General features: G+C 45.6%; 1 long non-coding RNA gene across 1 annotated transcript; it reads left to right on the forward strand.

Annotated features, from left to right (window-relative positions):
* Positions 1–6,984: 6,984 nt before the first annotated feature.
* LOC126213174 (uncharacterized) lies at positions 6,985–52,104 on the forward strand. Its single transcript, XR_007541101.1, has 2 exons — positions 6,985–7,071; positions 51,828–52,104. It is a non-coding gene; the product is annotated as an uncharacterized LOC126213174 (long non-coding RNA).
* The last annotated feature ends 19,985 nt before the right edge of the window (positions 52,105–72,089 follow it).

Here is a 72,089-nt window from a genome sequence, read left to right on the forward strand (position 1 = left end):
ATCACACGCACTGTGTCACAATCTAAGTGACTTGTAAGATGCTGAGTTTACCTTCTAATTCTGTGTCACCTGGAAATTTTCACAACGTATTGCAGTCAGCTATTCATTCTGTTGGAACTCTGCTCATTTAAGAGAGGAAAACACCGCTACTCGTGGCCCATTTTCATAATTTCCTCTGCAACGAAGCACACAACACATATATCAGCTGTGTAAATAAAACAAAGTACGTAATGAATACGACTCATTCGAGGGTTGGATTCCCTCGCTTCTTCATCGAAGACTTTCACTGCCTGGGCTACTCTCAAGGTGCATCTTCGACGTGGAAGATCCCCACCATTTCCTTGCCGTGTCGTCTACTCGCCGTCACTACTGCTCGCCGTCCGGTCCTCCTCGCCGCCGCCGCCTGGTCGCCGCCGCCGCCGCCGCCTGGTCGCCGCCTGCCGGTGCTCGCCGCCGCCGCCGTTCGGTCGCTGCCTGCAGCTGCCTGGTCGCCGCCGCCGCCGCCGCCGCCGCCGCCGCCGCCACCTACCGCCGCGCCGCCGCCGCCGCCTGAAGGTGCTCGCCGCCGCCGCCACCGCCGCCCTTCTCGCGCGCCGCCACCATGTCCCAACCCACCACCACTATCATTTTCACCTCTCCCTCCGCTGCTCCAACCACCATCACATGGAGCTCATCCTCCACCCCACTTCCCGTCCTTCCTTCTCTCCCTGTCCACCCCACCCCTGCGCCACTTTCGGTTGTAACCACCCCCAACTCCTCCTCCCCTATCACTGTCGCCCCATCGACAGCTACTGACTTTCCGCCGCTCCCTGCACCGCCTCCGACGGGCTCCAAGCCAGCACGGATTTCGGCTCGACGTTCCACAGTCTCTGTGACACCCACGCACTCCCCCCCCCCCCCCGTCTGCGTCATCTGCTGCTCCGGGTGGTCCTGCCCCCCACCATCTCCCCCTGCAACCTGTCCCCCTACCCCCTCTACACCTGGTCGTGACCACGAAACCCTCAAAGCGCCCGAATGTTGACCCTTCCCCCGAAGTCTCCTCCAAAAAAAACCCCACTCCCAGTGACCCACCCACCCCCATGGACGCGGCTCCGACCCCCGCCCCTGCCACGCCTGCCACCCACACCTTTGTCCTCTCCAATCCTGACCCTCAATTCCTTGATGCCCGCTGCCTCAACCTCGCCATCCGGAAATACTACCCCAATGCCCCCAACTCCCTTCTGATTCCTCGCAAGGACTCGGTCCTCATTAAATCCCCCAATGCTTCCCCCATCCCCCGTATCCAATTTGGCCAACGTGCAACCCTCACCCCCTACCACACCCCGTCCTCTCCCCGTCAACCTCAACCTCCCCAACGTCCGCCGACCTTCACCGCTGTGATCACGAAGCTTAGCCCCGTGGTCACGGAGGCTGAGGTGTTGGCGGAACTCAACTCCCGGCCCTACATTGAAATCCGCTCAGCCCGTCGCATCTTCAATGATGCCGGGCCGACTTTTCTCATGCGGATATTCACCAAATCCTCCTCCTCCATTGACCGCCTCCTCACCGAGGGAGCCCTCATCTACAATCGCCGTCATAAGGTGGACCCCTCCCGTTCCCCAGTACAATCCTACCGCTGCCAACGCTGTCTCACCTACAACGACCACGTTACCTCTGCCTGCAAGAACCCCCCTACTTGTCCCCACTGCAAAGCTTCACACTTCCTCAAGAATTTCCCCAACCTCACCTCTCCCCCCTCCTGCAACACTTGCAACGAACCACATCTTACCTACTCCTCGAAGTGTAAAGCGAAACCTCCACCAGTCACCCCTGAGCTCCCGGTCCGTCCTGTTGATGACCCCATCCACCCCAACAACTCGCTCCACCATCCCCTTACTGCTGAGGACATCATCCGTTTCACCACCATTGTGCTCCAAAGCATCCACCCCTTCCAGCACTCGCACACTCTTTCCCAAATCGCCCTCGCTGCCCGTTCCATCTTCCATCTTACCACCTATGCCACATACTCCCACAACCAGGTCCACTTCACCTTCACCCCCCTCACCACCCTCGTCTAACTCTCCCCTCCCATGGTACACGAACCCTACCGTCTCCTGTACCACAACATTCGCTCCCTGCCCACCCACAAACTCCTCTTCCTCCACACCCTCCGTCAGCACCACGTGGATGCCTTCATCCTAAATGAAACCTTCCTTCAACCCCATATCTCCATCTCCATGGCTCCTTACACCCTACACTGCACTGATAACCCGAACCCTCTGGCGCGTGGCGGAGTTGCTATAGGCCACCTCAAGCACCTCCCTGTCTGGCCCCAACCTCTCCTTAACAATCCTGCCAAGCATCTCACCCTCAGCCCCTTCTTCCCCACCCTTACCATCACCTGTGCCACCGTTTATGTCTGCCCTCGCACCCCCATCCCGTACGATTTCCTGGCCCACATTGACCGCACCTTCTCCACCTACGTGATTGCCGCCGATCTCAATATCCACAGCCGTGATCCTGCTGACCTCCAGCGGTGGCATCAGTTTCTCACCACTCTCCAGGGCGACCTGGTTCCCCTGCCTCAGCACGCCCGACCCGAATCCAACACCACTCCTGATGTGGTCCTTGCCTCTCCCAACCTCCTTGGGCGCATCACCGCAGATGTCCTTGACCTCATTGGCAGTGACCATGCTCCTGTTCTCCTCACTATCTCTAATGGTCGCCATCCCCGCAACGCTCCTCGCCCTGACGTCCCTCCTAAACTTGTCTATGATTACTCCCGTGCCAACTGGGATGCCTACGGGACTCCATTCACACCCAGGTTGACGGCCACGACCTTACCCTCCAATCTCCTGATGACATCTCTCGCACTGCTGCCTTCCTGCACCAGACCTTGTCTGACGCCGTCGCCACCCATATCCCCACCAAAGCCATCCACCCTCATCGCCCCGCCCTGCCTCCACATGCCGTCCTTCTCCTTCGAGAGTCCCGCCGCCACTACCGCTCTTTTCTCCACACTCGTGACCGTGATACACTTACCCGCCACCGGCAATTACAACGACACATCCGCAACCTGCTTACTGCAAAGAAACTCCGTGCCTGGCGCCAGACATGTACACAACTCAACACCATGCTCCCCATAAACTCTTCCAAGTATTGGTCTGCTTTCCACCGCCTTACTGTGCTTTCCACCGCCTTACTGGGAACCGCCCCACCCCCCAGTACCCTCTCCTCCTTAATGACCGTCCCTTTCCTGACAACCTCAGTAAGGCCAACCACTTTGCCTCCCACCTCTCTGATGTTTTTCCCATCCCAGATGATCCCCACTTTGATTATTCCCTCTTCCCTGATGTCATGGACCATACAAATAGCTCTGTTCCTCCCCTTGCTCCTAGCTTCCAGTACTTGGGCCACACCCCACCATCTGAACTTAACACTCCCATCACTAACCAGGACATCAGCCTCACACTCCGCACTAAACGCAACACTGCTCCTGGCCACGACTGCGTTACCTACCGCCACCTCAAACACTGCCCTCCCTCGTTCCTTTCAATCCTTGCCACCCTCTACAATGTCATCCTTGCCACTGGCTTCTATCCCGACCTGTGGAAAACCTCCCATATCCTGATGTTCTCCAAACCCAACAAGCCTCCATCTGATGCCTCTTCCTATCGTCCTATCTGTCTCACATCGGTGTTCAGCAAGCTCTTGGAATCCATCCTTTCCCGGCGCATCCATCACCACCTCAGCCAAAACCACCTCCTCCCAAACACCCAATGTGGCTTTCGACCTTCCTTCTCTGCTGATGACCAACTCCTCCGCCTCACCCATCTCCTCTCCCTCCAGCTTAACTCCCATCGCTCCGCCATTTTCGTCTCCCTTGACCTCGTAAAGGCCTACGACCGTGTCTGGCATCCCGGTCTCCTGTTTAAACTCCAAACATACGCCCTTCCTATCAACTACATCCATCTGGTGGCCTCCTTCCTCTCCCACCACCCCTCCTATGTTACCATCCATAATGCCAAGTCCCACACCTTCTACCCCTCTGCAGGTGTGCCCCAGGGCTCTGTCCCCTCCCCTCTCCTCTACCTCCTGTACACGGCAGATATGCCCCAACCACCCCCCCACACCAGTACACCTCTTGCAATATGCTGATGACACCGCATTCCTCGCCCTCACTCCTACCCTCCAATGGTCCCAACGCCTTCTCCAGAATCACCTTGACGTTTTTGCTGCATGGTGTAACCAGTGGCTCCTTAAACTCAACCCTTCCAAGACCCAGGCAATCATCGTAGGTCGTACCACTCGTTCCTTCCAGCTCCTGGATTTCTCCCTTACTGTCTGCACCCGTCCTGTCTGCCTCACCCCCACCCTCACCTACCTTGGCCTCACCATTGACCGTCACCTCACCTGGATCCCTCATCTCCGTGCCATCCAATCCAAAGCCCACAACCGCCTCCGACTCCTCAAACTCCTCTCCGGCCGGACATGGGAGTTGCACCCCTCTACCATCCTCCACACCTACAAATCCTTAATCCGTCCCATCCTCTGTGATGCCAGTCCTGCCTGGATATCTGCCCCCCCCCCCCAAATTCTATAAGTCCCTCCAGATCCTTGAGCGTCATGCACTACGCCTCGCCTTCCGTATACGCCTCCCGTGCCCCACGCGGATCCTCTATGATCTCATTCCTTTCCCCCATCTGCTCCTATTCCTCGAACATATCCGCATCCTCTACACCTCCCGCCGTCTTGAACTCCCGCACCCCCTGGTTGCTCCTCTCCTCTCTGATCCCCGCCCCCTGCCATGTCTTTGTGTCCCCCCTACCCTCCATCTCTACACCCTACATCTCCTTTCCCAAGGTGGCTTCCATCAACTCCCCCTCCCGGATGATGCCCTCTCTCCCTCCATTTATCCCTCCTATCAACTCTGATCCTCACTCCCCCTCCTTTCCTCTGTCCGTTTCCTGGGCTCCCTCTCCCCCGCCCTTGCATCCTCTTTCTTCCCCACCTCCCCTCTCTTTGCCCCTTTCTCTCCCCCGAGTCCTTTTACATTTCCCTCCTCTCATTCCCTCTCGCGTCTGCCCTTCTCCCCCTTTATTAGTCCTCACCCTCCTTGGTTCCCCCCCTTTTCGTTTTTTCCTCTCCTCCCTCCTTGTTTTTCCCCCTACTCCAGGTCCCCCCCCCATCTGTCTTGGATCGGGGGTGCCATCTTTGTGCCGCCATTTTTCGTGCAGTGTTTTACGGTGTGGGTGTGCTTTTTCCAGTGCGTGCTCCGTGTTATGTCTTTTGGGAAGTGTAGCGAACAGCCATCATACTGTCGCTGGGTGTGCTTTTTTTATCTCTTGCGAACAGAAACCAGACTGTCGCCATGTTTTTTAATTGTGTGTCTACTATGTTACTTGTCTGATTCCTGTGTATTTTATCAACATTGGCAACCCCCTTTTGCTTTCTGTTTTAACTTTCCGCATTTTTACGCCATTTTACACTTTAAATCACCATTTTATCGTCTGTTTTTCCTTGTTTCTTTCTTCTTCCTTTTTTTAAACAAAAGTCTGTAGGCTGTAGAGCAGCGTACTAAGCTGCTGCCAGCCCGCCTCCTTCTGGGGGAATTGAAAATCAATAAAGAAAAAAAAAAAAAGAAGAAGGATGCGACTGTGAGAACTTCAGTGGGTTAAGACATGTTACTATTACGGCTTGTCCTGCCATCGAACGGCGCGCCATGCAACTACACTGCTGCAAGCCGGCGCCCCAAGATGGCAGCACAGTGGGCAGCCTCGCGCTTGTCACGATCGATCGATACTCGATGGGCAGTTTGTAACGTAGAGCTCGCCGTCGTCAGGCAACGCCACCTAGAAACAAATTATCATTTCAAATAACGTAAAATAAATGTGGTCATAATTGCCTTCACTGATGCCTATTATCACTGCAAGTCTCTTATTTGCAATATTTCGACTTTTTTGAAGAGCAGCTTTGTAGTTTTAACATAGGCTCTTAGAGTGACAACACATCAATCGTAATTTGCACCTTTTCGTGCTACAATTAGAGATCTACGTCTGTGCATGTTATATGTTATATATTTGATCACAATAAGCATTAACGCCTTTTAATGGAAAACAAGTGCGGATGTGAACTACTAATTGTAAAATATAGCTAGAGCATACCATGTTCATTTTCCGTTACTGGAAAATTACCGAGTTCGCTAAAACCTAGACACAAAATTTTGTTTCAAACATATACACATTTAAAGAAGCAGCGCAGAAATTAGTGCAAATATTTTGAAATCTATTGATTCGTGTAATATCATGAATGAGTAAGGAAACATACATTCATAACTCTTTAAAATAATTGAGACATTTTGTTACATGTAATTTTCACTCACACACATGCAGACAGGAAAAAACCACACACACACACACACACAGAAAGCAAGGGGGTGGGAAGAAACGGAATATAATTAAATAAAAATATTTTGTAGCGCCTTTATATTTCTTGCAGAGTAATTCTGTCTTCGAGACCCTTCAGTAACAGTGCTTTTCGATTGTGAAATGAATGACCTATTGACGTTATTCGTAGTTGATATACCACTTCTTAACCTCTTCACGTTTAGCATACTGCCGCCCACGCACCTGCACTGCGATTCTTGAGAACTGACTAAGAGGCTCAATCCGTATTTGGTTGAGCCTCTGCCAAAAATTACCATAAAATTTAGACTTAAGCAACTTCTGCTACGAAGAGTTGTAAACTATATGCATTTGTCACGAACTATGGGAACGAGTATTAAATATTCTTGGAATAAGTAGTGTCAACCATCGTTCGCTTATATAAAGGTCTTGAAAGAACAAGAGATATACAGTTGTTGATTTGAGCTCTACTTCAAAAACTTTCCGATTTGACGCCAAAATGCGAAATAAACGTGCCGGCCAGCTGTCGGCTGCTACTGGATGGCGAACGGCGGCCACACAGCTGTTGCCTGTCGTCGCCAACAGATGGCAGCGCGGTAGTCAATGTTTTGCTCACGGCAGTACGTGTTGGTTAACTATGTAGTGTTAACACCTGTATTCAAGATGTCGACCTCTTTACAGATTCATTGTAAGTAAAATATAGGCTTAGTATTATGCATATTCAGTGTTAAAACTGCAATTACACATATCGAGAAGAGAAAATTAGGACTGAGGGGAAAATGACAAATGTAAATGTTTGTTAACCTGTCACAAAATTTATTCCAAACTGCTTTACAGTTGAAAACTTTCTCTTCTTATTGTTAGTACCGTCATGGATATCGTTAATTTTTTAAACATAATTATTGAGAAACATATTAACCCTGCTTGTACAACCAGTACACGCTAAATAATTCTGTAGTCTGTGTGATCTACCTTACTACAAGACAACTCACTTAGGTAGCAGTCTCTTTTAATTGCATCAACAGCAAATTTCTCTGGGAAGAGCACCTCATGAAGCTGTGTTCATGTTCTCTAGACATCAAGTTTTTAGCAACCAAATAAGTAAAAATAACAGCATTAATAACCTCATTATTATGACAATACGACCTATATCTGTCCGTGTTTCTTATATGTTCATCATTTCTATTACTAAAAGACTTTATCTAACTCTAAATATGTTTTAGATGTCTCACATCTCAGCTTCTTAGGAACAGATCTGGCATAATACCCTGACAAGTATGTGAAAACAGGCAAGTATTCCTGAACAGACTGAATTTGTTCCTCACTGAAATCAATTGTACCGTAAATGTTTGTTGGAGGTAAGGTCACATCATCTTCACAGTCAGTTATAAAAGAATCTGAATCTATTCCAACTTCTCCAAGAGCAGATAATGGAATTTTCAGGGACAGCAGGGTCTGAATCCTTACCTTGAATTGAATGTCAAAATCTGTCTCAAGATACCAATCATTGAGATCCTTCCACTGTTCGCTGTTTCCCAAATCTCGCTTCTACAGCATCTGTCTGAACATTTCATGGCAAAACATAGTTAAAATTCGTTTACTCGCTGCAGTACTTGGTCGTTTCTAGACTGTGAATGGTATTTGATATGGCCAAATGTGTGCTATTGGATAATTGAAATGTGTGTTGAGGACGACATTTCCATATATCGAACAATGATGACAAACTTTCTAAATATCTGATATTTTTGTCGTTTGTTTCGGAAAGTGGTTTCTGCAGTGCATCCTTGAAAGGGGTAATCTACCAGGACATCAAACATTTAGAATATTCCACCATGTACAAATTAATTTTGATGAATTTAGCAGTGCTCTAAAAACTTTCAGCAAGGTAATGTTCCTCCAAGGCTAACAAACCTTGATAAGCGATCTCACTGAAACTATTAAGCACAGGTTTGGCATTTTTGTTGCTCAATGTTGCTTTTATAGAGAGCCTTTAAATTAAGTTTGTTGGCAGATTTTATTATCTCTGTATGCACTCCATCATGTAGCTTTTTAACTGCAGAGAACTTGGTCACAAGCAGTTGTATACTTTCTGAAATTGTTTCAAACTGTGGGTACTTTATTTTCTCATCAGTATCTTACTTACAGATTCAGTTGTTTCTGACGCATTTTAATATGTGAACAGAACATAAATCACAAAGATGGGTTTTGTGTCATCACAGGGGTGTTTCTAAAAATTTGACAGTTGAGGAGGGGAATGATGTGGCACGTGTGTTAATTGAAATCTTATCACTAACAACACAGGCTAATTAAAACAAATTGCGTGTAGTCTATGAAATATTTTCTTAGTTAGAGTAAGGAGTTCTTCACCATTTACGTTCCTAACTGGAGGTATAAAAACGTGAGCACTAGTTGCCACGATTACAGAACTGAATCCAGTCTCCAAAATGTTACCTCCTGTGTAGTCCAAATAATGTTTCAAGTGAATTTTGTCAACCGTTAGTGAAACAACATAATCTGATTCACAAAGGAACTGTATCTTCTGTTTTGTACAACAGAAAATTGCCACCTAGCTACTCACCTGTTTGGTGTGTTTCAAAATATGGACTAAGCTTATGCAGTGTATTAGGACAGGGTAGCACAAGACACTTGTGATATTGAAAATAAAATACTACAAAATATAATAAAATATAGCTAATATCTGTAATGTTTCTTTTGTTCACCCATTAAATTCACTTCCTCACATAAGAAATTAATGTTGCTACTTTCAGTTTCTTCAAAAAAATTTACCATATTTTCAAATATCTGATTATGAATAGTGAGTGGTCTGTTGTGAACAATCATTATTCTTTCTGGTGAAATTTCCCAAGTTATCAATAAAGTGAATCAAGTCTTTTAAATGGTTTGCAGTTACTGGGAAACTCCTTGTACCAAGTTTTGTGGTTTCACTTTTACCAACTGCATATCCTGGTCAGTATTTATTTTAATAAAGATCTCACTAAGTTAAGTGATTAATATTGGAATAAGAGCTAATTTTGTTAATATTAAATTTTAGATTAATATACTTACTTCTCCTGTAGTCTATCTATTGAAGATATCGGTTTCCTGACTGTATTTCGATCTAGAAGGAAGTAATTTGTAAAGGCTGGTAGTCGCTAGTTTGTTTACGTTTTTTTGCCGTAAATTTGGCACGAGTGTAGATTTTCGTTTTAGACTAGAGTTATCCCTTCAAATCCTAACTAATTCGATTCTCTCATACAGCGCTTATGTAGATAAAACTTTCGGAAACAAGTTTAGAAGTTCGTATACATTAGTGTTTATTTATGGATTAGTACTGGTCTTGTGCGAACTTATTGTCTGCTATTGTGTTAAGTTTGTCTGTCAAACCATATGTGACAAATGTGCTGTTTGCCATAGAAATTTGAAAGAAGGGGTGCTCAGTGTAGATTGTAAGTTATGGTTTAGTGGAGGGAAGAAAATGAGGCTCTTCGATGGCAGTGTAGGTTATGTAGAAAGGACAGAAAAATCACTGAACATGAGGCAAAAATTTGTGCCCTTAAGGCTGAACTAGAAAACGCGAACTAGGAATTATGTAATTTAAGGGAGGAAAAAGTAGAAAGCAAAGGGCGAAAAAGGGAAACACTTGAAAAGACTCCAGAAATTCAAATAGTAAATCAGTTTGGGTTGCTATCTGAAGTGGAGGAAGGGGCTTGAAAGTAGGTTGAAGCAGAATATTAGCTTAAAGAAGAAAGACAGGTCAGGATCAAATCAGAATAGGAAAAGAAGAAGTCTGCTTATAGGGAGCTCTCATGGGAGGAGTGTGAGAAATTAGGTTCGGGGTACCAGGAAACAAGTTTTGTGAAACAAAGTGCTAGCCTTAGGCAGTTGACAGAAAGATGAGCTATGCAATGACTTTGAGAAGGAAGATCAGGTAATTATAGTTGTGGGAGCAGGAAACACCCTGGCTATGAATCCAAGATACAGTATTAGAAGTGACCTGGATAAAATAGGAGCAGAAACTGGGCACACAAATGTGGCGTCTGTGGAGGTCTTTCAGCGCCATGATCAGCCCTGGGTAAACACTGCTTTAAGGCACGTTAACAATGAGTTGAATGTGCTGCTCCAGACACCGACAAAATCTCACGTAAATGTTGTTCCAGTTAATGCTATTGGTACGTGGGGATACACTACATACAGCCTGCACCTGAATAGGAAGGGGAAAAATAAGTTGACTTCTCTATTAGCACAAATCATAAGGGGGGGGGAGGGGGGGAGGACAGTCACACAAGAGGTGATACCCGTGGTTAATGGGTCCAGGCAGACAGGTTTTTTAGCTTAAAGTCAAAGTCCAGACAGACAACAATCAAAATAAATAGAATAAAAGAAACTTCATGTACAGTAAATAGGGGCAAAGCTAAGGGCAGTATCAACTTACTTCATCAAAGTATCAGGGGAATAAAAAATAAAGTAGATGAGCTATTAGCGTGTTTAGATGGTCTCAAAAATAAGAATGTTATTGATTTACTCTGTCTGTCTGAACACCATGTACCTGTGGGGATGGATAGCATAAATGGGTATAATTTAGCATTTTACACTTGTAGATGTAGGATGGATAAAGGAGGAGTTGCCATTTTTATAAAACAAGGGTATAAATACAAAACGCCGGCCGGAGTGGCCAAGCAGTTCTAGCCGCTATAGTCTGGAACCGCGCGACCGCTACAGTCGCTGGTTCGAATCCTGCCTCGGGCATTGATGTGTGTGATGTCCTTAGGTTAGTCAGGTTTAAGTAGTTCTAAGATCTAGGGGACTGATGACCTCAGAAGTTAAGTCCCATAGTGCTCAAAGAGATTTGAGACATTAAATACAAAACTATAGGAGTAAGCAAATTTTGTGTTGATCAGCACTTTGAGGTTTCTGCATGTGAACTTCACCTAGATAATGTAGTATTGATATTAGCAACGGTGTACAGGTCCCCATTAGGAGACTGGGTGCTATTCATTATAAAGTTTGACTCCCTATTTACCTGTCATACAAAAAGGAGAATTCATTAATCTGTGGTGATTTATGTCTAAACTTTCTGAGTAATTCTGATAGGGAAAGTGAGCTAGAAGTGTTATTAACAACATATAACTTAGAATCAGTGGTCAATCTCCCTAGACGTATAGCACTCCAATAGATAATGTATTTGTACAGACAGAAGATGTAAAAGAAACACATGGTTTCCCTGTGGTAAATAGATTGTCAGACCATGACGCACAATTGATTAACTTACAAAACCTAACAAGGTGTCCAGTTGAGAAGCCATTAAGTAAAAGTGTTAGGTTGCTCAACCTGGTATCTATAGATCACTTCAGAGAAAGTTTAAGAAATGTTAATTGGGGAGATGTATATAATGAGCCAAATGGTAATGATTAATGCAACATATTTCTTGATAAATTTTATCCATTTTTGATCACTGTTTCACAAAGAAAATTACTAAATGTAACACCACAAACTTTTCAAAGAAACCTTGGATTATTACAGGTATTACAATGTCTTCAGAAAGAAAAAGAAAACTGTATGAGGCAGCAAGAACTAGTAAATATTCAGAAATAGTTTTACACTATAACAATTATTGTAACACTCTGAGAAATGTTGTAAGGAAATCAAGAAATATGTATGTTAGAGAAGAAATTAACAACTATGGCAATAAAATCAAATCAATGTGGAATATTGTTAGAAGGGAGACAGGAAAAGTAACCACTGGGGGACGTAATATTACTATTAAAGTACATAGAAGAGTCAGTTTCGAAAAATTTTAGTCAGATTGAGTTTCACCTAACAACCTCTTGTGAAATAAGTAAAGTTATTAAATCTTTGAAAAATAAATGTTCTGTTGGAGTAGATGACATCTCAAATAAGATATTAAAACAATGTGGAGCAATTATAACTGATTTCCCGAGTCACATATGTAATGCATTACTAACTCAAGGTATTTTCCCAGACAGGTGAAAATATACACTTTTCAGCCCTCTCTGCAGAAAGGGGGACACCACAGGTGTCAATAATTATTGGCCAGTATCCTTGCTTACAGAATTTTCAAAAATCTAAGAGGAAGTAATGTACTCAAGAGTGGTTAGCCATCTCAACGTTAATGAGATACTTAGTAAATCACAGTTCGGATTTCGAAAATGATGTTCGACCGAGACAGCAATATACAATTTCACTGTCCACATAATAGAGTCTTTAAATAGTAAAATGTCACCAGTAGGAATTTCTGTGACTTGTCCAAAGCATCTGATTGTGTGAACCATGACATTATGTTACAGAAAGTACAATACTATGGTGTAAATGGAATAGCATAAGAGTGGTTTAAGTGATACCTACAGAACAGCAAACAAAAAGTTTCTTTGTATGGGTCAATTGATTTATGGAAGTTTCCCACTTCATCTAACTGGGGTACAATTACATTAGGTGTTCCACTGTGTTCAATCATGGGGCACCTTTTGTTCTGATATATATGAACGACCTTCTTTCTTATCTGAAACAAGAAGCTGAACTGACACTCTTTGTTGATGATACAAACACCATTATTACTCCGGTAAAAGAATATACATTTCAAAATGATAGAAATAAAGTCTCTGGAAAAGACATTAATTGGTTTCCTGCAAATGGGCTTACTTTAAACTTTGAAATAAAAAACCAGTACACCTAGTTTTCTTCTGTAAAAATTACAGTTACTTCAATAAATATAACTCACCAATAGAAGTCAGTAGAGTGGGTAGAGCATACAAAATTTTTGGGTGTACGTATTAATCACAATCTTAATTGGAAAGTAGTTTAGATCTTCTAAGGCGACTAGGTTCTGCAACTTTTGTGGTCAGAATAATTGCCTATACTGAGGATACAGAAATTAGTAAGATATCATAGTTTACATACTGTCAGTCTCTGATCTCATAGGGAGTAGTAATTATGGGTAAGGTCAGCAATAATTTTAACTGTCAGAGCGGGACCAGTCTTAGCGTTAAGAGACTATACAGGAACTGGAAATATTTATGTCTCACTGTGCAGAAAGGGAGTCGCAGGCTTCGACGGTAGGATTGCAGTCAGATGGAGGTTTCCGTCCTGATCTCGCATTTTTACTCAGATTTGACGCAGCAGACATACCGTGAGCGTGAGTGTCCGAAATTCCGTTCCCATTTGTAACAAAATTTTAACCCAGAGCTGTTTTGGGGGCACTCTTTTTTTTTTTTTTTTGTTACATGCCATCTTAGATGTTCCGTTATTCGATCCTGACGAACTGTAAACTAGTGAGCTGGGGTGACGTGTAGTGACGATGACTTCGGACCTCTGGCAGGTTGCTCGGACAGTGGAGCCAACTGCAGTCAATATTGGGTACTTGTGTGTCCCGTCATAGCATGATACTCAAGTGTGTGGGTCCCATACCAGATAGCATCGACAGCGGCTACTGAACGTATACAGATAAGGGCAACACAAATAATCAGAGGTGTGGCTGACCTGTGGGAGAGTTTCACGCAAGTGTTGAAACAACACAATCGGCAGACACTTGAATAGGGCGCAAGTTATCCCACGAGAGGCCGCTTACGATATTTCGCAGGCGACTGTTAAGTGAGGAGTCCAGAGGCGCTCTCCAGCCACTACGCGTCGCTGCCATAAGGAGGCTGAAGGCAGAGGCAGGCCGGCTACAACACCGAGACGTCTCAGCACTCGCCATTAACGCACTCCGTACGCGAACGGAACGGGAAAAAATGTCGAAATTGTTACCGTGCCAAGTACTCTGCCATGTACTTCACAGTGGTTTTCAGTGTAGTACGGGCATGTAGTTGTGACGGTCAATTTGGTGCTTGTAAATACGTCACGTAAGTGGGCGATTTAATGGCACAATTGTGAACAATCGCGTGAGACATGCAGCCATCAAAGGAAATATACGGCAAATTTCCAAAGTTCACTATTACGTCTCCCTATGCGTTTTAGAATCTGGACGACGTTGATGTATTCTTACCATCGTGTGTGTTGTAATCGCTTGCCGATTCATAGAGAAAAATGTGAATATTAAGAAACTGAAGAGAAAAATGTTTTTGGATGGGGTCCACCTTTAGCAAAACTCTATTTTGTTTCATATCCGAAACGTGTTTCACTACAATTGCAGCATCATCAGTGGACTTTTAATTCATGGCCGTTTCATAAAGAATGTTCTTTGCTATTTGCAATATTACATTTTTTTGAAGAACACATAAAGTTATATATTAATACTTTTTAGTGAGAGATTATTTTTTTATAATGCCTATTTTCTTTCACAGATACAGATCCCACACTGAAAAGCAGTACTCAAGTATTGGTCAAACGACTGTCTTGTACACTACTGCCTTTGTTGATGGATTACATTTCCTGAGGATTCTTCCAATGAATCTCAGTCTGGCATCTGCCTTGTCTCCTTTCTACAAGTAGTTTATCTTTGTAGATCGCTAGAGCAACGAAGTGTATGTAGTGTTGGAGAAAAGCACAGGTCATTGCAGTTCCAAGATGGGTCTTACGAAAGATGCACATAATTATAGACTTACGTTGTTCATGTCAATCTGCTATGGAAGATATTCTGCATGCACGTATTTATACGTTTTTGCGTAACGAAAATATCTTCCGTAAAAATGCACACCGATTCCACAAACAGAGACTTTGCGAAATTCAGCTCGCTCTGTTCCTCCACTAAACATCAGCGCCCAGGTCCATGCCATGGAGAGAGGGAGGGATACAGCAATAGAGTTGCAGCAACAGGTGGGGGGGTGGGGGGGGGTGGAGAGGAAACCAGAGGGTGGGGTGATCAATCCCGTGGACAGTGTAAAGGATGTGAAGATGTTGGCGGAATAAGAGGAGGTGGGGAAGGTGATGAGGCCATACAGATGTAGAGGAAGGAAGGCAGATACGGAAGGCAAGGCAACGTGCATGGCATTCTAGCATTTTGAGAGGCTTATAGACGTCGGAGAGAGGGTGGATATCCAGGCACTACTAGCATAGGAGAGAATAGGATGTATGAGAGATTTGTAGGTGTGGAGGATGGTGTAAGTTTGCAATCCCAATGTCCAGCCAGACTGGTGTTTCAGGAGGCAGAGGTGGGAATGGGCTTTCTGCTGGATGGTCAGGAGATGAGGGGTCCAGGTGAGGTGATGGTCGAGGGTGAGGGCAAAGTATCTCAGGGTGGGGGTGATCTGGATGGGATGACCATAAATGGTGAGGTATAAATCAAAAGAGTGGGTTTGGAGAGTGTGCTAGGACCATTGAAGGGTAGGATAGAGAGGCAGGAACGTGGTGACTTCAGCGTATTGTAGGAGGTGGACAGGAGGAGGTGATTTGGGCATATTGACAGTGTACAGGAGACAGAGGAGTATGTAGAGGATGGAGGTCTGGGGGACGCCAGCAGTGGGATAAATGAGATAGGATTTGGTGGCTTGGAGAGTGACATAGGAAGGACAGCATGAGAGGAAGAAACCGACCAGACAGACAAAATTGATTGGCAGGGCATAGGTATGGCGTTTAGATCGGGATGCTACATGCCATCGTAGGCATTTTTGAGGACGAGGGAAACAAAAAAGGCCCAGCGATGGGAGTTAAGCTGGAGGGAGAGAAGGTGGACGAGGTTAAGGAGTTGGTTGGGAGTTAACTTGGAGGGAGAGCAGGTGGATAAGGTTAAGAAGTTGGTCTTCGGTGGAGAATGGGGGTCGGAAACCTCACTGGGTAAGGGGGAGGTGGTGGTGTTGATGGAGGTGGATATGGATACGACAGGAGAGGATGGATTCAAATACCTTACTGAAAACGGAGTTGCAGCAGATGGGATGATAGGAAGAGGTGACAGCTGGGGGTTTGTTGAGTTTGAGGAATAAGAGGATGCGGGAAGTTGTCGACAGGCTGGGGCAGAAGCCAGCAGAGTGGATGACTTTGTATAGAACCTTTACATATTTTAACTACCTTTTAAATACAGTTCATGTAACTTCTGGCTGAAGTGCGGGTTTAATCTGCTGTCAGTAAGCCCACTTTGAGAGGAGTTGAAATCACAATAAAGAAGGAGACTTTTTTTATTCAGGGCTTTATCACAGTCTAACATAACAGCCGCGACACTCACTGGTGTAAAAGTTATTACCGTTTGACAAGTGGAGCGACACTAGCACTCAAAGCGGCGAGGAAGCAGAACTTAAGATGCCCCGTAAGCATAATCTTCTTTTGCATCCCTTTGCTATGTGATTTAAGAAATATTTGAATAATTTTTTTTCCATCCAAGAGTTTGTGTAACATCAGAAGACATATATGTTTCAAAAAATGATGAGTGGCGTAGCGTGGTTGTAAAGGCTGGGGAGACTCTACGGTTATAGGGAGACAAAAGAGTACAATAAACAATAATTTAAACAAATGAAACAAAAGGCATCAAATTAAACAACAACAACAACTACTACTACTACTACTACTACCACTACCACCACTACCACTACTACCGCCAGTAACAATAATAACAGTAATAATAATAATAACTTGTTCAAGAAACGACGACAAACTCCAAGTAGTGTCTTTTCTATTGCTAACGTGCTCAAACACGAGAGCCGGGTGTTGGACATTGAATTCCTTAAATAATTCTTCACTCGTTTAAGAGTATTCATGCTTCATTCACTGCTTGCTGTTGTTGCGGGTAGGGTCAAAATCAAACGCAGAAACTTCGTTGTTTCTTCATAAACAGAGTCTAAATCATTGCTGACAATGTACTTTAAGAGGATTCTTGTAGATAAGTGTTTTTCTCATCAGCGTATATATTACACAGTTCATTTTCAAGTTTTTCTTGTTTGAAAAAAGGGTACTGTTCTAATAACTGAAGCAGTTTCAACTTTGAGAATTCTTTTTGATAGGTCGGGAAACACTTTTCATTCAAAAGTTCAACAACTGAATTTGGGGAATGTCTTGAAATCTTCTTTACATCTGAACAATTTGCAAATCTCGTAAGCTAGTGCCCTGAGAGATGTATTTTGACTATCACAGAATGATAAGTTGCCATTCAAACACAAGCTGCATTTAATGCATTCATCAACGAATGTTTCCCTTTTTAGTTGTCGTAAGTTTCTCAAAACAGTTCTTATTTCGTCGTGGCAAGCAGTTATACTGACAGATTTTGACTGAAGAACATTAAAGAGATGATCAACATAAACAAAGCACCCTTGGTAGAAGCAAAGCAAGTAGACAAACGTAGTATCATCCATCCGTTGTTTCATTCCCACAGCGCAACTGAAAGATTCTGGGTCCCACTGAGAGTCTATATCATCAATTATAAAATTAAAAACTCTATATAGCTCTGAGAAATTACTAGATATTGTTGAAACTGCCCTGGAACGAAAGTTCCAGCGAGTGTTGCTTGCATATGGCAGTTTAAATCCTTTCTCAGTTAGCAATACAGTTCGTTTCGATGATTTGCTGAAAAACGAATGGATTGCAGTAAGATCACTTACAAACATGTGTACCTGTCGTATGATTTAGGAGACATGTAACAGTACCAAATTCAGATGGTATGCGTAACAATGAATAAACAGCGCATAGGGGCAGAACTGCTTCACCAATTGTTGTAGTCCTTTTTCTCTGCCCATCATTACTGAAGCGCCATCATATGTTTGACTAACCACTTTTCCTTCCACATTCCATTCTTTCAATACTGCATGAATAATGGTTGACAAACTTTCAGCAGTTTTATCTCCAGAAACATCGTAAAATCCTACGAATCTTTCCTCAATTTTGTCTGCAATACAGTACCTGAATATTATACTCATTCGACTCTTGCATGACACATCTAATGTTTCATCAGCTTGAATCGAAATGAAATTGCAGTTCTGAAGTTTAGATTTTACTTTCTCATTAACTGCCAGAGTTATCATTTCTATTACATCATTCTGTATATCTGGAGAAGTTCCTTTAAAGGTTGAAGATGATGATAGATGGTCTCGGATTAACTGCTCTCCCTGAGCTAGTAAACCCAAAAATTCCAGGTAGTTACCTTTGTTGCTGGAGGATTCGTCTTCTCGATGGCCGCGAAAGGCTAGTTCTTGTTTACAGAGAAATACAATTACCTGAATAAGACGAGCCAATACTCTCCTGTTGGATGCAACTTGTTCGTTGTATTTTATTGCTGTCAGAGGAGCGGTTTCAGAAAGGGCGTGCTCAATTCTATTTTTACCCAATAACTGAAATGATTCTTTGTTCTGCAGGTGACGTTTTGATATCTGATGCTTTTGTGCTTTCCTGTCAAAGTTCTTTATTGTAAGAATGCCCTCATTGCACCATTCCTTTCACCACCAAACGGAAGACATATATAAAATATAATCTGTTATTAACTGCATTCGCAGTCAGTCAAGTATACTTTTCGTACCAGGCTGTCTGAAAAGTGCGTTTTGTATGGCTTCACTTAAAACTAAACTGACTATAGGAGTAGGTCGTCGCACTTTTTTTTGTACGTTAATGTAGAAAAAGGCGTCTTTAATAAAAATTCTATTAGGTATTCAGTTGCTGGCTCACTCATGTTGGCGACACAACGAAAATATGCACTAAAATCGCACAGGACTGTCTATGAACACAAACGGCGCGACTGTTCACTTCTGTGTTAAAAGCCAGCATAGAAGCGGCAGAGACTAGTCTCGATACCTGATAGCAAGTGCAGCGCACCGGCCTTCGTGGAAGAGGGGAACTGGAGGGGAGCCGAGAATGCCACTAACACAGCCAGGTAAGGGAAGGGAGACGGAGACTGAGAGCAGTCGAGTCTCAAGCAGGCAGATACACCAATACTCAGGGTGCGGCGCGGGGTACAAAACTGATGTCTTCACACATTTAGAGCTCTTAGTAGAAAGTTGTTTATATTTTTGTTATAAATTAATATTGCATCTTTTTTAAGCACGAATACAGGGGACACTAAGTCTCAAAGTCTCCCCTCACTCTACGCCACTGAAAATGATTCTAAAATAAGTGCAAGTAGGGATAAAACTCATGAATCCAGTGGCAAGCTACAGCACACACGTGATGAAACACTTTTGACGTTGCATAGAACTGCAGCTTACCGCCTTTATATTCACGGAATATAAACACATAGATTCACACTTAAGAAGCACATGCAAAAGGGATCGACGCCCAATCTGTCATTCCGTAGGTCTACTGTGTCTTAGTCATTGTCGTCTGTTGCCACTAGTACGAACTTCATCTTTATATTATTCTATGTGGGGCAATTAACTGCCAAATAGTGTAAACTCCAAGCCCTGAAAGCCAAAAACACTGTCAGAAGTGCTATCATACATTAAATTTGCCTTTAAAGACTTTTCATCCAGTGACGTACGCACTAGTTTATCAGTGTCGGAGAAATGCTGTAACTTCTGCTTTAAAAGGTGGAACATAGTGTCACTTATCCCACATTTTATTTGTATGCCTTCCATATATCTCTGTAATGTGCACACTGATGGAAACATAAAACATTCTGACAAAACCTGTATGCCTGAGTGCTGTAATATAATAAATTTAGAGCGAACAGCTTAGTTTTGTCTTTCCATCTTACACATGGCATGCTAATCTGGTTTTACAACAAGCCAATGGCATCTATTTTTAAACACTGGGATTCTATAGTCTTCAAAATTTGTTTCCCCCTTCACTTGATCCTTTTTATACAGTTTCTGTGACTGTCTGCACTTAAAATGACAGGCACTGTTCTTGTACCATAACAGTTTTTCGCGAAGTCTAGCTATCTGCACAATCTCATTCTCCACACACATTTTATAAACACGAATAACTGCACTTAATTTTACCATTTCATCGTCAACGCAGACCTGTGTTGTCCATTCAGATGAATCTGGCACTGATATATGGAGAGTTGAACCGATTGCTCTTGTGCCATAGGAGTGTTTCACAGCTTTAGACGGATTGTCGAACATTTGTGGCAGTCTCCTCTTCATCATCAGTTGAGATGGCGTATCTGGAATGTCAAACAGTGTGGTTAACTGCATTCCACAAGAGTTTTTTATTCATGAATTGGTTTCTTTCGATGTGCAGCGGACAAAACTCAACATTATTATAAATGTAAATAGGGTCTTTTCTCATAGGCGCTTCTTGTCTGCTTTCACTAGCCATTTACTACTCCTAAAACTAAACTTGTTTTTTCTTTATTGTTACTTCGCTCCCCAGAATGGGGCGGGCTGACAGCGGTACAGTATGCCGCTCTTCAGCCAAGAGTTACAGAAAAAACATAGTCAAATGATAAAATAACACATAACATAGAATGGTATAAAGTGATGAATAAACATGAACAAAAATAGATGAGTATAAACGGTAGATTTAGAAACAAAATAGATGAGAGCCACACACACATACAGAGAATCAACACTGTGTCAACACAAAAAAAAAAAGAAACACCACACTGTGGGAACACAAATGAATGATGCTGGCGACACTGTTGGTGCTGGTGGAACATAGCACTGCATGCGGCACTGGTGTAACACTGACACCACAACGAAAACGTTAAAAATCATGGTACTGAAGGGGACCTACCACCGGGTGAAGGGAGGATGGGAGAAGAAAAGGGGGAGAGACGCTAGGGGGGTAGGAGGCGGGTAGGAAGGGGCAGTGGAGGGGAGAAGGAAAGGTGCTGGAAGCCTGGGGGGGGGGGGTGGAAAGGAAAGAGAAGGTGTTTGCCTGGGGAAAAGGAGAAGGAAGGGAAGGGGAGAGGTAGGGAGAGAGGGAGCCCTGAGTAGGGGGAATAAGGAGGGTTTAGATCTGGTAGGAGGGGTAGATGGAAGTCACAAGGACATCATTTGGGAGGGGGAGTTGGTGGAAGCCACCTTGGGCGAGGGTATGGAGCGTGTAGAGATGGAGACCAGGCAGGACACTGTGGGACAGGCAGGGCAGTGGGCTAGGGTGGGAGAGGATGGGTGAAACCAAAGGATGGAGGGATCCAGTTTGCAGGAGACATATAGGATCTGTATTTGTTCTAGGAACAGGAGGAGATGGGGGATCAGATCATAAAGTATCCATGTGGGGGCAGGAGACGGATGCAGTAAGCGAGGCGGAGAGCATAGTGCTGGAGGACTTGGAGGGATTTCCAGTAGACTGGGGCAGAGATCCAAGTTGGGTGGGCATAGCATAGGATGGGGCGGATGAGGGACTTATAGGTATGTAGGATAGTGGAAGGGTCTAATTCGCATGTTCGATCAGAGAGAAGTTTGAGGAGACATAGGCAGTTACATGCCTTGGCTTGGACTGTGAGGAGATGGGGGGCTCCCGGAAAGGCAGCGGTCGAGGATGATGCCAAGGTACTTGAGGGTGGGAGTGAGGGCAATGGAGCGGCCATAGATGGTAAGGTAGAAATACAGAAGGCGGAAGGAGGGGGTGGTATTGCCTATGATGATTGCCTCGGTCTTTGAGGGATTAATCTTAAGGAGCCATTGGTTGCACAAGGTGGTGAAAAGGTCAAGGTGTGACTGGAGGAGGCGCTGGGAATGTAGGAGGGCGGGGGCAAGAACAAGGAAGGTGGTGTTATTGGCATATTGCAGAGGATGGTGGTGGGGACTGCAGCATGTCTGCCACATATAAGAGGTAGAGGAGAGGGGAAAGGACGGAGCCTTGGGGCACACCTGCCGAGGGGTAGAAGGTAAAAGTGGTGGAGTTGCACATGGTAACATAGGAGGGGCAGTGAGAGAGGAAGGAAGCTACGTTCAAGGTCAAGGGACACAAAGATGGCAGAGCGACAGGAATTGAGGTCAGTGGAAAGGAAGTGTGTCAGGTGGAGATCATCAGCAGAGATGGAAGGTTAAAAGCCACATGGGGTCAATGGAAGGAGACAGTGCTGGTGGAGTGGTGGTGGATGCAGCGGGTAAGGATGGATTCCAGGAGTTTGCTGAAGACTGATGTGAAACTGATAGAGTGGTAGGAGGAGGTGTTGGAAGGGGGTTTGGCAGGTTTGGGAAACATAAGGATCTGGGAAGTCTTCCACAGGTCGGGGTAGAAGTTGGTGGAGAGGATAAAATTATAGACGGTGGCTAGTACTGTAATGAAGGAGAGGGGGCTTCTTTGAGGTGGTGGTATGTAATACAATCGTGACCAGGAGCTGTGTTGCATTTGGTGTGTAATGTGGTGACGATTGGGGTATTGGATCGGTTGGTGGTGTGGCCCCCAAGTACTGGAAGCTAGGAGCAAGTGGGGGGAGAGAAGTGTGAGTGCGGTCCTGGATGTCAGGGAAGAGGGAATAATCAAATCATGGATCATCAGGGATGGAAAGGACGTCAGACAGGTGGGATGCAAAATGATTGGCCTTACTGGTATTGTCCAGGAAGAAGGTTTTGTGTCAGTAGGGCGGTGGACGGTTGACTAGTACTTCGAGGAATTAATAGGCAGTGAAGCATTAAGACTGGTGCATATCTGTCACCAGGCCTGGCGTTTTTTGGCCATGAGCATGTTTCTAATATGGTGGAGTTGCCAGAGGTGGAGGAGTGTATCCCGGTTCCAGGTATGGAAGAAGGAGCGGTAAAAGCGATGGGATTCGTGGAGGAGGAGTATGGCCAGTGGTGGTAAGGTAGGACAGTGAGGGTGGTTAGTTTTGGTGGGGATGTGCACCTCAATGGCCTCCGACAAAGTCCAGTGGAGAAAGGAAGCGGCATGGATGATGTCATCAGGGTGCTGGTAGGTGAGAGGGTGGCGTCCGAACTGGGTATCTAAGGTATCCCAGTAGGCATCCCAGTTGGCACGGGAGTAATCATGGATGAGACTCGGGGGCGGGTCTGGGTCGTGGTCTGAGTGAGGGCGAGGTCTGCCTAGTAGGGTGAGCAGTATGGGAAGGCGATTGCTACCTATAGGGTCAAGGATGTCTGTAGTAATGCCCCCAAGGAGGTTTCGAGGGGCACAGACTACATCGGGACTGGTATTGGATTCTGGGCAGGTATGTTGAAGGAGAGGGGGGAGGTCACCTTGGAGGGTGGCAATAAACCAATGCCACCGCCATAACTGTGTGCATGTGCGGCTGTGGATGTTGAGGTCGGCGGCAATCATGTAGGAGGAGAAGCTGCGGTCTATGTGGGCGAGGAAATCATATGGGATCGGGGTACTAGGGCGGATATAAATGGTGGCACAGGTGACGGTAAGGCCAGGGAAGAAGAGACTGAGAATCAGGTGTTCAGTAGGGTCATCAAAGAGAGGTTCAGGTCGAACAGGGAGATGCCAGAGGTGGCCAATGACAACTCCACCACGCAGAACAGGAAGGGGATTGTTGGTGCAGTGAAAGGTATACAGAGAGGTGTTAATTGTGTGAGTAGGCTGAAGAATGGTTTCATTGAGGATGAAGGCATCCACGTGGTGGTGGGGGAGGGTGTGGAGTAGGAGATGTTTGTTGGTGGGGAGGGAGCGGATATTGCTGAACAGAATACGGTGCTGCAGTCGCACCTTAGCAGGGAGCCTAGGCTACGTAAAACAAATTTTTTTCTTTATTGTTATTTTAACACCTTACATAAAAAGGTCGGCCAGAAGCGGCAATAATACGCCGCTCTTAGGCCACAGACAGTACAAACAGAATCAAGGAAGACATAGAAACACAAAACATAATGGTGGACAAAAACAGTAGACAAAGGAGCAAAAAAAAAAACACAAAGCTATTCACAGGTGTAGAAAAATAAAAAACTGTCAGCACTGACGGTTGAGATGACCCACGTGAATGACGGAGCGTGGGCAGTGAAAACACTGAAGCACTAGCACATGACGACACACACACAGAACTGATGACGATGATCGCCAGTGCGCGAATGTTCACTTGACATGTGCGAGTCTGGGGACTTACCAAAAGGGGAAGGTGGGGGAGCAGGGAGAGGGGAGAGTGTAGATGCCAGGGGCAGAGGAGAAGGGGGGGAAGAAAGAAGCTACAGGGATGTAGGAGAAACCTGGGAGTAGGAGGGGAGAGGAAGGGAGGAGGGAGAGAATGGAGAGAGGGTGCCCTAGGGAAAAACACAGAAAGTGGAAGAGGAGGATAAAAGTTGATAGAAGGGGGAGATGGAGGGGATGAGAGCATGATCAGGGAGGGGAAGCTGGTGCAAGCCACCTACGGAGAGGGTATGGAGAGTGGAGAGATGGAGAGCAGATCGGACGTGGGAATACAGGCACAGCAGCTGCAGGGGTGGGAGAGGATGGGGGATCAAGTTTAAGGGTTGCGTAGAGGATACATAACCGTTTGAGGAAAAGGAGGAGGTGTGGGAACAAGAAGGTCATTGAGGATCCACATGGGGGAGGGGAGACGGATGCAATAGGAGAGCATGTTGTTCTTGGATTTGAAGGGATTTGTGAAAGGTAGGAGGGGCGGAGCTCCAGGCATAGCAGAGGATAGTGTGGATGACGGATTTATAGGTATGGAGGATGGTGGAGGGATCCAGACCTCATGTGCGGCCAGAAAGGAGTTTGAGGAGACGTAGTTGGGAGCGTTCCTTGGCTTGGATTGTCCAGAGATGGAGGGTCCAGCAGAGGCGACGGTCAAGTGTGACGCCAAGGTACTTGAGGGTGCGGGTGCGGGTGAGGGTGATAGGACGTCCATAAATGGTGAGACAGAAATCAAGGAGATGGAAGGAAGGGGTGGTTTTGCCTACATTGATCGGCTGGGTTTTAGAAGGATTGACCTTGAGCAACCACTAGTTACACCAAGTGATGAACCGCTCGAGATGAGATTGGAGAAGGTGTTGGGAGCGTTGCAGGGTGGGGGCGAGGGCGAGGAAGGTGGTGTCATCGGTGTACTGGAGAAGGTGGGCAGGGGGTGTAGGTGGTGGCGTGTCTGTCTTGTACAGAAGGTAGAGAAGTTGGAAGAAGACGGAGCTTTGGGGCACACCAGCAGAGGGGTAGAATGTGCAGGAATCCGTGTTACGAATGGTGAAAAAGTAAACATTAATGGTCAATATAAATGTAATTTGCAAGCAAATCCTGTAGACGCAGTTTTGTAACATGATGGTATATACCTCTCAGGGTCCTTAGGAAACCTAAAAAAAAGACAGATGTTTTATCTTCTTCTTGTTGTTGCTGCAATTTACGCTACCGCTCCCATTTGTAAAAACTATTGTACAAACCAAAATAAACAACTGCTATTCGCTCTCGCTTTCATGATCGCGCTGAACTCAACAGTTTAACTTACTGGCCGCTTGGCGCACTTCTGGCGTAGTAGGCGATAAAACCGAGGCAAAGTGTCGCAACTGTTATGTTAGACTGTGGCTTTATGCCGAATAGCTCGGACCTGCCCTCTGTCGGTGTCGGCTGCGAGCATCTGCCACCAGCTGCTATTCTCTGACGTCAGTATCTTGCACCACGTGGAGCCGCCCTTGTGCAGACTCCCCGCCTTTACACGACATGCAGTCTTTTACTGCCCTGTTCCTTCACAGCTGAACGTTACGGTCAGACAGACTAAAACCTTTTCTCGTTTATGGTCATTACACTACTGGATCGAAGAAAGACTGACCCCGAATCAGTAGGTACGAAAATAGGAGTTCGTAGCCGATACCATAGCAAGTTTCATTGGATAAGACGCAACATGTCAAATAATTCTGTGTGTAGCAGCTCTCTTTGACGGTATGGTGCTGTTTGCGGCTGGTGCACAGAAAACACCGGAAATTTGGGTAACAACCTAAGATATTACTACGCTTGAAATTCAATTACAAGACTAAGAAAAAAGTATGCACAGGCAAATAATTGATAAAATTCGTAGAAACTAAGCGTGAGTTTTTATGTCTACGGCAGGGGTTCCCAACAAAATTATCTCGAGGACCCCCTCATCGAGCATGATTGGTAACTTGTCATATCACAGTATCAAGTACCTAAAAAGCCAAATTAAGAGTCTTTTTATATGTTTCCTATTTTTGTAACTTAGAAAAAACACTGATATATTCATTACTGAAATAATATTGAGCTTAAAACTTTTTCAATTTAACCATCATTGCTATTGTTAAATTTTGGATTATTGCTCAAAATCTTTGTCTTCAGATCTGGGTGTTTAGTATAACAAACTCCTTAAAAAAATAAAAAATTGAGTATGTACTGAAAATGTCAGGAAAAATTTAAAACTGAGCGTATTGGTCTTTCAAGTGTACTACTCTTGAGATTGCATTGAGGAGACATGTGTGAAAAATAAGGAAACACTAATTTCATACAAGGTATTATTTATTTGAAAAAATACGGTTGCAACAGAGTAATCCATCCGTAAACAGTTTGTTTTAATTTTCAGTTCTTAGTGAGATGAGTTCAATCTGACCTTTGGGTCCATTATTTCTGAAATATTAGGTTCCAGACTTGAAACTTTCACTCTGAAATCCGACCACATGTCGAGCCGATTCCTATATGTGTTTTTCATGAAACACATGGAGGAAAATGCTTACCTTTACCGATACGTAGTTGCAAATGGAAGGATCTTTTTCACTGCTTATTTTCAAGTTTCTTGTAGTCCTTGCGTGCTGATGCCCAGAAGTCTGTAATTTAACACCGATGAAAATGTTTATTATTTTACCACAGCTGGCCAGATCCACAAGCCTCGGATTTTGTTTATTTCTTCACAGCTGAAGGGATTTCGAATCCATCTGTCGTCAGGGTCAGGTTCAGGGAAATACTCTTTAAAAGATGTGGCTAGGCTGCGTAGATTCTCGGATACATTGATCTTGATCTGGTCAGGCAAACTCTCCTGTGATGACTCCAAGAATTGTTTTAAAGTAGAAAAGTTAGGGAGTGACTCGTTTTCTCTCCTTGACGCCCAGATCTGACACTTTTTGACCATAGCACTAATCTTATCCTCAACTTTGACCATATCTACATTTTTTCCTTGTGAAGTTCAACATATTCAAGTGTTCAAACACTTCAGCTAAGGACGTAACTGAGCAAAGCCAGAGAAGTTAGTGAGAAAATCCGCGTACTTTGTGTCAAGAAGGAAGACACGAAACTTCGTCTCTAAGTTCAAAATATCTTGACGAGATCCTACCTAGAGAAAGCCGTCTTACTTCCGTATGAATAAGAAATTGCTCATGCTCACTGCCGATCTTTTTACACAACAAAGAAAATAATCTGGATAGCAGATGTCGAGTTTTAATGTAGTTGATGACTTGAAGTACTTCGTTAAATATCTTTTGCAATCTTTTTCCTACTAAGGCTTCACGATGGATACAGCAGTCAGTCCATTTCACCTCAGGGGCTACTGCTTTGATACGAGCTAGAAGTCCTGTTTTTTTGCCAGCCATTGACTTTGCTCCATCTGTCGACATGCCCACACATTTTTTGCAGGTGACATCGTGTTCATTGAGATAAGTATTCAATACAGTAAAAATATCGTCTGCTCTTGTACGCAGTTGTTCGCATGAAAAAAGAAAAGTTTCAAACACTTGGTCCTCCCAGAAGAATCGTGCGAAAACCAACATTATAACTTTTTTTGATGTGTTTGTGCTTTCATCCAATTGTAGAGCGTACATGTCACTCATGCAAAGTCTAGCCAGCAATATTTCTTCGATATTAACTGCCATATCAGTAATTCATCTTTGAACAGTATTATTTGAGAGCGGGACAGTTCCTATTACCTTAGCAGCTCCATCACCTAACATTCTTTTGCAAAGTATTATTGCTGATGGCAGCATAGGTTCCTCAGCAATTGTTTGGTTTTTCCCACATTTAGCAACAAGCTGAGCCACCTCATAAGACGCAAGGGTTGCATTTTCATTCACGTTTGCACCACAGTGTTTGGTAATTGTTTAACGCGATGTTTTCAACTCTCTTAATTTATTTGTCAAAAAATTTCATGACTTACATTTGTACTCTGGGTGATTTTCTTCAAGATGGCGCCGGAGTTTTGCTGGTTTCATATATTCATTAGAAAGGCTTTCATAGCAAATTATACATTGCGGTTCAGGCTGTAGCTCGGTCCAGTAAACGTAAAATCGATTTCCAAGTAATCAGAGTTGTATTTTCTATTTTTTCCAGTAAGCTTAACGCTGATCTTGGAAGGGTTAGGTTCAAGGGAAGCCGACGATTTAGGTTCAATGGACACTGACAACTTCGGTTCGAGAGTCACTGACTTACTTGCTTGAACATCAAATGCATTGTCTTCCTCTTCATCTGTTTTAATGAAACACTTTTTAACCAACGGTCCATTTTTAACTGTAGCTTCCGCGAAAACAACGCTTTACAAACACTACTGTTTTAATACAGAATATTGAATATATAAACAACATGGTCTGTGAAAGCACTGGCAATAAATTTACCAATGGCCTATTGTCGTCTGAAATGCGAGTTTCTGTGCAAAGTGACTGGCAGTTGTCAGCTGCAAAGAGGCAGCACGCGCAGTCAATCGGTATACAGCAGAACTATTTGCTTCTATCTAATTCTAGTTTTGCGCTAGAGTGTGCTAGTGTCAGTTGGCTCTAGGAAGACGCCAGAATCAGAAGTTAGCGTTCGCTAAAGCTCTGCTCATGCGGGAAACGGTCAAAACAAAATAATCTGTTATCATACGAAATATATTTAATATATCTTTTATTCTAATAGCATCTTGCAGACCCCCTCTGGCATATCTCGCGGACCCCTGGGGGTCTGCGGACCACCTGTTGGGAACCACTGGTCTACGGTAACTGAAGATGATGATGAATAGATGGGCAGGGAAAGAAGTAAACTCTTAGGACCTCAAAAACTAAGTGTATCATTTGTTCAAAAGGGGAAGTTTAGAAATACTTCAAGTAGCAATTTTGTTGGTTTTTAGCAACGAGATATGATGATGGACTTTAAATACAAGTATTTATCAAAGAGCTGAGTGTTGTAGTGAGAGCAATGTGAAGATGCGTGATGGGAGATACAGGGGGAGAAAGGAAACCACAGAAATGGGCCAGAAACCACAGAACTGGGCCAGAAACAACATTGCTCAAGTTGACGAAAATGCAGCTAGGAAGGAAATAATTAGAAAAAAATGGCGTTTGCAGCGACGCGAATCGAATTCATGATAGGAACAGGTTCCTCACTGCCTTTGTACCAACCCGAAATAAAGAAATACATAAACACGCAAATTGGTGACGTGCACAGACACGAACACTTGTACCATTCTGACGATACATTCTTCGGCGCGTATCTAATGATTCACACCGCTTCAAATATTCTTTACAGAACAGTAGCGGTCACTTGCCTATTGTCTCAAGATCTTTTTGTTTTTCCTTTATTGTATTTCAATGCCCCCATCTGGGGCAGGCTGGCAGCAGCATATGCGCTGCTCTTCAGCCGAAAGACAGGAATTATTCAAAAGAAGACACTTAAAATAATAGAAAGGAGAAAATATAGTGTACATACATACAAAAAAGGGGGAAAAGTACGGAAGAGAACAGACAAGAAGGGGCCAACTGTAAAAATGAGATAAAAACCGTAATAAAAGTAGCGCACACAAAACAAAATCACACACTGGATTATAAGAGTAACGACGTAATACATAACAATCACTGGCAGTAACGCTATGTATAAGTCCAGCACACAATTAAAATCACAGCTCTTGACACAGGAGAACAGCACCAAACACAACACTGACGTAGCACACTCATGACGATGAGCAAACAGAGGATCTGCCAGGGGCATGGAGATGAGGGACAAGGGAAGATGTGAAGGAGGGGCGGAGAGGGCAGGAGATGGGCGGGGGCGTGCCGAAGAGGGCTGGGGAGCAAAGACGTGGGAGGTTCAAAATGGCTATGAGCACTATGCGACTTAACTTCTGAGGTCATCAGTCGCCTACAACTTAGAACTAATTAAACCTAACTAACCCAAGGACATCACACACATCCATGCCCGAGGCAGGATTCGAACCTACGGCCGTAGCGGTCGCTCGGTTCCAGACTGTAGCGCCTAGAACCGCATGACCACTCCGGCCGGCAGACGTGGGAGGGAAACAGTCGAGGAGGGGGTGCAGGGACTCAGGGGGGAGGAGAAAAATCCACTCTGGGAGGAGGAGGGGAGAGGAAAAGGGGGGCCCTGGGGAGTGGGGGGAACAAGACCAGCCTACAGTTGCAAGGAACGGTAGATGTCACGCCGAAGTTTAATGTCCATGAGGGGTATTGTTGGAAATTGCCGTTATAAACGAAATGGGGGGTGTGGAGGTGGAGCGAGGGAGGGATACAGAAGTACAGGCACAGCAACAGGTGGAGAGGAAGGAGGAAACCAGGGGGTGGGGTGGATCAGCCTGCAGTGTAAGGGATGTTGGAGGATACGCTCCTTTCCAATTCTATAAGGTCCTCCAAATCCTAGAACGCCATCTCCTCCAACTTGCCTTCAATATCTGCCTTCCTTCCCCCATGTGTCTTCTATATGACCTCATCCCCTTCCCTCACCTCTTCCGTTTCCTCCAACATCTCCACATCCCTTACACTGCAGGTATCATGGAGGGTGACATAGGAAGGATGGCGTGAGGGGAAGGATGTGACCAGCTGGACAAAATTGATAGGCAGAGTGGAGGTTTGGCATTTAAAGAGGAGACCGAGATAGCATACATGGTCGTAGGCGTTTTGGAGGTTCAAATGGTACAAATGGCTCAGAGCACCATGGGACTTAACATCTGAGGTCATCAGTCCCATAAAACTTAGAGCTACTAAACCTAACTAACCTAAGGACATCACACACATCCATGCCTGTGGCAGGATTCGAACCTGCGATTGTAGCGATCGCGCGGTTCCAGAATGAAGTGCCGAGAACCGCTCGGCCACTCCAGCCGGCTTTTGGGAGGTCGAGGGAAATGAAAACAGCAGAGTGACGGGAGTTAAGCTGGAGGGAGAGAAGGTGGACGAGGTTAAGCAGTTGGCCTTCAGCAGAGAAGGTGGGTCAGAAACCACACTGGGTAAGGGGGAGGAGTTGGTGTTGATTAAGGTGCTGATGGATGTGATGGGAGAGGATGGATTTGAAGACCTTACTGAAGATGGAGGTCAGGCAGATGGGACGATAGGAAGAGGTGACGGAAGGTGGTTTATTGGGTTTGCAGACTAAGAGGACGCAGGAGGATGGTGGAGAGGATGACATTGTATAAATTGGAAAGGAGAGTCAGAAAGGAGAAGGGGTGCTCTGTAAGGTGGCGGTAGGTGACACAGTGTTGACAGTACCCATGTTACGTTTGGACTGGAGGATAAGTTTAATTTCGTTTGCTGTGATTGGAGTGTTGATATTGGAGAGGGGCCACAAGTACTGGAGACTTGGAGCAAGTGGAACGAACAAGGTATCTGTGTGGGGAAAAGACAATAATCGTAGTGTGGATCATGAGGGATGGAGAAAACCTCAGAAAGGTGGGAAGCGAAGTGGTTGGCCTTACTGAGATTATTGGGCAGGAGTGGTCGTTATAGAGAAGGAAGTAGTGGGGTGCATAATGGGAGCCAGTGAGATGGACCAGTACTTTGAGATGTTGGTAGGGAGGGTGTTATTGAGTGGCCTGTCCTGGCGCTTTTTTGCTGCAATAATGTTCTGTAGGTGTCACTGTATTTGCTGGTGCCTTTGGAGTGTATCCCTGTCACGAGTGTGCATGAAGGAGCAATAGATGCGGCTGGATTCACAGAAGAGGAGGACAGCCTGTGAAGGGAGAGTGTGATGGTTTGAGTGGATGGTTTTAGTTGGAAAATGGGCCTCCATGGCATCAGTAATGGCCTTCTGAAGGAAGGACATGGTGTGGATGATGTCGTCAGGATGGTGATAGGTAAGATGGTCTTCAACATGGGTGGCGATGGATTCCCAGTAGACATCCCAGTTGGTGCAATGGTAGTCATGAACTACCTTGAGAGGGGGTTGGGCAATGAGCCAGAGGGGAGTGGTGAGTAGATATTATGGTGAGAAGGATGGAGAGGTGGTCACTACCTGTGGGGTCAAGGATGTCGATGGCAATACACTAAAGGAGGTTGGCAGAGGCAATGACAACATTGGAGGGTCGTGTTGATTTCGGGCAGGTGTGCCAGAGAAGGGTAAAAACGTCTCCTTGGATCTTGAGGAGGAACTGATGCCACCACCAACGTGCAACAGGGGAGCAGCTATGGATGTTGATACTGGTGGCAGTCAGATAGGTGGAGAACATGGGGTCAATGTGTGAGATAAAGTCATAGGGAATAGGAGCAGTGGAGCGAACATAGGTGGTGGTGCAGGTAATGGTGCAGGAGGGAAGAAGACGTTGAGGATAAGGTGTTTGGTGGGCTCATTGAGGAGGGGCTGTAACCAGATGAGGAAGTGCAGATAGTATGGGGGGGGGGGGCTGGAGAAAGGTTTCATTCAGGAGGAAGGTGTCGATCCAGTATTGAAAGAGGGTGTTCATCAGTAAGTATTTGTTGGTGTGGAAGAAGTGGATGTTCTGGAATAGGGTGCGACGCTCGAACCATGCCATGATGGGAAGATACGGGGGTGAGGAGAGAGGAGTTAAGAGGCTTAAACTACGGTGTCAAGGCGAGTGAAGGTGATTTGTGGGAGTAAGTGGCGAAGGTGTTCAGGTGAAAGAAGGAGCAGGCAGGGAGATATGTTGGTGGGTGTGGGGGCGTTGGAGAATATTTTGGAGGACTATGGTGAGGAACTGGATGATGTCTTCAGCAGTGGGGGGTGGACAAAGGGAATTGTTGAGGCGGATCAGAGGGATCAATGGGATGGACAAGGACAGTAAACTTGGGGATGGCAGGAGGTCATTTAGTTTTACACTTGTGTGAGTAGGTGGGATGGGGGCCATTGCATTTGTTATAGACAGGAGTGGTGGCAGGGATGGTGCTGTTTTTAAGAAAGTAGGAGACCCTGCAATGCGGACAGGTGGGATGGGTGGTTTGCATTTGGGGATCAGGTGATCATTGTGCATGAGGCTGTACTAGCAGTTGTAGGATTGGTGAAGGGATTTTGAGGATTCAGCAGGGTGGCAGCGATGGGAAATCAGCACACCCTGGGTAAGGAGGTGGTCAGTGGAGGGGCGGACTCCAAAAAGACATGCATGATATAAGTGGGACCAGAAGCATTTTGGATATGGCGGCCAGAGCGAATTTCCAGATCCCGGTGTGAGTTCAGTTCTGCCAACCCCTTATCCTCCATGATCACCAGGTTGTCTTGGTGATCATGGCAATGTTGGTGGATCGCGACAGGGAGGCTGGGGCTGACGAGGAGAGGAAGAGGATAGGAAGTGTGTGAGGGACACATGGGGACCAATCATAGAGCATGGCAGTTTATAGAGAAGGTCAATTTGTACAGAGGGATAGTGGGACTTGATGAGGACTGAGACCCTGCAGGGAATCAATAGGGAGATGGGAGCACCAGGTAGTTACTTTCGTATCTCCATTGTGAGGGTACGGGCATCAAGGAACTTGGGGTCCAGGATTGACAGGACAAAGGTATGGAGTGTGGGGACAGGGGTATGGGTGGCAGGAGGAGGGGTGGTGTCCATGGAGATGATGGCAGGAGTGGGAGGAAGCAGTGACTTTTTGTGTGAAGTGGGGGAGAATCGGCAATGTTGCACTGATGGTTTTTTTTTTGGAGAGTGTAGGCCAGGAGGAGGAGAGAGAGAAGGGGAAGAGAGGGAGGTGGCAGGTGGCAGATCCTGTAGTCATGGTAGAGGTGCCAGGAGAAGCAGCTGGTTCGATTGTGGCGATTGTAGTGCAGCGTGATGCGATGCATGTGGGGGCACAGATGATGAAGTGATGAGGGTGAGAGAGGGGAAGCCAACCACCTGAGGAATGGCAGCAGAGGGGGCAGTGGAGGTGTAATTGAGGGCAGGGGCAGGAGTGGGAGCTGTCGTGGTTGTGGAGGCAGGGGGAAGGGTGAAGATGTTTGGGTAAACAGCAGGGGAGGAGATGGAAGAATGGGTGAGTGGGGGGAGGGGAGGCGAAGTATAAAGAGGGGGGCTGGGTGCCACACTCCATGATGTGACAGCAGAAGAGGGACAGGGGGGAGGTTTAGATGACAGTTGAGGCAGGAAGGCTCATGACAGATGGATGGCGAGGTGGATGGCGGTGAATGGATGGTGACAGTAGGTGGCAATGGATGGATGGACAGTGACTGACAGACAGCAGGCAGGCAGATGATGGACGGTGGTGGATGGACAGCAGGCAGTATGACAATGAACGGTGGTGGGCGGACAGACGGATCGCAACAGACAGACATCATGCGGCGGTGAGCACCAGGCGGCGGTGACGGCAGCGGTGACCCCTGGACGGCAGTTAACAGGCAGGCAGGCTGGCAGCCAGACAGAAAGATGGCTACAGCAACAGCAACAGGTGCTTCGAAACTGGAGATCACCCCCTGAGGGTAGCCCAGGCTGTGTAATTCAGAGACTTCAAAGGACGTTTCTGAGGTTATTTTTTCCTTTATTGTAATTTTAATACATGTACATCAGGTTGGCTGGCAGCAGCATTCTACGCTGCTCTTCAGCCTTCTAGTCCACAAAGATAATAGAGAAAGAAGACACACAATAGACATATTGACGGGCAATAAACAGTAGACATAGAACACAAAAACACGGAGCCATTCACACTCGACGAAAAATGCAATGAAATGCGTTGGCACGGCGCACAAACACTGATGATTCTGACGGCACAGGTGAACGTTGGAGCGTGATGGCGAACACTAAACACAAACACGATGGCACACACCCGAGAAATGGATGACGATGATCTCCGGAGTGCGAATGTCCATGTAACGTGCGAGTCCGGGGACCTGCCAAGTGGGGCAGAAGGGGGAGGGGTAGGGAGAGGGGAGAGCAAAGACGTCAATGGCAGAGGAGATGGGAGGAGGAATGGAGGGATGGGGGTAGGGGAAGCCTGGGGAGGAGTGGGGAGAAAGGGAGGAGGGAGGGAAGGGGGAGAGAATTGGAGAGAGGGTGCCCAAAGGAACAAACACGGGAAGAGGGAGGGAGGATAAATTTGGTAGGAGGGGTAGATGGAGAGGAGGAAGGCATCATCAGGGAGAGATGGCGGAAGACACCTTGGGAGAGAGTATGGAGAGTGGAGAGATGGAGAGCAGGTGGGATGTGGAAGTACAGGCGTGGCAGCGGATGGGGATGGGAGAGGATGGGAGAGACCAGCGGGTGAGGAGGAGGATCGAGTTTATAGGAGGTGTAGAGGATCCGTATCCATTCGAGGAAAAGGAGGAGGTGGGGGAAGGGAATAAGATCGTACAGGATCCGCATGGGGGAGGGGAGACGGATGCAATATGCGAGGCGAAAAGCATGGCGTTCAAGCTTCTGAAGGGATTTGTAAAAGGTAGGGGGAGCGGAGATCCAGGCAGGGTGGGCGTAGCAAAGGACGGGGCGAATGAGGGATTTATAGGTATGGAGGATGGAGGAGGGGTCCAGACCCAAAGTACGGCCAGAAAGGAGCCTGAGGAGACCGAGTTGGGAGCATGCCTTGGCTTGGATCGTCCAGAGGTGGGGGTCCAGGACAGGTGACGGTCGAGGGTGACACAAAGGTACTTAAAGGTGGGGGTGAGGGCGACAGGACAGACATAGATGGTGATGTAGAAATCGAGGAGGCGGAAGGAAGGGGTGGTTTTGCCTACAATAATCGCCTGGGTTTTGGAAGGATTGACCTTAAGCAACCACTGGTTGGACCAAGCGGTGAACCGGTCAACATGGGGTGGAAAAGTTGTTGGGAGTGCTGCAGGGTGGGGGCAAGGGCAAGGAAGGCGGTGTTATCGGCGTACAGGAGAAGGTGGATGGGGGGTGAAGGCAGCAGCATGTCGGCCATATACAAGAGGTACAGAAGAGGGGAGGGTACAGAACCCTGGGGCACACCGCAGAGGGGAAAAAGGTGTAGGAATCCATGTTGTGGATGGTGACGTAGGAAGGATGTTGGGAAAGAAAGGACGTAGTTAATAGGACGGGCGAAGATTTGGAGCTTGAATAGGAGACTGGAATGCCACACGTGGTCATAGGCTCGTTCAAGGTCAAGGGAGAGGAAGATAGCAGAGCGACGGGAATTAAGCTGCTCGGAGAGGAGATGAGTGAGGCGAAAGTGAAGGTCATCGGAAGAGAAGGACGGATTGAAAGCCACAGTGGGTAACCGGAAGGAGGCCGTGCTGGTGGAGATGCTGGTGGATGCGTCAGGTGAGAATGGGTTCCAGGACCTTGCTGAACACCGAGGTAAGGCTGATGGGATGGTATGAGGAGAAAGCGGACGGCGGTTTACCATGTTTAAGGAACATCAGGATACGGGAGGTTTTCCACAGGTCAGGATAGAAGCCAGTGGACAGGACTACATTGTACAGCCTGTCCAGGGTGGAGACGAAAGGGACAGGAGCTTCACGAAGGTGGCGGTAGGTGACACGATCGTGACCAGGAGCGATGTTGCGTTTTGTGTGGAGTGTAGCAATGAGATCCTGTGTAGTGATAGGGGCATTGAGTTCTGTGTGTGCCATGTTGTCCAAGTACTGGAAACCAGGTGCGAGGGGGGGGGACAGAGGTGTCAGTTCGATCACGAACATCCAGGAAGAGGGAGTAATCGAACTGGGGATCGTCAGCGATGGTAAAGACATCGGAGAAGTAGGAGGCAAAGTGATTGGGAAGGGTTGTCGGGGAAGGGTTGGTTGTCGTGGAGGAGATGATAGTAGGGGGGGCGGTTTAGATCCGGTAAGGCGGCGGAAGGCTGACCAGTACTTGGACGAGTTGATACGAAGGGTAGCACTAAACGGGTGCATGTCTGTCGCCAGTTCCCGCCTTTGTTAGCTGTGAGCAAGTTATGGTAGTGTCTCTGGAGTTGCCGGTGGTGTCGTAGTGTGTCTGGGTCACACGTGTCGAGGAAGGCACAATAGAGGGTGACAGAAGGGGCGTGGGCCTCCATGGCCTCAGACAAGGTCTGCTGGAGAATGGAGGCGACATGAGTAATATAATCAGGGTGGCGGTAGGTGAAGGGGTGACCAACGACCTAGGTGGTTAGGGTAGCCCGGTAGGCATTCCAGTCGGCACAGGAATAATCATGGATGTACTTCGAGGGAGGTTCATGACAGGGGTTGGGGCGGGGGTGACGACCGTCTGAAACAGTGTGGAGGACAGGGAGATGGTCACTACCAATGGGGTCCAGGACATCCACCATTATGCGGCCAAGGAGTTTAGGGGAGGAGAGGACGACATCAGGAGTGGAGTTGGATTCAGGGCGGGTGTGCTGGGGATTGGGGATGAGGTTGCTTTGAAGGGAGGAGAAGAGCCGATGCCACCGCCGTAACTTGGTGGCGGAATGACTATGGATGTTGAGGTTGGCGGCGATCACGTAGGAGGAAAAGGTATGGTCAATGTGGTAGACGAAGTCAAAAGGAATAGGGGCGTTAGGGCGGACTTAGATGGTGACGCAGGTGATGGTAAGGCCAGTGAAGAAGAGACTAAGGATCAGGTGTTCTGTGGGGTCGGGAAGGAGGGGTTGAAGCCGAACTGGGGTCTGGCGGTGGTGACCAATGGCAACTCCGCCACGCGCTATCAGGAAGGGATCATCGGAGCGGTGAAGGCGGTAGGGCGAGGTATGAATGCTGTGGTGGGGCTGAAGAAAGGTTTCATTGAGGAGGAAGGCATCCATGCAGTGGGTGGCGTGGGTGTGCATGAAGAGGTTCTTGTTTGCGGGAAGGAAACGGGTGTTGTTGAACAGGATACGGTGCTGTCGCGCCATGACAGGGATTTAGACGAGGGTGTCGAGATGGGAGAAGGTGAAATAGGCCTGGTTGTGGGAGTAGGCGGCATACATTTTTAGGTGGAAGATGGAATGGGCGGAAAGGGATATCTGCTGGAGGGTGTGAGGGAGCTGGAAAAGCTGGACATTCTGTAGAACAATGGTGTGGAACCTGATGATGTCCTCAGCGGTGGGGGATGGGGGGACGAAGTGAATTACCAGGAGGAGTGGGGGTGTCCAGAGGGCGGACAGGGACGGTGAGTTCAGGAGTGGTCGGAGGGGGTCGGGCTTTACATTTTTGGAGTATGTGGGATGTGGGAGATTACAGGTATTACTGGAGGGAGGGGACTGAAGTTTAGGGCACTGCTGGAGGGGTGAGTGGTGACATGCGGAACGGGAGCAACTGGGAGGTGGCAGGAAGTGGCAGGTGCCGGCGTGGACTCAGGAGCCAGTGCTGGAGATGGCGATGGTGAGGGCGATGGCGACGGCGATGACGGAGACGACGGTGATGGCGAAGGCGAGGGGGAGAGCTGGGCATGGGCAGTGGCCCGTCAGGCCACCACCCTAGCTGGAGCTTCAGTGACAGGCTGGGGGAGTTGGGGGAAAGTTCAGAGGTGGAGGTGCGGGAGGAAGAAGGTGGGGAGGGGGCGACGAAGAGCGCGGGCGAAGGGAGAGTGAGAAGAGGAGGGATGGAAAGAGGTGTGGGCGACTGAGCACACCATGTAATGGTGGTGGTGGCGGCGGAGGGGGAACTATTGCGGTGGTGGCGGTAGTGGTAGTGGTGGTGGTGGTGGTGGGGGGCTGACATGATGACAGGTAGAAACTAAGACAGTACAGGACGAAAACAAGCGAGGAAATCTGGGGACAGACGAAGACGGCCGAAGACGGATGAAGACGGACGACAACTGCGGCCAAAGTCCCACGCTGCTGGCGCTGGCGACTGTTGGCAGGAACGCTGGCTGGCAGGAATGCCGCAGCTGGTGCTGCCGCGGACGGGGCCGCCGCCGCCGCTGCTGCTGCTGCTGGCTGGCTGGCTGGCTGGCACATGCAAACCTAACACATCGATTAGTGACAGAAATCACGAATCGAAGGGCGGTACTCGTTACAAGGTATTACCGGACATGTTTCTGAAGTTTTTTTTTTTCCTTTATTGAGTTTCGATTGCCCCTAAAGGGGGCGGGCTGGCAGCAGCTTATTACGCCGCTCTTCAGCCTACAGAATTTGTTGTAAAAAGATGAAGACAATAAAAAATAATAACAGTTGGCGATGAAATCGGTGACTTAAAGGTAAAATGGCAGAAAATTCTGGAGCTTAAAACATAAAACACAGGGTTCATGATGCTAATAAAATACACAGGTAGCAGAAAAATAATAGACAGACAATTAAAAAACACGGCGATAGTCTGGGTTCTGTTCGCAAAAGATATAAAATGCACACCCAGCGACAGCATGATTTCTGTTCGCAACACTGTGGAAAGACGCACAACACTGAACACTCACTTAAACACTGCACTAAAAAATTGACATACCACACCCGAGAGCAGGTGGGGGGAAACTGGTCAGATGACGGGAGAAAAAGGGGGGAAGGAGAGGAAAAGTGAAGGGGGGAAAGGAGCCAATGGAAGAGGAGGATCCATAAGAGGGGTGGAGGGTGCTGGGCAGGCGTGCCAGGGAGTGGGGAAGGCAGAGGAGGGGAGTACAAAAGGACTCGGTGGGAGAAAGGAGATAGGGAGAGGGTAGGCAGGGAGAAAACACAGGATGGAAGGGGGAGGAAGAGGGAGCCCAGGGAAAGGACGGAGGAAAGGAGGGGAGTGAGGATCAGAGTTGATAGGAGGGATAAATGGAGGGAGAGAGGGTATCATCCGGGAGGGGGAGTTGATGGAAGCCACCTTGGGAAAGGAGATGTAGGGTGTAGAGATGGAGGTTAGGAGGGGATACAACAGTGAAGACGTGGCAGAGGGTGGGGATGGGAGAGGAGACGAGCAACCAGGGATGAGGGGGTTCAAGGCGGCGGGTGTAGAGGATGCGGATATGTTCGAGGAAGAGGAGCAGATGGGGGAAAGGAATGAGATCATAGAGGATCCGAGTGGGGCATGGGAGGCGTATGCACAAGGCGAGGTGGAGTGCATGACGCTCAAGGATCTGGAGGGACTTATAGAATTTTGGGGGGGGGGCAGATATCCAGGCAGGACTCGAATAACAGAGGATGGGAAGGATTGAGGATTTGTAGGTGTGGAGGATGGTAGAGGGGTGCAACCCCCATGTCCGGCCAGAGAGGAGTTTGAGGAGTCGGAGGCGGTTGTGGGCTTTGGATTGGATGGAGTGGAGATGAGGGATCCAGGTGAGGTGACGGTCAATGGTGAGGCCAAGGTAGGTGAGGGTGGGGGTGAGGCGGACAGGACGGGCGCAGACAGTAAGGGAGAAATCCAGGAGCCGGAAGGGGCAAGTGGTACGACCTACGATGATTGCCTGGGTCTTGGAAGGATTGATTTTCAGGAGCCACTGGTTACACCATGCAGCAAAAAGGTCAAGGTGGTTCTGGAGAAGGCGTTGGGACCATTGGGGGGTAGGAGCGAGGGCGAGGAATGCAGTGCCATCAGCATATTTCAAGAGGTGTACTGGAGGGGGGGGGGTTGGGGCATATCTGCCGTGTACAGGAGGTAGAGGAGAGGAGAGACGACAGAGCCCTGGGGCACACCCGCAGAGGGGTAGAAGGTGTGGGAATTGGCATTATGGATGGTAACATAGGAGGGGCGGTGGGAAACGAGGGAGGCCATCAGATGGATGTAGTTGATAGGAAGGGCATAGGTTTGGAGTTTAAACAGGAGACCGGGATGCCAGACACGGTCGTAGGCCTTTTCGAGGTCAAGGGAGACAAATATGGCGGAGCGACGGGAGTTAAGCTGGAGGGAGAGGAGATGGGTGAGGCGGAGGAGTTGGTCATCAGCAGAGAAGGAAGGTCGAATGCCACATTGGGTGTTGGGGAGGAGGTGGTTTTGGTGGAGGTGGTAATGGATGCGCCAGGAAAGGATGGATTCCAAGAGTTTGCTGAACACCGATGTGAGACAGATAGGACGATAGGAAGTGGCATCAGATGGAGGCTTGTTGGGTTTGGAGAACATCAGGATGCGGGAGGTTTTCCACAGGTCGGGATAGAAGCCAGAGGCAAGGATGACATTGTAGAGGGTGGCAAGGATTGAAATGAACGAGGGAGGGCAGTGTTTGAGGTGGCGGTAGGTAATGCAGTCGTGTGCAGGAGCAGTGTTGCGTTTAGTGCGGAGTGTGAGGCAGATGTCCTGTGTAGTGATGGGAGTGTTAAGTTCAGATGGTGGTGTATGGCCCAAGTACTGGAAGCTAGGAGCAAGGGGAGGAACAGAGGTATTCGTACGGTCCATGACGTCAGGGAAGAGGGAATAATCAAAGTGGGGATCATCTGGAATGGAAAAAACATCGGAGAGGTGAGAGGCAAAGTGGTTGGCCTTACTGAGGTTGTCAGGAAAGGGACGGTCATTAAGGAGGAGAGGGTACTGTGGGGTGGGGCGGGTCCCAGTAAGGCGATGGAAAGCAGACCAATACTTGGAAGAGTTTATGGGGACTGTGGTGTTGAGTTGTGTACATGTCTGGCGCCAGGCACGGCGTTTCTTCGCTGTAAGCAGGTTGCCGGTGGCGGGTAAGTGTATCCCGGTCACGAGTGCGGAGAAAAGATCGGTAGAGGCGGCGGGACTCTCGAAGGAGGAGGCAGGGCGGGGCGGTGAGGGTGGATGGGTTTGGTGGGGATATGGGTGGCGATGACGTCAGACAAGGTCTGGTGCAGGAAGGCAGCAGTGCGAAAGATATCATCAGGAGATTGGAGGGTAAGGTCGTGGCCGGCAACCTGGGTGTGAATGGAGTCCCGATAGGCATCCCAGTTGGCACGGGAGTAATCATGGACAATTTTAGGAGCGACGTCAGGGCGAGTTTCTGAAGAATTGCAATGTGTATATAGGGAACAATTTACCAAGAACGTTGCAGAGTATGAGGCAATACCTTCTCAAAAGATCAATAGACATGGGTGCTAGTGGCAAATTTTGTTTACAGACTAGACGTAAATAACCAAGACAGCAAAGGACCCATTTCCTCCTTCCAGTGTTTTCCTGTTAAACATCTTAGTGCAAAACGAAATACACAGCTCATATATGCAGCACTGTTGCTTGGCGGTGCCAACAGATGTCACCTCCACATGCTGCTATGCAAAATACGGTTATCGTCCTACCCCCATCCCTGAACGCCATATGCAGTTTGTCAGCATCACCAAATGTTTGTTTTTATATTTTCACTTCCGCAACTTTTCGCCATGTTATAGTTTTACACAGTCACAGTGACTGCTCATTAAAACACATAGAAATGAGACAAAGAAACATGTCGAACATCTGTTTTCAAGAGTTAAAAAACACACCTAGTGACAGTGTGATGTCTGCTTGTATCACTGAATGTTGACACACAACACTGAACACTTACTTAAACACTACACTATAGAGAAGCCATGAAGGTGACACATCACAGCCTAAGGCAGATCCAGAGAGAAGAGGTGGAAAAAGGGGGGAGGAGGCGAAAAGCAGAAAGGGGAGAGACAATGGAGGGAGAGGACACATAAAAATGGGGTGCAGGACGGACACAAGAGGGAGCAGAGAAGCAGTGGAGGGGAAAAGAAAAGGATTCGTGGGAGAGAATGGAGTCAAATGGAGGGTAGATGGGAAAAACAGGGTGGATGGGGGAGAGAGAGCCCGGGAAAAGGACAGAGTCAAGGAGGTGGAGGTGAGGATCAGAGTTGGCAAGAGTGATAAATGGAGGGAAAGAGGGCATCATTCGGGAGGAGGAGTTGATGGAATCTACCTTGGGAAAGAAGATGAAGTGTGTAGAGGTGGACGGTAGAGGGGACACAATGGTGTAGGCATTGCAGTGTGCAGGGCAAAAAGGTCGAGGTGATTCTGGAGAAGCCGTTGGGACTGTTGAAGGGTAGGATCAAGGGTAAGGAAAATGGTGTCATTGGTATACTGCAGGAGTTGGACTGGAAAGGGGGGGGGTAGAGGAGAGGGGAGAGGACAGAGACCTAGAGCACACTCACAGAGGGGTAGGAGATCCAGGAATTGGTGTTATGGATGGTGACATAGGAGGGATGGTGGGGGGGGGGGGAAGGATGCAATCAGGCAGACATAGTTCATAGGAAAGATATAGATCTATAGTTTAAAGAGGAGCCCGAGATATAGGACTCTGGAAGTGATGCTGGAGGGAAAGGAGATTAATAAGGTTAATGAACTGGTCATTGGCTGAGAAGGAAGGCCAGAAGCCACACAGGGTAAGAGAAAGGAGGTGGTGCTGATTAAGGTCGTGATGAATAAGGAAGGAGAGGATAGACTTATAGACCTTACTGAACATCGTGACCAGGGATGGTGTTGCATTTGGAGTGGAGGATGAGTTTAATGTCATGTGTGATAATGGGAGTGTTTATGTCTGATGGGGGCAACTGATCTAAGTACTGGGATCTGATGGCGAGTGGTGGGACAGGTGTGTTGGAGTGTTCAAAGACTATGGGGAAGAAGGAGTAATGAAAGTGAGCATCATTGAGAATGGAGAAGTCCTTCGGGCAATAGGAAGGAAAATGGTTAGCCTTACTGAGGTTGTCAGAGAAGGAGCGGACGTTATGGAGGAGTGGATAATGCGTAATGGGAAGGCTACCAGTAAGGTGGTGGAAGACAGCCCACTACTTGGTGGAGTTGACAGGTGGATTGGAGTTGAGGTTTGTACATGTCTGGTGCTGTCCCAGCGTTTCTTTGTTGTTGGGAAGTTTCAGATGTGTAATTCTACTTGCTGTTGGTGAAAGAATGTGTTCTGGTCACAGGTGTGGATGAAGGAGCGGTAGAGCCTGCAGGATTCAAAGACAAGAAAGATGGACTGTGGAGAGAGAGTAGTGCAGTGAGGGTGAATGAGTTTGTTAGGAACTTGGGCCTCCACGGCGTCAGTGATGGAGGAAGGACGAAACATTGATAACACTGGGCAACAAAAAAAGATTTTTTAAAAAAAGTCTAGGGTTTTCCCGCTGAATTAGACTAATTTTGATGCCCTGAGTCCGAAAATGACCTTGGTTTTGTTCTATCAGGTCAGGATTTTTTGCTACAGAAATTTTTAAAAATCGATTTTTAGTAAAAAAACAAATTTTTTGTATCATCTGCTGAGAAACCCCGGAAGATTTTTTCCGTTTTCCTCAAGAAATAAAAGTCAACGTATGCAAATTCATTAAGTTTTTATTTACTCCATCAAATTAAATAAGCATATTTATCATAATATTAGTATAACAATGAGCGTTACGTAACATATAAGTTCAGAGTTCACGGCATGAATCGGCGTTTCTTCGATTCCAGTTTGTGAGCAGCTGCTGGGGTGTCTCTCTTCAGCATCCAGCAGTAGTCCGCCATCATGACTGCGTCCCACCTCCCCTGGTACCTATCCTCCATTTGGCGCATGTCCTGATGGAACCTTTCTCCCTGCTCGTCGCTCATCGCCCCAAGGTTTTCAGGAAACTTCTCCATGTGTGAGTACAGGAAGTGCATCTTTATACTCATCAAACACCCGAGCTTTTGAAAGGCCTCTATCATGCTGCTGATGAGTCTGGCGTGGTTTGCTGCCTTCGTGTTCCCCAGGAAGTTGTTCACCACCTGCACAAATGATTTCCACGCGGCGCACTCTAACGTGTTCATGGAGTTTTCGAACTCTGTGTCCTTTATGAGCTGCCGTATCTGTGGCCCATCGAAAATGCCGGCCTTCAGCTTCTCAATGGTCAGTCGCGGAAAGGCTCGGCACAGGTAGTGGAAGCACCTCCCATCCTTGTCCAGAGCACGCGTGAACTGTTTCATTAACCCAAGCTTCATGTGTAGCGGTGGGATCAATATCTTCTCCCGGTCAACAAGAGGTTCGTTTATGATGTTTCTCGCACCAGGTACTAACTGCTCTCGTGGCGGCCACACTTTCTTTACATAGTGCTGTGCTCTGTCTCGACTGTCCCACATACATATAAAGCATGGGTATTTCGTGAACCCGGACTGCTGACCAAGTAGAAAGTTCACCATCTTGAAGTCGACGCAGATGATCCATTGGTGCTGCTCATATTGTATTTTGTCGAGCACGTACTTCACTGCTTCATATTTCTCTACGAGAGTTGTGGAGTGAGCAAGAGGGATTGAGGCGAACTCGTTCCCGTTGTGGAGGAGCACACACTTCAAAGAGCGCTTGCAGCTGTCAACAAAGAGTCGCCAATCTCTCGGATCGTATGTAGGAGCCCCGAGTTTAACAAGAAGACCGACGACATCTCGGCAGTACACTAGGTCTTCCTCCTGGCAGAAGTAGCCCATGTAGTCCTCATGCCTTCTACGAAAGAAAGTGAAACGCGCGTCCTCGCCAAGTAGATTTTTCTCTTTGAGTCTGGAGGCCAACAGCTCGGATGAAGTCTTCGACAAGCTGAGATCCCGAACAAGATCATTAAGCTCACATTGTGAAAAGAGCTGCCGACATCTTGTGCTTCATACTCCTCGTCTGCTATATATCCTCCCTCGTCTGCAGTGGTGGCCTCGTCGTCGATGTTAGGAAGCTCTGTGAACGCTGGTACAGGAATTTCTTCGCAGTGAGCAACTGGACGGCGGGCAGATGGAAGGTCGGGGTACTGGAGGCTGTGCCGATTCTTCCGGTTGATGCCAGTAGTATTGATGGCGCAGAAGTAACAATCCGATGCATGGTCCAAGGGCTCCCTCCAAACCATCGGAATCCCAAACTTCAGTGAAGTTTTCGTGCCCTTCGTCCACCGCCGGAGGTATTCCACGCACTTCTTGCAGACCGTGTGCGGTGCCCAGGGCTTATCTTGGTCACCCAGCTTGACTTGAAAGTAAGCCTGGTAGGCGTTCTTCACAAATCCCGTGATGTTCTTCCTGTCCACTGAAAGCGTGTATTCTCCGCAGATGTAGCAGGAAACGTCTGGATTATTCATGCATGAACGTCGCGCAGAAGCCATATCAATCTGAAATAGTAATAGAAATATGCAGTTGACTGTCAGACAATAAAAATTAGAATAAATTTTATACTATAGTAAGAAAAAAAGGCATCTATTGGAATGATTAACTGTTACAATCTTAAAGGCTTCTTTTGTTTTCATATGTCCTGAATAATCCCCTTAAAACCCCTAATATTAGCATATTGAAGCCTATAAAAAGGCTTACATTTCAGGGAAAAATGGTCATGTAGGCCTATGGCTGTATCTCAAAAAGTTGACCTGATAGAGCAAAATCAATGTGATATTCGGACTCAGAACACCAAAATTAGTCTAAATCAGCTGAGAAACCCATGACGTTTTTTTGGTTGTTGCCCAGTGTAATATAAGCAGGGTAGTGAAAAGTAAGTGGGGTGGCTGTCTATCTATGAATCGAATGGATGTCCAGTAGGCATCCTAGTTGGCATTGTGGTAGTCATGGACAGTCCTGAGGGGGATATCAGGATGGAGGCAAGAGGGGGGCTATGGGTGAGGAGATGGTATGAAGGACTGGGAGGTGGTCATGACCAATGGGGTTGAGGACATTCATGGCAATACGACCAGGAAGGTTGGGGGAAGCAAGAACAACATCCAGGGTCGAGTTACTTTCGTAATGGGTGGGCTGTGATAGGAGAACAAGGTCACCCTGGAGGACAGCGAGGAACTCATGCCACTGCTGAAGGGAGGCAGGCTCATTGCTGTGGATGTTGAGGTTTGTGGCAATTGCATAGATGAAGAGGGTGCAGTCAACATGGGAGATGAAGTTGTGGGGGAGAATAGCTGTGGGACGAAAATTAGATAGTGCCACAGGTGATGGTGTCGGACAGAAAAAAGACTCTGAGAATAAAGTGTTTGCTGAGGTCATTGGGCATGGTTTATAGCCAGACAGGGATATGCTTGAGGTTAGGTAGCATTGCACTGTCTTTATTTTTCTTTATTTCCACTCTTTGGCCAACAAAAAAAAATGTAGTGAGCATGGAGACATAGAAATAGAAATATATAAATGTTAAAACCAGAAGACACACACGATAATAGTGACGAAAGCGTTTGTCAGAAGGCACTGATTTCATAAATAAGGTCCACAGTGCACACAAACGAAGATAATCAGTCTTACACTCGAACGAAGGAGCACACTGAAGATAACACTGATGCACAGAAAGGAAGAAAACACCATTGCGCTAAACACTGGTGGCAATATTTGTCACAGAAAGCACTGAACACACTTGATGAGATGGGGGGGGGGGGGCTGCCACTGGGTGTAGGGGACAGGCAGGGGAGGAAGGAAGGGGAAGAAGCCAGTGGGAGAAAAGAAGGCAGAGGGGAGGGCAGAAGGTGGTTTGTTGGGTTTGGGGAACATCAGGATCCAAGAGGTTTCCCACACGTCGGGGTAGAAACCAGTAGGGGTGGAAGTCCTGGGAGGGATAGAGGAAGTGGAGAAAATGGGAGAGGGTAGGGGTGAGGAAGAAAGGATGGTGAGATAGGAGAGACAGGGAGTGCTGGAGGAAAGGGGGAAGGTGGAGAGGAATGGGGAGGATTAGATCTGATAGGAGTGGTATATGGAAGGAATGAGGATATCGGCATGGAGGGGGAGTTGGTGGAAGCCACCTTGGGCATACGTATGGAGAGTGTGAAGACAGAGAGCAGGCAGGATGCAATGGTACAGGCACGGCAGCAGGGTGGGGTGGGAGAGGATGGTAGAGACAAGCAGCTGGGGAGGATCAAACTTGCAGGAGGTGAAAAGGATAAGAATCCATTCGAGGAAAAGGAGGAGATGTGGGAAGGGAATCAAGTTGTATAGGATCTGCTTGGGGGATGGGAGATACATTCGATAGATGAGGCAGAGCACATGGCATTCAAGGATTTGGAGGGGCTTGTAGTAGGTGGGAGGGGCGAAAATCCAGGTGGGAAAGGCATAGCAAAGGATTTATAATTGCGGAGGATGATGAAGTGGTCCAGACCCCATGCACAGCCAGACAGGAGTTTAAGGAGGTGGAGTTGGGTACATGCCTTGGCTTGGACTGTCTGGAGGGTTACACCAAGGTACTTCAGGGTGGGGGTTAGGCCGATGGGATGGCCATATATGGTGTGGTAAAAATCCAGAGAAGGAAGGGATGGTGTTGACTACGTTGATTGCCTTGGTTTGGAAGGATTGACCTTCAGCAGCCTCTGGTTGCACCAAGCAGTGAATTAGTCAAGGTAGGATTGGAGAAGGCGTTGGCAGCATTGGAGGGTGGGGATGAATCAAGGAAGGCAGTGTCATTGGATATTGGAGGAGGTGGAGGGGGGGGGGGGTTGGGGTGACAGTGTGTCCGCCACATAGAGAAGGTAGAGAAGAGGGGAGAAGACAGAGCCTTAGGGCATGCCAGTGGAGGGGTAGAAGGTATGGGAGTCTATATTGTGTAGGGTAACATATGAAGGACGATGAGAGAGAAAAGAGGCGATGAAGTGGACATAATTAATGGGAAGGTTTGAAGCTTGAATATGAGACCAAAATGCCAGACATGGTCATAGGCACCTTTTAGATCGAGGGAGACGAAGATGATGGATCAACGGGAATTGAGTTGGTCAGAGAGGAGGTGGGTGAGATGCAGGAGGTCATCAGCAGAGGAGGAGGATCGGAAGAGACATTGGTAATGGAAAGGAGGTGGTGCAGTTGGAGGTGTTGGTGTGTGTGTTGAGTGTGGATGGACTCCCAGACCTTGTTGAAGATTGAGGTAAGGCTGACAGAACGGTAGGAGGAAATGTCAGAAGGTGGTTTGTTGGGTTTGGGGAACATCAGGATCCAAGATGTTTCCCACAGGTCGGGGTAGAAACCAGTAGAGAAGACCACATTATAAAGTCTGGGCAGGAGAGTAAGGAAGGAAATGGGAGTCTCACGGACATGGCAGTAGGTGACCGTGAGCAGTGTAGCATTTTGTGTGGCTACGATGTCTTGAATGGTGGTGGGCATGTTGAGATCTGTGTGTGTGTTGTTGTCCAAGTACTGGAAGCTAGGAACGAGTGGAGGACAGAGGTGTCAGTCAGATCACAGACGTCAGGGAAGAGGGACTAACCGAACAGGGGATCATCAGGGATAGTAAGGATATCGGAGAGGTAGGAAACGAATTGGTTGGTCTTACGGAGGTTGTTCAGAAAAGGTTGGTCGTCATGGAGGAAATGATACTGTGAGGAGGGTTTAGAGGCAGTAAGGCAGTGGAAGGCTGACCAGTACTTAGACGAGTTTATAGGTAGGGTAGCATTTAGGCGGGTGCAGGTCTGGCACCAGTCCCAGCTTTCTTTGGCTGTGAGCAAATTTCGAATGTGTCTCTGGAGTTGCCACTGGCGTTGCAGTGTTTTTTTTTTCCTTTATATATTTTCGATTCCACCCCGCCTCTCCACCTGGGGAGGGGCGGGCTGACAGCAGCTTAATACGCTGCTCTACAGCCGAGAGAAAGTTAAACAAAACAGTGGTGAGAGAAAAAACAATATATAACTTTGTTAATAACAGTAAAATGACGGAAAGTTGCATAACTTAAAATACAAAAATACGGTGTTGACGATGCAGATGAATACACACAGGAAGGAGACATGCATAATTAAAAAATATGGCGACAGTCTAGTTTCTTTTTTTACAAGATAAAAACACAACTAGTGACAGTATGGTGGCTGTTTGCAACACTGACAGGAGATGCACACCACTGAACACTAATGTAAAACAGCAATGTAGAAGTGACAAAGCGCCAGATGGTGGGGGAATATCCAGACCGATGATGGAGAAAATGGGGGCAAGGAGAGGGAAAGGAAAAAGGGGGAGCTGATAGAGGGAGGGGACATAGAAAAAAACGGTGGTGGGCCGACACGAGAAGGAGTGGGAAAGGCAGTGGAGGGGAGAGCAAAAGGCTTCTGGGAGAGAAGGGAGGCAGAGAGAGGGTAGGTGGGGAAAATAGGGGAGGGGGTGAGAGGGAGCCTGGGAAAAGGACAGAGGCAGGGAGGAGGAGGTGAGGATCAGAGTTGATGTGAGGAATAAATGGAGGGAGAGAGGGCATCATTCGGGTGGGGGAGTCAATGGAAGCCACTTTCTGAAAGGAGATGAAGAGTGTAGAGGTGGAGGGTATGGGGGACACAACAGTGAAGGCACGGCAGAGGCAGTGGAGAGGAGCAACCAGGGGATGAGGGGGATCATGGCGACAGGAAGTGTAGAGGATGTGGACATATTCGAGGAAAAGGAACAGATGCGGGAAAGGAATCAGGTCGTAGGGGATGCGCGTAGGGGATGGGAGACGTATACGGAAGGGGAAACGCAGTGCTAGCGCTCGAGGATATGGAGGGACTTATAGAATGGAGGAGGGCCAATATCCAGGCGGGGCTGGTATAACAGTGGATGGAGTGTATTGGCATTATCAATCTTACAAGTGCTAAAAGCTTAACAGCCTGTAGCCGTAAGACCAAGTGATAAATAGTTTCACAATCATTACTGTAATCCTCGTTCGCTTATATCAATGCTATTAAAGAACAATGAATATACAGTTGTTGAGATAAGCCCCACTTCAAATATTGTCGACGAGACGTCAAAACGTAAAATAAACGAAACTTCCAGCTGGCGGCAATTTCTGGCTGACAGTCGGTGGGCCACACAGCTGTTACTTGTTGTCACCAACAGATGACATCGCGGTAGTCAGTGTTACACTTACTGCAAGTACAGATCTGTTAACCACTTAACCGTTAACACTGCTGCAAGAACGTCCACTTGTATAAGTGAATTTGTGTCTGTCAGAAGTCACAAAAACATATTTTCTACTCTGTGCGTTTTCATTCTCTACTGTGCCCTTTAAGCTGTCAACATTTTTTAATACTTTTTAAGGAAGCCCCACCATCCCACAAGTTTCCAGCAATCTCCATACAAAATTTCACCGAAATCCGTTCAGTTAGTCGTGAAAACGTAACAGAAAAGGTTATTTTCGCAATTATTATATTATAGGATGGATTCCACATGTTGACGATTTTATAAACGCTGTATTCATCACCTTGAGTACTATTATGTGGAACACAGCAACCAAAAAGAGCTTCACAAAACTGAATAGACTGTTTCCAGAGTCGGTTATCTCCATGCAACAAAAATTTTCAGAAACGAGAAAAAGCTGTCTCTCAGTTGTTATTTGGTTTTTATTGTTATTCAGTATTTGTTGCAATTCCCTTTTGTGTTCTGGATTTACATTTATGTTTCACAGAAATGACGCCACAATATTTTTCTTTATAACTAAATTTTACATCGAGTACAAAGACTTTTGGAACTGTAATCTGCTCATAATGGTTTCCTGGAACGTTTCCTTTAATGATGGATACAAATGAAAAATAACGTAGATATTTCATAATATTTGTTCCTGTTGAAAACTATTAGTTATCAGTGGAAAGAATAACAGTGTAAAATTAATTTTTTTGAAGAATGGCCATCATCTTTAAATTAAAATAGCACATCATTATGAGATCACTACTTATATACATCAGTTAGTGATCTGTTCGTCAGCCTCATAATTCAGCTCTCCGACATCCAGTTCAGCTCCAGACTGGTATTTAAAGATATCCTTGTAGAATAAAATTTCATTAATGTCCATCCAGTCTGCCTCATAGTTGTTCTCTTTCATTTTAAAATGGTTTTCTGATAAAACCTGCAAGTATCTCTGCTGGTTTTACTCCTCTCTAGCATTTACACTTATTGCAGATACTTTTGCCACACCCTACCTAGTGTTCTAGCTTTGTTCCCCCTGTATAGTAATAGTTCACTAATCTTTGTTTTTAATTAATATCCTGTTTAAAGGTTTGACCCGAATGTACCATGAGAGGGAGGTTTCAAGGCATGTTTAAGAGATGTCATCCAGTCAGCAACATGTACTTCTGATCCAGGTTTGTAGAAAGACCCAGAGTCTCCGACGATGTCACAATAATCGCTGGAGTTCAAGATAGTGCTGCAGTCCAGGCAAGCCGCTGTTACTGAGTAATATGTTTGCGCCATGTTCAACTCGACAGGTATACCAACATGAAAAATGTAAAATACAGAAAGCTAAACAGAATAAAGTCTCATTTACCTCACGAGAGATGTTAATGTAATGTTCAAAATGTATTGTAAATGCGATTTGACAAGAGTGCTAAAATAATGGGTTTTGAATATGTATCTTTTTCAGAGCATGAAATATGCACTGAATATAATGGTCTTAGGACCTGTGTTGTCGGGATTTAACGTCTACTGAAACTGCGACGATCATGGACATAACGGAGTCTGGAACTTGAGACTAATTTCAAGGTTACTTTTAGAACAGAAATACCAGCTACTGGCACTTCTATTATGCTCTGATCTGTGCAGCCCGAAGCGCGCTTTTTCGACATATGAAAAATAAATATCGGAAAAATTTATTTAATGGTTTTTTTAATGGGAGAATGAAACAGGATAAAGATCAACAGTTAAAGAGTAAACTGCTTTTTTCGGAGAGTAAGTATTTCTTCCCAATTCATTAATATTCTTCAAATGAATAAACACAACTTTCTAAAGTAAATGAAGTCCTTCCAAGGCATGCTACCTTTCTGCACACCAAATTTCACCAAAATATGTTGAGCCATTTTGACGTAAAATGTAATCAGTTACTTTTGTGTTTGTAATATTAGTGTGGAATTATGAATGATGAAGATTTATTGAGTGAGCCTGGTGTAGGGAAGGAAGTCGCTGCTCCAAACACACTTCATGGCAAGCAGTGTGCTAACAGCTATAATGTTACAGTCCGATGGATCCTTCTTATACTTTTTTTATGTATGACGCAGAACGTTTGGTTGCGTACGAAACCACTCAAAACCTGCCTGTAAAATTTGACAATCGAAAGTTTCACACATTTCAATGTAGCCATAGATTAAATAGCATTGGTCACAAACTATTAAAACGAGTGTTAAACATTCTCGGAATAAGTATAGCAAATCCTCATGCGGTTACGTCAAGGTCTTTAAAGAACAAAGAATATGCAAATCTTGAGACGAGCTCTACTTCAGGTACTTCCTCTGGTCACTACTGCATCACCTATCTTCATGACAAATAATGTTGTGTCCCCTTTCTAGTCACCCTTGCAACTCTTCACACCACTATCCACTGCATTGTTTACTACCCTCAACTATGGAAAATCTGCGAAACCATGCTTTCCCTCAAATTGCACAGAACCTCTACTTATACCACCTGATACCACCCCATCTGCCACACCTCAGTGTTTGACAAAGTCTTTCAATCCATCCTTTCCTGATGCATCTATCAACACATGAACTAACAACACTATCTGCCAGTGATCCAGCACATCTTCCTTCCCAATTTCTCCTCTGCACCTCACCCATCTCCTATCCCACCAACTCAACTTCCGCAAATCTGTAATTTTTGTGCCCTCACGCTAGAGGAAGCCCAAAACCGTATATGGTATACTAGTCTCCTTTTCAAAGACCATATACACCCACTTCCAGTTAACTATGTCCACCTTGTGGCATCTTTCCTCTCTAATCGCCCATCCTTTGTCAGCATTAACATTACCAGTTCCTTACATGGCCGATATCCCCAAACCATCCAACCCCCTCCCCACCCCCAGTCCCCTCTTTCAGAATGCTCATGATAGTAGTTTCCTAGCAGTATATCCTACATTTGAGAAATCCCAATGGCCCCTCCAAAACCACCTTTGTAGGTTTTCCTCCTGATGCAACCAAAGGTTCCTCAAGACCAACCCCACCAAAACCCAGGCAATAATTGGTGGACGAACCACACACATGTTCCATCTCCATGACTTCTAGCCTACCACATACGACCATCCCATTCAGTTAACTAACACATTAAAATATTTTGGCCTAACCATTGAATGACAAGTCACGTGGAACCTCACCTACTAACCATTAAACAGAAAGCCCCCAATAGAGGGTCTTCGGGTGTGTGTGGCAGTTGTATCAAGCGTCAGAATAACGTATCACGTCATTTTTCATGGGACTCCCTGGATAAGTATTAAGCCAAAGTTTACCTACAAGAGTCAAAGTAGTGTTAAAACTTGCTTATGAAAATTAAATACTACTTTCTAAATGGAACCAGATATAAAGGAATTCAACTACTAACAGGCTAAACTTGATTATTACACACCGCTACTATTCTCCACACATACAAAATCCCATCCTCTGCTATGCAAATATTGCATGGATCTCAGCCCAACCAAAGTTCCTCTAAATCCTCAGATGCCATGCTTTCTGCATCCATTTATATTTTCCCACATGGTTCCTCCAACATTTGGCAAATTCCCACAAATCCTAAACCATATTGAACACCTTCACATCTACTGTACTATCTACAAACTAGATTCGAATAACCCCATTGTATCCCCTTTGATCAAAAGCACTACCATGCTGTTGCTTCTTCACAAACACATCCCTCCATCCCTACACCTACATACACTCCATACACTCCCAATACAAATTCAACTAACTAACTCTGCCCCGATATGACTACCACATGAATAAACCGTTATCAGTTTTCAAGCCGCGTCAATTCGAATAAAATCCTCGAACTTTCGATGACCATCTCCACCATCGTCGTCCGGAGTTCACTGACTGCCAGGACTGCTTTTTTCTCCTTTACTGTATTTGCAATTCTCAATCAGGGGCGGGCTGGCAGCATCATATGTGCTACTCTTCAGCCATAAAACAGTTATGATACAACAGAAGACATTTAAAATTACAAAGGAGAAAACAGGTCAGACAAAAATGTAGAAAAAGGGGGAACAAAATGATAGAGAACAGACAAAAAGGGGGCGACTGTAAAATGCAGATGAAAACCTCAAAAGTGTTGTGTACAAGAAACCTCACACTGGGGCAATTAAAAGAACACAAGGCGAAGTGTGGCTGCAGCATAAATGTATCGATGGATGGCATAGCATATGACGATCACTGACAGTAACACTATGTACTAGCCCAGCACACAATTTAAATCACAGCACGTCACTGACGTCAAACACTGATGACAATGAGCAAAACACAAGATCTCTCAGGGGCATCGAGAGGACAGAAATGGGAAGAAGGTAGGGTGGGAGGGAGGGAAGGAGGAGTGGTAGAGGGGGAGACAGGCAGGGGCGTGTCGAAAGGCACTGTGTAGGGAAGGTCTAGGAGGGACACAGTTGAGGATGGGGTGGAGGGACTCAGGGTTGGAAAGGAGGAAAATTCGTTTGGGGAGAAGGAGGGGAGAAGAAAAGGGGAGCCTGGGGAGGGAACAAGGCCAGGTTACAGCTGGAAGTAAGGGTAGATGTCACAGCGAGGTTCAACATTCACAGGATGGGGAGGAAGTGGAAATGGCCTTGATGAAGGAGATGGAGGCTGTGGAGGTGGAAAGAGGGAGGGATACAGCGATAAATGCTTGGCAATTGGCGGGAGGTTGAGAGGAGGAAACCGGGGGGATCAAGCCTGCAGACAGTGTAAAGGATGCAGAGATGCTGGAGGAGAAAGAGGAAGAGGGGGAAGGGGATGAGGTCATATAGGAGCTGTGTGGGGCAAGGAAGGCAGATATGGAAGGCAAGCCAGACCGCATGGCGTTCAAGGAATTGGAGGGCCCTGTAAAAGCGGGTTGGTGTGGAGATCCAGGCAATTCTGGCATAGCAGAGGATGTAGGATGGATGAGGGATTTGTAGGTGTGGAGGATAGTGGAAGGATGTAATCCCCATATACAGCCAGACAGGAGGCAGGAATGAGCTTTCTGCTGGATGGGCAGGAGGTGAGGGGTCCAGGTGAGGTGACGATCAAGGGTGAGGCCAATGTATCTCATGGTGGGGGGTGAGCAAGTTGGGACGACCATAAAAGGTGAGGTAGAGGTCATGGAGGTGGAAGTAGTGGGTGGTGTGGCCTATGACGATTGTGCATTATAATTATCCGGGCTGGTAAGCTGTTGTCAGTTGATGAATTATATGTCAATACCCAACGTTTCGTCCCCATCTGCAGGGGACATCTTCAAGGGGGTCTGTAACTCGATGGAAGGTCCAACACAGCCAATGGCTGGCTACTGACAGTCATTAGCGAGCCAGTGGGTGTGTTGGACCTTCCATCAACCTACAGATCCCCTTGAAGATGTCCTCTGCAGATGGGGACGAAACGTTGGGAATTAACACAGAATTCATCAACCGACCACAGCGTAACAACCTGGATAATTATAATGGACATGACATTTTCGGCCGTGAAAGTCTACATTTTAGTATCTATGACGATTGCCTGGGTTTTGGAGAGTTTGAGACGAAGTAACCACTGGTTACACCAAGTGGTGAACTGGTCAAGTTGGGTTTGGAGGGTGCATTGGGACCATTGGAGGGTAGGATAGAGAGACCAGAAGGTGGTGTCATCAGCATGTTAGAGACGGTGGACAGGTTTGGGTGACTTGGGCATATCAGTGGTGCACAGGAGAGGAGAGGATGAAGCCCTAGGGGACGCCAGCAGTGGGATAAAAGATATGGGAGTTGATGTTGCGATGGGTGACATAGGAAGGATGGCATGAGAGGAAGGAAGCGCCAGATGGACAAATTTCATAGGCAGTGCGTAGGATTGGAGTTTAAAGAGTAGACGGGGATGCCATACACAGTCATAGGCATTTTGGAGACTGAGGAAAACAAAAATGTCTGAGCGACAGGAGGTAAGCTGGAGGAAGAGAAGGTGAAGTAGGTTAAGGAGTTTGGTCTTCAGCAGAGGAGTGTTGGAAGCCGCAATGGGTAAGGGGGAGGAGGTGGTGTTGATGAAGGTGCTGATAAATACAACAGGAGAGGATGGGTTCAAAGACCTTACTGAAGACGAAAGTGAGGCAGATGTGATGATAGGAAGAAGCAGCGAAAGGGGGTTTGTAGGGTTTGAGGAATAAGAGGATGTGGGAATTCGTCCATCGGTCTGGGGCTACTACAGTTTACCACTGACACAGGCATGATGACATCATCAGCAGCCAATCAGATAGACTCATTGTGGCGCATGCGCATGTAAGTCGATCCGGAGAGCTAGTGGAGCTATTGCCTGTGGCAGCACCGCTGACGTCAGGTGGCGCCAGGGGCAGGCGCCACGTTTGAAACTGCCGCTCCCACATTGCGCATCTGTATTTCCTCTCTTTCTATGTACAATGCACACCCCCATGCCCTGCTGAGTGTTTACCCTAGGTCTCTGTTGAAATTGTTGTTGTTTAAACGAATCTCGGCCGCTTGCTTTATAATGGAGTCCCAATATGTAAATGCATAGAAAACACTTTTTGTATTTTCGAACTGTATTTTATGTCCGTTTTTTAGGCAATGCTCCGCTATAGCCGACTTGTCAATCTCCCTTTGTTTTATATGGCTCTTGTGCTCAGCATAATGCTCCGCAATCGTGCAAATAGTCTGTCTGATATACTTGCTGCCAAATTCACAGGATACATCACACACACTAAACACTCAAAGAGCAACATTGTCCGTAACAGGGCACAACATATCTTGTATCTTGGGGGCCAAACGCCGACCATCACCGCCGTGATCACTTGGCTTAGCCCGATGATCACGGAGGAGGAGGTTTTGGCGGAAATCCAGGTGCATCCAAATCTAGAGATCTGTGCCACCCACCGCATTCACAACTCTGCCAACCCCACTCGCCTCATGTGGCTGTTTTTTGAGCATGCCCCCTCCACTGGCCATCTCCTTAAAGAGAGCATCCTGTTGTTTCATAAACACTACAAGGTTTACCCCTCATGTTCCCCTCCCTAGTCTGTTTGCTGCCAGAGGTACCTCCAATACAACGTGCACTGTACATCCGAGAGCCGCGAGGGCCTGTTTGTCCTCACTGCAGAAAAGTGCACTTCCTCCAGCTCCTTCAGAATGTCTATCGTTTTCGGCATCCCCATACCCTCCAACAGAGCTCCCTGGCAACCCGTTCCATCTCAATACCTTCACCACCTACTCTCACAACCAGGCCTACTTTACATTCTCCCATCTCAACACGCTTGTTTAAACCCCACCTTGGCGCGACAGCACCGTATCTTGTTTAACAACATCTGCTGCCTCCCTACCAAAAAAACCTCCTCATGCACACACACCTAATGCACCGATGCCTTCCACCTTAATGAAACCTTTCTAGAACCCACACATATCATCAGCACATCTCCATACTTCCTCCATCTTTCCAAAAGTCCCCACCCAACAGCGCGTAGTGGAATCGCAATTGGCCACCTTCGCTAGATCACTGTGAAGCTCCAACCCCTCCTCCACTAACCCACTGAACACCTACTGGGTTGCCTGGTCATGTCGGCATATGGGGCAATGATCGGGCCAATCGGGCTGCCAAGGAGGCCTGCAGAGAGCGGAATGTGGTCCAGTGTCCTATCCCCTTGCAGTCAGTCATCTCTGCACCCCACAGGAATTGCATGGAGTTGTGGGAGGACGAAAGGCTGGCGGTGACGGCCAATAAACTGCAGTTGGTAAAGTCAACCACTCGGCCATGGCGTTCCTCCTGCTGGTTGCTCAGGCGGGAAGAGGTGGCCCTCACACGTCTTCGGATTGGGCACTGCCCTCTCACACATAGCTTTTTATTACGGCGGGAGACTCCTCCGTTTTGTGATGCCTGCGGTGTGCACATCTCTGTCCGGCACATTTTAACGGACTGCATTTTATACCGTGATGCAAGGGCAGAAGCACAAGTTGATGGGGATCTGCCTTGTGTTTTAGCTAACGATGAGACATGTGTGTCTAGGGTTTTTAAGTTTTGTGATGTGTCTGGACTCTGGCCTAAACTTTTAGGCTGGAGGTTTTAGTGTATTACAGAGTGGCTGACTCCTCCCTTTTTTCCTTGCGGTCAGCCAGCCACTTCCATTTGCTACATTGTTTTAGGTCCCTCTACCATTTTCTTCCTGTGATGTCCAAGTTTTACTGCTGATACCCTGCTTCATCCCACGCTTCGGTGTGGGTGAGCACATGTTTTTCAACGATTGTTCCCCGTGTTTTATGTTCCGTTTTATATAACTGTTCTGAGTTTTTTCTTGACACCCATCTCACTATGTTACTGAACGGGCGTTGAAGACCTTGCTGTCGTGCGCCCAAAACACCCCTCTACTACTACTACTACTACTACTACCTACTGGGTTGTGGTTGTTTGGGGGAAGAGATTAGGGAAGGATGGGGAAGGAAGTCGGCCGTGCCCTTTCAAAGGAACCATCCCAGCATTTACCTGGAGCGATTTAGGGAAATCACGGAAACCCTAAATCAGGATGGCCAGACGCGGGATTGAATCGTCGTCCTCCCGAATGCGAGTCCAGTGTGAGCTCCTACTCCTTAGTCTCTCCTTCCCCAGCCTTACCATTATCTGCGACAGCATCTATGTCTGTCCTGCAGTCCCTATTCCATTTGACTTCCTTTCTCACATTGACCATATATTCTCCTCCTACATGATTGCCACAAAACTTACATGACAGCATGCATGAATAAAACGTTCTCGGTTTTCAAGCTGCGTCAATTTGAATAAAATCCGCGAGCTTCCGATGACCATCTTCACCATCGTTGTCAGGAGTTCCTGTTTCTGCGTCGTCCCCCACCAAGCTCCGGCGGTGGCATTGGTTCCTCACCTACCTGCAAGGTGATCTCCCCCTACCACAGCATACCTGAACTGAATCCAATACCACTCCTTATTTAGTCCTGCCCTTCCCCAAACTCCTTGGGCGCATTACGGTGGACGTTCTCGACCCCATCAGTAGTGACCATCCCCCCCTATCCTCCTTACCTTGTCCGACAGTTGTAACCCCAGTGCCAGCCGTGGTGGCCGTGAGGTTCTAGGCGCTTCAGTCTGGAACCGCGTGACCGCTACGGTCGCAGGTTCGAGTCCTGCGTCGGGCGTGGATGTGTGCGATGTCCTTAGGTTAGTTAGGTTTAAGTAGTTCTAAGTTCTAGGGGACTGATGACCACAGCAGTTAAGTCCCATAGTGCTCAGAGCCATTTGAGCCATTTTTTTTGTAACCCCTGCCTCACTCCCCGCAATGACCATCCCCCGATATATGTCCACAATTACTCCCATGCCAACTGGAATGCCTACCAGGACACCATTAATAGCCAGGTTGAAAGACACCCTCTCACCTACCACCACCCTGATGACATCACACATGCCATTTCCTTTCTCAAGCAGACCCTGACTGAGGTCATTGACGTTCACATTCCTACTACTGCCTATTATCCTCACCGTCCCAGTTTACATCCACAGGCCATCCTCCTCCTTGGATAACCCTGTCATCTCTGCCGGTCGAACATGGGGTCTGGACCCCTCCACAGTCCTCCACACTTGTAAGTTCCTCATCCACCCCATCCGTTGTTATGGCCACCCCGCCTGGATATCCACCCCTCCCACATACTATATCAAATCCTTGAACGCCATGCACACTGCCTCGCCTATCACACCCATCACCCATCATCCACAAGGATCCTTTACAACTTGATTCGTTTCCTGCACTTTTTCCTTGAACAGATATGGATCCTCTACAACTCCCACAAGCTCGATCCTCCCCACCTGCTAGTCTCTCCCATCCTCTCCTGACCCATCCCCCTGACACACCTATACTCTTGTGTCCCACATGCTCTCCATCTTCACACTGTCGATACCCTTGCCGTAGGTGGCTTTTGTCAACTCCCCATTCCTGAAGATTGTCTCGTTGCATCCATATCCCCCTATCAGCTCTAATCCTCCCCTTCCTTTCCTACCTTCCCCCTTTTCCTCCAGGGCTCCCTCTCTCCTTCCTCCCCCTCCTTTGTCCCTCCCACCACCTTGCTCCCAGTTTCCTGTTCCCTGGCCCCCTCCCCGGGCTTCCCCTACCCCTCCTTCTCCCCTGCCTGTCACCAGCACCCAGTTGCAGCTCCCCATCTCCTCAGAGTGTTCAGTGCACCGAAGATCATCACCAATGTGCTATAGTATTCTCTTCGTCTAAGTGTGTCAGTGTTCTTCTTCACTGTTCTTTGTTCACGTGTGAAACCGTTTGTCTACGTTTGTGTGCACTGCTGAACTTACTTGTACAACCAGTTCCTTCCACAAACGCCTTCATTTCATTCTTATGTATGTCTCCCGTTTTTACTATTGATGTATGTCTGTTCTTCGGTCTCCATGTTTACTGTCTATTTTTCTGTGGCTGAAGAGCGGCGTAGATAGGCTGCTGCTGGCCTACCTTTTATAAGGTATCAAAATAACAATAAATAAAGAAAAGCAGTCCCAGCATTCAGCGAACTCCTGACAACGATGGTGAAGATGGTCATCGGAAGCTCGCGGATTTTATTCAAATTGACGCAGCTTGAAAACCGAGAACGTTTTATTCATGCATGCTGTCATGTAAGACTCCTAGGACACATGTATACTACATACCACCTTCAACCATTCCCTACCAGTCCCAACCCATATATGGGCTCCTTTCCCTCTCCATCCACTCCTATGCCTTTCCTGTTCTAACAACTATCTGATCACACACCACAATTCTCCTCACATATCTCTTACCCACTGACTGTATTCCCACTATCCAGCTCTTACCTATCATCTCCATAGTTTGCCCATGTAACAGACCGATATCTCTTTACCCAAGCCCCTCAATTTCTGTCGAACAAATTCCCTCTTCCCACAGTATTTCTCATCCAGTGCATGTCCTTCAGATGATAAGTGAAAGTGCAGTGCTCCAGTGCTTTTTCATAGGAGTACATCACCATATTGCAACACTGACACATTGCCACTCTGGTCATGTGATCTCGGTACAGCGTAGTTTTCTCCGTGATGTGTCCTATAAATTTTGACTCTCACGATACTGCTAGTAACCTCAGATTCCCTTCATGTGTGTTGTGTATTTCACATAAGAGTTTTGTAGACACCATAAAAATTTGCGTTTGTGCATAGAATGAGCTGGGCTCTCAGCTCTGAAGTGCAAAGGGTGAACAGGCATCATCTCAGTGACTAATCATGGGCCAAAATTCAGGTGACGCCAGGAAAAATATTCGAAAATCTACTTGCTTTCCTTTTAATATATAATACTACAATTCAATGGCGTAAACAAATCTGGTGGGTGTGCAGCAATGACAACATGTTCTTAGTGACAGGGAGGTACAAACCTCTCTCAGCAATTATGTATTTGACGACTAGAACAGATTGTGGAAAAGCGACTTGCTTAACAAACAGTTTCTTGGACAACTAGCCTGTTTTCCAGTACTTTTTAGTTTTTAATAACCATTGCAAAAACCACCTTCTGGTCTGTTCTATATCGGTATCTTTGATTTCTATGAATGGACAGTAGATCACACGCTCTGCTATAATCTCTTGCTTTGTAACATAGACATACCGACAGTGCTGCATTCATGTTCCTTTAATTACACGTACATTACGAGAGGAATTGTGTCTGTACTCCTTTGGAAGATATGCTTTGGCGCATACACCTGGGTGTGCGACATTGAACTTCGTCAAGCTTGTATTTGGTGTATTTTATATTATAACCACATTATAGCTTCTGTCCTATAAATAAATGCCGTTTCAAAACATTAGCACATTGAGGATCTCTCGAAAATGTACAATTTATTGATATTAAGTGTCAGATACTGAGTTATCGGCGTTTGGAGGTTTCAGAAGACATATGACATAGGTCAAGTTACAGCTCCTGCGTCGTCGATGTGGTGTAATGAGTGATGTCCTCAGTAGTTGCAGAAAAGGTACAATGGCGAATAAGACAATTATGATAAATGCTCAATTCCTTAAGCTAATAACACCATTATGAAACAAAAAACAAAACACACGCTTTGGGACTTATCGCCTACTTTTAAAATAGTTGATTTATACATCGGCAGTTGTAGTTTGTTGCAACAACATTTCGAAAAGCAGTGTTTAGACATTTGACAATATTTACCTTAATGATAAGTAGGAACTAGGTACTAACACGAATGTGATTTACATTAAGAAAGATACACAATTGTTAAAAGAAACTGTAAGCTTTTGAACGTTGATGTAGTAGTTTCTGCAGTTTCTGAGGTTTTAACAACAATTTTGGCTCTGAGCACTATGGGACTTAACATCTATGGTCATCAGTCCCCTAGAACTTAGAACTACTTAAACCTAACTAACCTAAGGACAGCACACAATACCCAGCCATCACGAGGCAGAGAAAATCCCTGACCCCGCCGGGAATCGAACCCGGGAACCCGGGCGTGGGAAGCGAGAACGCTACCGCAAGACCACGAGATGCGGGCTAACAACAATTTTCTTAATGATGGAAGCTGAAGAAGAGAATTAAAATTTGTGGCATGGCCGGGACTTGCACCCAGATATCTCGGTTACTAGGCAGCTGTGCTAACCATTACACCACCATAGCAGTATGGCTAAGATGGATGCACGGTTTAAGTTCTGGCTGTGATACAAATGTTTAATCATTTCTTCAGCTTCCATCATTATTGGAAAATGTAATTCAAGCATATCACTATTCTGTGAGTTTGACAGGTGAACAATACGACTTTTCTGGAAATTACAGACGTACAGAGCCAAGAAATAGCAGTCTTAGAAATTTATAATCTCTGCATCCTTTTTGCCAGTCATGTTTGTTGGAGTTCCTGGGAATAGTAGCTGGTCAGCTACTCTGGTCTCTATACTGTGGGAATGGTCACAAGCAGCTCCAAAAATACTGGGCTTGATCTTCAGATTGATATGGGTTTACTGCTCTGTGGAAAGTACACGGAAGTCACCCATATAACTTACACATGTTGTTTGGGCGATCTCTGTATATATATTTTTTGTGAAACCCAAGATCGCTTGATTTTAAGACCTTTATTCCAATTACTAGTTTCGACAGAATCGTCTTGTCATCTTCAGATATCCTTTTTATGTATATGTTCACATACATCTGTCATCGACATATTGTGAACAAAGTAAAATACGTTAAAAACTGCACATGGTTTGTAATTTATGATACGGAATTCTCCAAGATGGGTTGTCAAATGAATGAAAGGTTAAAGTATAACATCCATAGTGCGAATAGAGTTAATGATATACACCACGCCAACAACCTCTCAGTGAATTAAACTGAGATTCTTTTTAATGGAACTAAGAAAAAATTATATTAAAACAATCATACTAACCATACTAAAATAATTAAGAGAACACTATTATTGGTGGTGTAGTGAGAACATCACCTCGTAGGCTGTCCTGTCGGAGGAGGACAGATAATACGGTTTATGTTTGAGTGACACCACTTAAAAGTGAGATAAAAAGTAGTATTTTATATGTTGATAAAGAAGTGACATGTGGTTGACAGCAATGGTGCTGAGAGTCTAAGTATGGTAGTACAGAGTAAAACTATTCACAATCATCTCTTAAAAAAATATAAAATAGAGGAAGCATTGTGAAATAAGTATGACATCGAAACATGCTCAGAGCTGGTACGAAGTAACTGAAAGCGCTGGGTGAACAGTATACGAAAAACATACAAGATTTATAGTACAGACGTCAGGTTATAGTAGAAGTTCCAATTTACCATATGGTCGTGTACTGAGGTCATAGGTGAAACTTGAATTTAACTCTGCTAAATATTTTACATCTGAACTGATTATCTAAGTCAATGTCTAGAAGAAAAGTTCTGGAAGCACTGAAAGGTAGTATATGAGGTACTATAACACAGGAGGTAAAGTTGGATCATGAATAGCGTAACACATATTGCTGAAGAAGATATATGAAGGGCTTATTTCAATAGTGGTACAAGTCCTTTTTAGTTCATTTTGAGATACAGAGTCCTAAAGTTAAATGAGCGCTGAAAAATCTGCAGTTGAGATACTAGAAATATTCAACCATATGGCTTCTTTCTAGAGATGAACCTTTCTTTCTGTTTATTTGGCATCAGAAGCATTATAGGCACAAAAGTGGAGGTAATGGACTTGTACCACTATTCAAATAAGCCCTTCATAAGTAGCAAACTTACAGGTCCCAAAGCATACTAACAACAGCAAAATTGTGACATAGATATGGTGTATATAATGATTCTAATTTTGAACTGAACCTATTTGTCTTAAAAAAAGTGTGAATCTGATGCATTATCCTGAAATGTGCTACAAAGACTTCACGCAATATAAGATAAAGTGGGGGAAAGGGTGAGAGGGGGAAAGTGGTCTGAAGCCTGGGGGGATTAAAAAATACAAAAGGGGTGGGGGCAGTGAAGGATCGCAACTGGTGAAGTAAAGAGGGGGCGATCAGGTGGGGCAAAAGGGGAGAATCTGGTAGAGGACTAGATATATGTGTTGTGAAGGAAAAGAAGGGAGTGCAGTTAGGGGACTCAGTTTCACAATTCATCTTCAAAAATATTAAAGAAGTTGTGGTCTCCTGATCGTTCAAAATGCGTTGCCTATGGTGCTTCCAGGTTTTGTGTATATGGAAATTTTCGAGTATTTTAAGTTTTTTACCTTTAGGTGCTTTACGCAGTATTTTCGTGTAGTGTCCCATGTCATGGACTGTATGGATGGAAAGCCATAAGTTCTCAACAATAGTCATTTTATTATGATTACCTACATGCTTCCAAAATCTTGCAAAAAAAAAAAAAGAAAAAGATTCTACTGGTTTTGCCTATGTAGAAACCATCACACCTCCCAGAATTCATTCTGTACATTCCTGATATTCATCTACGTATGATCCAACGTAATGGCGTAGTTTCAATTGTAACTTAATATCAGTACTGTAATATTTGGTCTCCGAAAACTTCTTCCAATCTTTTAACTAACAAATGTGGTTCATTTTTGATCTTATTCCTTTTATATAACCTGTTACAAAATTCGTCTACTGAGGACTACCTTTGTCCATTTCTTTAGGCAATGTATCTGGAAGCAGTAAGTTCCTCGTCATTTGCTTGTTGTTCTAAGGGAGGATTCAAAAGTCTCTGTATCACTGAATGGAAAAATGCTTTTGGATACCTAGATCGGTGACCCAAGTTAACATTAATTACCACATCATAGTACATGGTTTCCTGATGATTTGAAACGAATGCATACCACTAGATTTGCCAATGGTCATACCCAAAAAACTTAATTATAATTATCTTCTAATTCAACAGTGAACAGCATCCTTGTGTGCATAATTTTGATGTATTGTAAGTAAATCTCGAGATAGTTCATATCACCTTGGGTTGGAGCTATAATGTCATCAACATATCGCTTAAAATAGACTGTGTTTTCCCATATACTTGATATTTAATAAAGAATTTTTTGTAAGGCTCGCTGAAGAAAATGTCTGACAAGGTTCCTGAAAGACAGCTCCCCCTAGCCAAACCTTTTTCTTGATACTTAACACTGAGTTGGAAATAGCTGAAGGACAATGATAATTCTAAAAGTTCTATTAACCCTATTGCTTCAGCAGGCGCAATTCTTTTATGTTTAATAAGGGCTGCTCTGCTGATATTAGTTGTTTCTGTAACAGGGAGGCTCGTGTAGAGGTTTCTTAGATCAAAAGAGACTAGAGAGGATGTATCTGGTACCACGATGGTTTTACAAAAAATCGCCAATTCTACACTATTCTTTGCATTAGAAACATTTTCAAAAACGAACAGTTCCTTTAATTTCTTTATTATTAAATCTATTGAGCTTGGCAAACGGGAATGTCTTCCGTCAACAATTGGTGGCATCTGTTGAAAGGGTACAGTACCGCCCAACATTGAAAATAGGTACGAAATACTTCATCATTTTGTCAGAACAACACATTTTTTTGTAAAGTAACTCAATTTCAATTAATACAGCGAAGCCGGATACCAGTGTGGGAAAGAATGACAATTTATTTCTTTAATTGATCACAGGTGCACTCCCACAAAGTAAATCGCTACATCCAGTTTGGTGAGATCTGTGAAATGAATGAATGTATGGTCGTCTGCTAACCGCAGATAGTGAATGTGGATATATGATCATCTTTGAGTCGATCCTTTGGCCACCTTTGGTGGGACCAAAGAGATGGAAGTTACCAGAGCTTTGAGCGTCTGAAATGTGGCTGACCAATAGGGTAGCAAGGTGCTTCTCCCACTTCGACAGAGGTGCGAGAGAAGCTGAATACGGCCATGTTTCAGCACTCTGCCGCTGGATCTTCTGCTGTTAAGACCTGTTTTTGTTGTGCTCCGTAATGACGAAAGAGTGGAGGCATGGTATGGATGTGGAATATTTAAGAGTAGTTTGAATTAATAATTTCTCTTTCTCAGGAACTTTTGTGGGGAGAATTAAATGTCAGGCAGGTAATATTAAGGGGATTGTAGTAATCTTCGGAAGTGACCAACGGTCACAATGAAACCACGTGTAGCTATAAGTTGAGATACTTCCGTGTGCTTAAGTTAAGCTGAATTACTAGCGTGTGTACAATAAGTTGAAATATTTAAGAAATAGCGTGTGTATCATAAGTTGAAATATTTAAGAAATAGCGTGTGTATCATAAGTTGAAATATTTAAGAAATTACGTGTGCAGGACTTGAAATTGGAGACGAGTACTTCCACGTGGTGAGTACTGTGTGAGTCTCAATCTGTGTATGAGACAAAGGATAAAGAGAAGTACTCGTCCATGGTATCAGTTGAGGACTCGCGTGTGTGCATAATATTAAACTGCATGATATAATTCCGTGTGACGCTAGATTTAAACTCTGAGAGAGAATCAAGGTGAGTCGGCCGTCTATCCAGCAACGCCACTTGGCTTGCATTGCACAGGAAGACGTGCATTTATCTCCAGAGTTCACAGTAGGAAAGTAGAATTACAAAGTGGGGCAGTGTCGTGTGAAACTGGGATAAATATTGATTGAAGTGGGAAAGCTGAAGGTGATAATGTTGTGACTATTTCGTGTTTTGTATTTCACGTCGTAGTGTGGTGTATGTCATGTAATTTGGGTATGTGTGGTTTGCATGGGAGAGTAGCGAGGTAGTTTAAAAAGATTTGTGGGTTATGCTTGTTCCTTCTGTATCGCTCGATCTGGAGGAAAGTTTCGTGATGATTGTGAGAGTCGAAGTGTGAGGTATAATAAAAGATCCACCATCCTATCCAGAAAGTGCACTGTAGCGTTAAATAAATTACGAGACCATAATATAGAGATTCACTAATGTAAAGCCAGGCCCACTGGGCGGAATTTCTCATGTGATATTGTGTAGGTTATAGAATTTGTGTGTTTTGGAATAAATAATATAGTGAAAAGAAAAAGATTGGTGGATTTTTCCATTGAATTGCATGTTGTCATGATGCCCCGAATTTATAATGTGTGCGCCATTCACATTCAGTGCGGTGGCCACGTGTTAATAAAAGCCGTTAAATAAAAGACAAAAAGAAAATGTGGTATTGCCAATGCGTAGTGTACAGTCAGAGTTCTGTAAATCACTGATAGTCAGATATGCGTTTCCGTTGCGTATTATTCATACAGGAAGATAATTTGTAACTAAATAGTAAGATACGAGAGTTCATGTTACTCGTCAAATAAGAAAGAGTCCACTCGCTTGGCTGACCACTCATCTTGCAGGCCTGACTGCTTGATGCCACAGTATGAGTAAGGCAAGTGGGTGCCTCTCACTGTTTTGTTACATTTGTGGGTCATAAGTTGTGTTTGTAATCTCAGTAATTAATATGACATCATTTTACCGATCGCTTGGCTGTCGTCCTACAAAAAGGCTGATTGATTGAATTTTTCCTAATTTCAGAATTAAATTTATTGATTGGATTCTTCTGTATCAGCACTATGCTATTATGTTAAAAAAAATTCAACTTTCTTCAAATAATCGGCTTCATAAATAACAATTAATGCATTACACTTGTCTGCCTTAATAATCATTGTTTTATTGTTTGCCAGTTTTTAATTGGCAGTTTTTTGTTACATTATTTTGACTGTTGCAGTTATATTTTCACACTACTCCTTGGAGGAAGAGGCCAAAATGATTTTCGTTTCTGCAACTATTTTCTTAATCATGTGTATAAGGTCGATGGTATATTATAGTGTAACCCGTTTTGTAGAAACTCACATTCTGGGCCCGTAAACTTAATGTTAGTCATGTTGTCTGTCGTATCAGCAAATTGATTGGGACAATGGGTCTGAACGACATGAGGGCATTTTTTTTTTTTTTTTGCCTCTACCAGCCGCCGGAGTTAATCACTCTGAACAGTTTGCACGCTATTAACATTTTTTTAAGTTTTTCCCTAATGATGGTTGACATTTCACAAAACTGTTCTACTGGTAATACGAGTATCTTCTTCAAGTCGTCCTCAATGTTTATCACTTTGGCGGTCATGAGGTGAATACGTTTATAAAACTACTGTTTTTGTGCTGTCGTCGACTTTCACTCTGCTTCTTGTTTCCTTTTTTTGGGGAACCTGAGAGGAGTAGTGCATAGTAAAGCAAACGTATTTAGGGTTACCGCCATGTTTAAGGTACTCTTAATTAAATTTTATGAGTAGGTTACATTTAACTTCTTAAGTTTTAACACGCCGTGTACTTTACCTAACGCCAGGAGCGGCATATTACTACATAACTTACAAATGATCTCCATTTATATATATTTTTTGTGAATGCCAAGATCGCTTGATTTTAAGACCTCTATTCCCATTATTATTTTCGATATGATCTTGCTGTCATCTTCAGATTGACATAACACTTTGCATATATGTTCACATACATGTGCCGTCTTTGAGAACAAAGTGTAAGTACATTAAAAAGCTACTAGTCCGCGTGAGCTCGTCGCATGATGACACTGTACTGACCTGGAGCACATTCAGTTACAAATGCAGATTCCAGTAGTGCAGAATTCGAATTTATTTTTCCGTCAGTTTTCCGTTTCCTGCAGCTGGCAGAACTTTTTCGCTGCCTCAGCGACTGATTGTTGCTGCTAGCGTTCCGAAATGTTTGAAGTTTAACTCTCTCAAGAGTAAAGGCGTTATTCTGACGTAAACTATATACAGGAGAATTTTTTTAAGTTTGCCGACAGCAGAACCTCCCGTCAGTTGCGAGATGCTTGTCGATTCCTACATGCGAATCACAACTGCTATTGGCTGGTTAACTGTACCATTTTAAAGCTTCCAGACAGTGCTGATTTGCACTCTGCACATTGTAAGCTTACATAAAGTGTCATTCGTGGTAAACGTAAGAAATGCTCTGAAAGTAATTTAACAGCGAAGTTTGGATTCCGAGAAATGCGTAGTGTCATGTTGGGTTGGTAGAGTAACAGCAAGTGTTAATGCGTGACGTCACGCTAAATTGAAAGTTTTTAATATATCGAAATGTATTGTGGGGACCCCGATAGTAACATTTGTGGTTTTTAATTTGATTATTTTTTTGAAAGCTATTGAAACAATTGTGTATGATGTGAGTAAAAATCATATGAGTTATATCGTATTCACAGTGATATAATAGTGATTTTACATAGACTAGACAATGAAGAAGTATATTATTTCTTTCAAAAAGACACCGATGTTAGCACTCTATCAAGTTACTCTGGTGAGCGATAAGTGCTTTGCTCGTAACTGATTGCGAGAGGGCAATTCTAATTTATTATTGAGTCCTTTGAATGGTAAAAGGAAGAGAGGGAGAGAGACTGAGAGAGAGAGGGAATCAAAAAGGAATACGCTAGCTGTCCAAATAAAGGTCACATCTTGCGGACTTTATCTGCGATCCGCGATATGTGCTACAAGGGATCGCGCTACAGCATCAAGTAGACTTGGCTTAAAACGAAGAATTATTACCGATGATAGTTAGATCGAATGTTGTTTTGAGAAAGCATATGATTTTGAACTGGTTTCTAATTCAATATTACTAAAGGTGGTCAATTAGCGAAGGAAAGGACAAATTTCGGGAATTAGATTTGATTGTATGGTTGCATAGCAACGTATCAACAGTCGGGTTACGTGTACCTGGAACGGAGTTATGAGTTGAAAATCCCATACACACACAGGAGAACACCATAAAAATTGGCATTAATTATGATTGAGTTCCGAATGAACGTGAATTTTTTTAGTCAAAGTGGGACCTCAATAAACTACAGTTATATGAAAAGACGATTCATGTGTTGCGTCTCCTTTCAGTAGACGGCCAACTGTAGAACTTCACATTGCTGTCATCACTTTTGTCAAAACCGTGGTGTTTACCAATTTTTTTTTCCTGCCGTACTCGAACGAAGGCTACAAATTGGAAGTTCTTAATTTTTGTTGTATATTACGATTTTGTAAAGATAATAAGATGTTTCCCTTCCCCACTTCCTCGAACATACGACCCTGAGGATTTGCCGAGCGTGTAAAGAAGAAAGAAGAGAGAACGAAACAACCCACAACCACCACCGACGACGACGTCGAAGGAGACAAGGGGATGAGAGGGTACAACATTCATATCGGTTTGGCAAGGACACGTCTAGTTATCTGGCAGTTTGGTCAGCAATACGTGTACAATGTTTAAATGTCACGCTTTACATCCGTATTGTACGATTTTCATACACAATAAGAGGCTATGAATCCTGCTTGTTCCGGTACAGATACCGCCTCAGTATCGAGATATGAAGCGCGTTGAAGCAGAAAATAATACGAACTATTCTGCAGCGTGACGTATATTCTAATGAACTTGGCCTTCTGTTTCTCCCGCAACAGTAACCCGTTAAGTACTATAAAATATTTATCCTTTTACGACGAAACCGAGTTATTTTTCGATTTCAGTGTGTCTACCTTTTGTTATAAGACAGTTCTACTACTCCTTGAAAACAAAATATGGACATCTGTCCTACCGCTTCTTACGCTCCGGGTTATAAACGCCGAACCTGCATCTTCGTAACGCTTTATTCTTGACTCGAAAAGCGGACCACGTGACCTGTGCTGGGTACATGTGGCCATTGCTGTAGATCTTCCGTCTCGGAATTCTGCTTTAGTCCGCTCCATATTCTGTATATTAAAACAATCCAGTAGTTTTCTTGTTAACTATGAGAAACGAATAAACAATCGTCATTTTTATCTCCTCTTATAAATAGCGCAATGGGACGTGTTTAAGTAGCGGATGTCACAAAGTTGTTCCACAACTGGGCGCGATTAGTATACCTACCTATTGTTTCGAATCGTTGCCCCTCGGGACAAA

The sequence above is a fragment of the Schistocerca nitens genome, chromosome 11, assembly GCF_023898315.1.
Source record: "Schistocerca nitens isolate TAMUIC-IGC-003100 chromosome 11, iqSchNite1.1, whole genome shotgun sequence".
NCBI classification, from domain to species: Eukaryota; Metazoa; Arthropoda; class Insecta; order Orthoptera; family Acrididae; genus Schistocerca; species Schistocerca nitens.